The sequence below is a fragment of the Diabrotica virgifera genome, chromosome 7 (assembly GCF_917563875.1).
Source record: "Diabrotica virgifera virgifera chromosome 7, PGI_DIABVI_V3a".
NCBI classification, from domain to species: domain Eukaryota; kingdom Metazoa; phylum Arthropoda; class Insecta; order Coleoptera; family Chrysomelidae; genus Diabrotica; species Diabrotica virgifera.
The window spans coordinates 217,238,938-217,311,026 of record NC_065449.1 but is presented as its reverse complement, the minus strand read 5'-3'; the positions used below and the strand labels follow the sequence as shown (position 1 = coordinate 217,311,026).

The 72,089-nt window shown below is 34.6% G+C and overlaps 1 protein-coding gene across 1 annotated transcript; it reads right to left on the bottom strand.

Annotated features, from left to right (window-relative positions):
• Positions 1 to 25,520: 25,520 nt before the first annotated feature.
• On the bottom strand, positions 25,521 to 42,357 carry LOC114331423 (uncharacterized). Its single transcript, XM_050657093.1, has 2 exons — positions 40,768 to 42,357; positions 25,521 to 25,589 (listed from the first exon to the last, which is right to left on the bottom strand). Exons 1-2 carry the CDS (start codon positions 42,355 to 42,357, stop codon positions 25,521 to 25,523), a joined length of 1,659 nt encoding a protein of 552 aa, XP_050513050.1.
• Between the last annotated feature and the right edge of the window lie 29,732 nt (positions 42,358 to 72,089).

Here is a 72,089-nt window from a genome sequence, read left to right as displayed (position 1 = left end):
TTTGACCCGTAGAACACGAATTTTTTGGGTAACAGTCGATCCGGATGTCGATAAGATTGTTATAAACAAAGAACTTGAGGAATCACATACCAGCGATTTTTCGCAAAACAAAACATTGTTTTGTATTTTTTGGGTCATTCTAAGCAAAAAATGTTTTTACAAGTTTTTTCGTAGGATGCATAGTTTTCGACATAAACGCGGTTGAACTTTCAAAAAATCGAAAAATTGCAATTTTTGAACCCGAATAACTTTTGATTGAAAAATAAAATAGCAATTCTGCTTACCGCATTTGAAAGTTCAAGTCAAATTCTATCGGTTTTGATTACTTTCATTGCTAAAAATCAATTTTTTTATTGTTAAACAAAGCTATAAACACACAGTGATTGAATGATGTTTTCAATGCATTTCCCATTTTTGAAATCGAACGAGTAGGCGCGCATACACACAATTTCTAAGTATATTCTTCTTCTTAACGTGCCCTATCAAGTCCCCTTGACGTTGGCGATTAACATGGCGAAACTGTCTCTGTCTCGAGCTATTCTAAATAGGTGTTCTGCTTTCTTTATTCCTGTCCACTCCCGGATATTCTTCAACCAAGAGGCCTGCTTTCTACCAATTCCTCTGCGTCCTTCGATTTTACCCATCATAATAAGTTGAAGAATATTATACCGGTCTCCCCTTACTACGTGTCCAAAATAGGCCATCTTTCTATATTTGATGTTATCAAGCAGCTCACGGGTAGCATTTGCTCTCTTAAGGACTGCCACATTTGTCAGCATAGCCGTCCATGGTATTTTTAGAATACGTCTGTGCAGCCACATTTCAAAGGCCTCCAAACGGTTAATGGTGGATATTTTTAATGTCCATGCTTCGACACCATACAAGAGGACTGACCAAATGTAGCATTTAATCATGCGCTTTCGAAGTTGAAGTTGCAAGGTATCATTACAGAAGAATGACCTCATTTTTAAAAATGTCGTGCGGGCTATCTCGATTCTACATTTTATCTCTTTATCTGGATCTAATTGTTCAGTAATATGGCAACCAAGATATTTAAAACTGGGTACTCTTTGAATCATATGACCATCAACATATAACCGTGAATCTTGATGGGCCAAACGGCTAAATACCATGTACTTTGTTTTTGAACAGTTTATATTTAGGCCAAACTCTCTTCCCACTCTGTCAATGGCATTTAAAAGGTGTTGTAATCCATTCATATCATCACTTAAAATAACTGTATCGTCTGCATATCTGATTGTATTTATCAGAATTCCATTAACCTTCACACCCCATTCCAAATTATGCAGCGCTTCCTTAAATATTCTATCTGAATACAAATTGAACAACAGTGGGGACAGTATACAACCCTGTCTGACGCCTCTTTGTATTTTGCATATTTCTGTTGATTTTCCATTTATGCAAGCTGTCGCTGTTTGACGCCAGTATAATTTTTCTATGATTCGTACATCTTGACTATCAACTCCTTTATCCTTTAGTATTTTAATTAATTTGTGATGTTGTACTCGATCAAAGGCCTTCTCATAGTCAATAAATACAGCAAAGACGTCTTTCCTTTGATCTCGGCATTTCTGCAATAACACATTTAGTGCAAAGAGTGCGTCCCGGGTTCCCAGTCCATTTCTGAAGCCAAATTGTGTTTCATCCTGGTCTTCTTCACATTTATCTCTGATTCTACTGTGGATGATACGTAGAAAGATTTTCAAGGTGTGGCTCATAAGGCTTATCATTCTATAGTCGCTACAGTTTTTCGGACGTTGTTTTTTTGGTAGGGTTATGAATTCGGACTTTAACCAATCTTCAGGGATATCACCAGTCGAATAAACATCATTGAAAAGTTTGACTAGTATTCCAATGTTTTCCTCATTTATGAGCTTTAACATTTCTGTAGGTATGTTGTCGGGACCAACGGCTTTATTGTTTTTTGCCAATTTTATAGCATGTTGTATTTCTGATTTTAGTATTTCTGGTCCTTCACCTTCATCTAAAGTGTCCAGTTCTTCGGGTCTATCATCATTATACAGTTCATTTATATAATTATACCAGGTAGTTCGGATTTCGTGTTCGTCTATTATCATTTTTCCCGACGAATCGGTTATAGTATGTGGAGTTTTCTTATAATAAAGACCAGCTACTTCTCTAACTTTTTTAAACATATTAAACGTATCATGTTTTTCATTCAACTTTTCTAATTCCTTGCATTTATCCTCCATCCATTTTTCTTTAGCTACCTTTATTTTTTGTTTAATTAGTTTTTGTTTTTCTTTGTATTCTGTTTTGTTATCTTTCAGTTTTCTTCTCTGCTCCATCAATTCCAGGATTTCATCAGTCATCCATTGTTGTTTTTTGTGCCTCTGCATCGTTGTCGTATATTTTTCCATTACTTTCCAGGTAAGATCTTTAAATGTGTTCCATATTTCTGTATTGTTTTCATTTGTTGAATTCTTTAGCTGCTTATTCAGGTCATTTTTTATTAGCGTTTTGTTGGATGCTGATATATGTAATTTTGGTGTTTTGGGGTTTTCTTCGACTTTTTTGAGCTTCACTTGGATGTCAGCTATCAAAGGGTTATGGTCTGAACCGATATCTGCACTAGGATATGTAGTTGATCTCTTGACACCATTCTTAAATCTCTTGTTTACTAGAATATAATCTATCTGATTTCTAATTATATGAAGCGAGTTATCTCCTGGTCCCTTCCATGTATATAATCTTCTTTTGTGTAATTTGAACCATGTATTTGCGATTATCATGTCATGTTCTTGACAGAACTGGTATAATCTATCGCCTCTTTCATTGCTCTCCCCTAGTCCATATCCACCTATCAGGTCAGATCTTCGTCCTTGACCAATTTTCGCGTTAAAATCTCGTATGTAAGTATATCGCGTACGTATGTAAGTATATTACATACATTAAAACGCATGCATTGGGCACGGGAAACACTATGTGTTTATGGCTTTGTTTAACAAATAAAAACTTAATTTTTATAAATGCAAATAATCAAAACCGATAGAATTTGACTTGAACTTTCAAATGCAGTAAGCAGAATTGCTATTTTATTTTTTAATCAAAAGTTATTCGGGTTCAAAAATTGCACTTTTTCGATTTTTTGAAAGCTCAACCGCGTGTATCTCTAAAACTATGCATCCTACGAGAAAACTTGTAGGGCCATTTTTTGCTGAGAATCACCCAAAAAATACAAAAAATATTTTGTTTTGCGAAAAATCGCTGTTATGTAATTCCTCAAGTTCTTTGTTTATAACAAACTTATCGACATCCGGATCAACTGTTACCCAAAAAATTCGTGTTCTACGGGTCAAAATACATAAAAAAACTTGGGTAAGTCCATCTGAATTAAGGAGGCCGATGTACCCCCCTGGCAACAGGACTATATTTGATAAAACACTATTATAGTCGGTTCGCTAAACTCAGACACAACTGGCTAGTGATTTTAGTAAGTAATTTTGCCAATTTGGTAAAATTGACAAAAAATAATTACTAAATACTAATACTAATACTACTAACTAATAATTACTAAATAGTTAGTAATTTTGCCAATTTTGTAATTTTGCACAGTTGTGTCTGAGTTTAGCGAACCGACTATAACAAAGATATTTCGTGAGGGAATTCATTCAAATATTTTAAAAATCGTATTTCTAGGTCTGAGTGACACGAAACAATGTAGTTTCAGAACAAAGTTATCTACGATGCTACTAATTTATACAATTTCAATGTCTTACTCAAATAATAGTGACTTCAAATCGCTTTCAAGTAAAATGCATAAAATCTGCTTTTACTGCACAAAGCGGGGACCAAGTAATCAAGTAGGCGCTTACGTAGCAATCAAGAGTGTCCCATTTCATTAGTGCTAAGAGACGACGGTAACGAGTGAGCTGTTTTCTTTATTTTGCCCGTTTTTAGTCGTTGTTCTATTTTTTTAAAAAGTTTTTTCTCTTCAACCAATTTTTGGGAGCTTTGTTCCTTTAATTTTCCTTTTATAAATATACACTATACAATTATTATGACATGTACATATGAAATTATTAAATAATTTCGGAGTTATGTGGACTGTATGTTTTTGGTTGCTGGGTTTGGGTTAAGGGATCAGCGGCGGATCCAGCATTGTTAAAAGGGGGGCCGATCGGCTAAATTTCTAGATAATTTTCTACCTAAAATATACCGGCTTGTTTTAGCCTACCGGCCCACCGGAAAGTCCCGTACTATCTCTGTATCTGTAGGGTAGGGAGGGCGAGTCAAGTCCCACAGCACTTAGGCCAAAAATGAGCCATTGTACATCCTCCCAGGTGGTTGTCGTCCTTAGCTCATTGTCCATCCTTCCATTTCTAGGAAGGTGGACAAATCACCAGGCGCCATCTCCCCTATGTCCGCAGGTGTAGGCCAAGACTCGCCGAACGCATACTCTCGTATTGACGATAACTTCAGATATTCACATAGGACATGCTCGACAGTTTCGTCATCTCGTTCACACTTCCTGCACAGAGGTGTTGTATCTACTAGTCCCAGTGTGTGGAGGTGTTTGCTTAGTTGATAATGGCCAATTACAAAACCAACTGTCAAGCGTAGGTTTTTTATGGTCATTCTCAAGTACTTTTCTGATGCTATCTTCCCAAGGTTCCTTAGTATTACCTTGGCAAGTCTACATCCTGGCCCTTCTTCCCATCTTTTCACGGTTTGCGTGTGGGAGTGACATTTGGCAATTTCCGCGATTAGTACATAGTTTGAACTATGCTGTAATTTTTGCCCATACCCCATTTTATACTAAGGTTCAGTGACCTGGAGTATATCCCGCATCCTGAGCCTTCTTCCATTTTGGAGACATTGGTGTAGATGCAATATGCATTTGCCACGTTTGAATCCCTATGTTATTTTGTTTCCATTTTGTAGGGTTTGTCGAAGACAAACGTAGGTTTAATTGAGTCGCCTCCATGGCCTGCATGTAGCAGGGGTAGTGCCTCCAGCTCACCCCTCCAGAAACGACATCTCAATTGTCCCTTTCCTACATCTAGGTTTACACCCACTGAACGCAATCACATTATAGTCATCAGTGCCACCTCTTTGATATATATGTTTAAAGGGGTGCTGCCAGTGAGCAACTCCATTGCAGCAGTTCTTCTTATTTTCATGGCATCTGTTATATTAACGCAAGCCATCCGCTGAATATGGTTTAGTTTGTTAATCGCTGTTGCCTGTAGAACTTTTGGTACCCAAGCAAGAGCTCCTTAAGTTAGTATTCGCCAAATGACAGTAGTGTAGATCCAGATGATCACACTGGGCGAAAGACCCCAAGTGCGTCCGACGGCTCTCCGACATTTTTCTTAGACAATATATGCTCTTTTAGCTCTAAGAAAATTCCATGTTAACTTCCTGTCAAGGGCAATACCAAGGTATTTCACCTCTTCGAAAAAGTTTAGACTGCATTTTAGAATCCTTGGGGGTATTAAGCTCGTGATCCTTCTTTTTCTGGTGAAGAGGACTATCTCAACCGTTATTGCTTAGTTGGTTAGCCAGGGTATCCAAAACTATGTTCCAGAGGAGTGGTGATAACACCTCCCCGCTGTGGACATCCCGTCGTAAGCATGCCTCTATCTAACCGAAACGTTTTCTACATTTATGCTTATTGCTCTATTGGAGAGCATACCAGTGGCGTAGCTAGCATGGGTGACACCCGGGGCGGTAATCCATGGTGTCACCCCAAATCCTAAAAATATCTAAGGATGGTTAAAATCAACGGAAATACTATAAACGTATGTTTTGAATAATGAAAAAATTAAGAATTATAGTTAATAAACCGAGGTTATTTAGCCTTGTTTGCGCCAGTTTTGCTCGCAAGTATTTCTTGATTAATTTTAGCTTACTAAAACATCTCTCACATGAAGTAACCGATACACAAATGGTTATATTAATTTTAATGCGACCATTAAGTTTGGGAGATATTCCATGAAAACCCACTCCACAAGGAATCTTAAAAAGTCTACAACTAACGCTAACGATAATGGTCGCTTGTAAATGTCTTCTGATCCTTGATATTTCTAGCACAAGGTCTGCTTCTGATACCTCTTCATGGTGAAGTCAAAAAATGTTGAAACAGCTAACTTCAATTGTTAACTGTTCGTGAAAATCAAAGTGTGTGTGTCTGCACAACATCGAACAATGAAGCCACATTATGAATAGACTTTGATCAGGTTTCGAGTTCAAAATTGAATAGGTCAAAACAGTCCCACATATCCTGTTGAAGTTCGACTCGAAGTGTCAGTCCTGTATCGGTAGCTAGGTCACCATCCATTCGTTTTTGACGTCGAATTCGTTTTTCGGTGGGAATATCGTCGTCCTCATATTTTTTCGTGGCAACATCTATTGCTTCATCTATAATATGCTCACGTTTTTCTTCAATGTAAAATGCACCTATTTTGGTCGCAGATTGATCAATGGTTATGCCTTAACTTTGAAATTCAATCTGACAAAAATTGGTTCCTCTTAGAACATCATTCCAAAGGAAAAGATGACAAAGAAATGTGAGATTACACACGTCGGGCATCAATAGGGTATGTCTATATGCACTTCTGGTGTCTAAATTTTCTTTTTGATGACATAGTTCCTCAATTGCAGCAATAAAACTATCAAAATATTCTCCCAACCCTTTAACTGTAGCATAGTGAGTACTCAAACGCGTTGTGGAAAGTCGTTTAACAGATGCTTTGCTGTGTTAAATAAGCACATCCCATCCCAGCAGCTAGCGGAAGCAGAAAAAAAAATAAAAATTTTCCTCTACAGTTCTGATAAAAGTTACTCAGGATGTATTGTTCGCAAAAGAGTGCTGCCACAAAAATCATTGGTATCATGATCAATACATCCAACGAAAATGTTCTTTTTGTTTTTTGCTTTAAGGGTGTAGGCGCAAATTTTCGCGCCAATGTGTTTTAAATGAATTCATTTTTTTCGAATCCTTAGAAAACTAACAAGTATTTTTGAAAAATTTAAACGCATAATCAAAGATTACATTATTACATAGGTACCTAGGGCCGAAAATCTTTCGAAATAACCAAAAGGTTTCTTTTGAATAAGATATTTAAAATTAAAAATCACACTAAATTTTCTCTTTTTTTTCACCCCTGTAACTTATTAAAATAAACATTATAGAAGTTTTCAGGGACTTTCGGCCCCGGGAAATAATGCAATCTTTCATTCTGCCTGTAAATTTTCCAAAAATACTTATTCGTTTTCTCAGGACTCGAAACAAAATGTTTTTTAAAACATTTAAAACAAATTTGCGCGAAATTTCGCGCCTACGCCCTTAATAATAGCTTGTATTCCTCCATGTACGCCGCTCTCCACAGCTGCAATATTGTATCCCTGTGAACGGCACTTCATATATCAAGCTTCTTGAGAATATCGTTATTTAGATCAATAACTGTTTTTTTCCTTTTAACGGAAAAATCAAAGAAATGCCTCTTTGACCTCGATTTTTCTCGGTTTCGTGTGTATACAAAATAATATCGAATTGTATTTTGATTATAAAGTGGGTAGAGTTACAAATTAACGATTCATTCTTTTGTGAGCGGGTCTCTCGGGTGTCACCCCCAAAAGGGTGACACCCGGGGCGGACCGCCCCCTCCGCCCCACCCTAGCTACGCCACTGGAGCATACTAAATATCCATTCGCTCACGGCCAGGGGGCCATTCCTGATATGGAGATGTTGGGTTATGGTTGGGAATATTGTTTTATCAAACGCTCCCTCAATGTCTATGAATATACCTAAGGTGGATTCTTCATTATCCAGCGATCTTTCAATTCTTCCCACTACTTGATGCATTACAGAATCGGTAGATCTTCCCGAAGTATATGCATGTTGATTTGGGTGAAATGGGTTATGAACCAGAACTTCATACCTTATGTACCTCTCGCATAGCCTTTTCATCGTTTTCAAGAGAAAAAATGGTAGGCTAATTGGTCGGAAAGCCTTTGGTAGGGTGTAATACATCCTACCTGGTTTTGGTATGAAGACCACACGTACCTCTCCCCACTTTCTAGGAATATATCTTAGAGCCAAGGAGGTTCTGATAATTCCCACAAAGTGTGGCAAAAGAATATCCAGTCCCCACCGTAGTAGGCCCTGGTGACTTAAAAGGGATAAAGCACGATATGGCCCATCTTACCTTTTCCTTACTAATTAATGTTCTGGCAAAATTCCAGTCATTCGGTGTGGGTATAATTATTCCTTCCATTTAGCTCGGTGCTTTTGAGGCACTAGAACCGGGGATGTGTGTTTTCATCAGAATCTCAGCACTTTCGCAAAGGTTGTTTACTTCCATTTTCCTTCGTCAATATGCCGATGTGAATCTTTTGAGAGCGCTGTTTGTAGCCTGAAAGCCTGCGGAAAATCTTCGATTTCCGATTCCGAAGACAAGCAGGTGTCCATTTGGTTCAGTTTTTACCTCATGGTGGAAGACGCACCATCTCGCAACTGACATTTTTGGATTTTGCGCCGCTAGCCTCCCTAGCACTCTTTCTGGGTCATCGGTTATGGTAGTAACATCCTCCGAGATCTATAAAGAGGTTTTGGTGAGCTTCGGGTGCTTATCTTGACTAACAAGATCTAGTGAAGCTTCCTCCCACGGTTTAAGGCTATCTATAATGTTTTCCCACGCAAGCCCGGTCGTTATCACAAACTACTCAGATGATCTCACCAGAATAGGTCTACGATTTAAATGTGGGTGCTTTTGCTTGACTGTTGGAGGTAGACATGGTTGTCTGTCCAATTCCTCCATCAGGCTGTGTTTGATTAGGTTTTCCCGGTCATCAGTGACCTTGCCGTACATCTTCTTATTGTACCGTTTCCTTTCGAAGGTTGGCGATTCAAATGGCGACTGTAGCTTTGGAAAGTGCTGGACGAAAAATGTCTGCGGATGGGCGGGCGGTCCAACCGTCTTCTCAGATCCTTTAGTCACGAGTTCTGGTGTCTTCTGACTGATCTTTTGCCCTGTACTTTACCTTCTAATATGATTTGAAGTAGTTCATATTTTTCTCCTCTTAACACATGGCCCAAGTATTGTATTTTTCTTTCTTGGGTTATTCTTAGTAATTATTTTTGTTTGTTCATGCCGTACGGGTTTACCTTGTCTATGATAGCGACCCTAAGGTATGTCACGGAGGCTTCCACGAAGGTTTGGGAAGTGACAGTGGCATTTCCACCGCTGCGTACCTTCTTGTGCTTCTGCGGCGTGCCTTCCGTGGAAGTGCTTGTGTGAAGGCGCTTACACCGGGTACTGTCGGTTCCTCACTTCTTTTGTAGGTGGAGCTATTGACAGCATCTGATGCGGGCACCTTAACCTTTGTTTTGGGAGGGGTTGGAGAGAGATGGTTGGCTCCTGTAGGTGCCTTTTTTCCATCTTCCCTCTGGCCTTCCTCCTTCTTTTTACCTCGGCGCCACAGGGTATGTGGCCCTTTGGTCAATTTCACTGAGGTGATACTTGTACAGCCTCTGCTTGGGCCGAAGTTTGAAGTAAACATTGCAGCCCACCCTCCACTCCGATTTCAGACTGAGGTGAACGTTTTTAGTCCTGCGCTAATAAAATTTATTTATAATTCATATAATATATTATGTCTTAATTAATATTATTGTAATTATAAAAAATGTCTAACTAACCGTTTGAAAAAAAAAATCACTTGATTTGAGAGGGGGGCCGATCGCCCCCATCGCCCCCCCTTGGATCTGCCACTGTAAGGGATATTCTGGTTAATTATAGAGGAAATAGAACGATACAGATAATATTATACTTAAGTTTAGAAAAAAGTCACTGTTTTGTCACTGTTAACCCGCGTCTCGATCAAACATATATGCCGGTTTCACACGCTGTTACTTCTCGTACAAGGTTTAATTGTTATTAGCGGATTACTGGGATATCTATATCGGATTAGCAACTTATTCTATTGCGCACAAAGAAGAAGTGTTTGTTTAGCGATAACTGGACCGAGAGAAAGGTTCGTTATAATATATGGACCCAGAGAAAGGTTCACGTTAATAATTGAACCCAGAGAAAGGTTCGCGCACTGATATAGATGTGTTGCCAACAAAAGTTAACACAAGATAGTCTTTACCCTTAGGCAGGTAACACAAGAGAGAGAATTTGGAGCTCTGTTACTTTTGCTGGTTACAGTAGAGAGAGTGTTCGTTTGCAGTTCACAAAATGTCTTAGCAAATTGTCTATGTTGGGTAAGGATGAAACTTTATGCTTCATACATAGACAATAAAGTTTCAAATTTTTTGCCGATTCCGACTACTTTTCATGTTTGTACATCATATTATGTTTTATACATATTTTAATAAACATGACGATATACTTTAATCTTTGAAAAGTGTAAGACTAAAAAGTAAAAAATGAAAAAATATGAAAAAAATGTTTTTAAGAAATGCTTTTCTTTAGCTACGAGTGACTAAAATTAAACATATAAAAAAATCAAATAAAAAGCAAAAAAAAAAAAAATAAAAAAAATCTAACACATTCGTTAAAGAAAAGCGTGGTGCGAAAACCGTTTAATCGATGAAGACGCGCCACGCTGTTATTTGACGAATGTGTCAGATTTTTTCAATTTATTTTTTTGCTTTTTAGTTGATTTTTTTTATGTTTAATTTTAGTCACTCGTAACTAAAGAAAAGCGTATCTGAAAAATATTTTTTTCATATTTTTTTATTTTAAAGTGTTTTCCCGTCCACCAATTTTTGGGATCTTTTTTCCTTTAATTTTTTATATACATACTTTCAGCCGCGGATCTAGATATTCATAATAGGGGGCCAGGTTTACCGAAAATATTATTATCATTATCCAGATTTAGCCATACGGCTCACGTTCCCTCTAAAGCTCTGAGCACAGTGTGGTTCCAGTATAGCTTATAGTTGTCGTTTTCAAGCATTCTGTCAGCGAGGTATTGATAACAAGGAAGATGGTCGGTTTGGAGAAGTCCCAGTTTACTGGCTAATACCTGGTGCATAATATTTCCTACTGAGTCATGGCGTTCTTTATAATCGGTATCAACTAACAGCTCTGGGAGCCCGCTTTAAGATGTTGGATAGTTTCTTTTTGCTTGACATCCATATCGCCATTTGTCATTTTGGACTTGAGCGTCTTTGACTACATATTTCTGGTAATTTTTAGTTCGAATAACCTGATCTTGAATGCCCAGTAGGAAATCCTCTGTTTCGACAAATATCCTGAAGTCAACGAATAGTTCGACACTATATTGCCGACATATTTTTGGCTGATCTCATTGAGATGTCTCCCCTGCAGAGGTTTACTCATCTAGGTTAGCATTTTTTCTGGCTTAGAAAGGTGGTTTATGCTCATTGCTTGTTCCATCAGTTTAAGCAGCGCTGTTTCATCTACTGCGCAAATTGCGCTATTTAAAGTAGATGGTAGTGGCGCGGTAATGTTATTCTCTCTACTGCACTGAGGGGAAGGTGTTCTTGTTTTCTTCTGAAGATTTTCTATATCCGTTTTTGACCATTTTATAACTCCATTGTTTCAGATTTAGCCACACGGCTCTTACTTCTTCTAAGGGGAAAATTCACTCATCTCAGATACGTACGGTATCAAAAGGATTGAGCTCTAGTGACGCTCTTTCCGTGCTATCGAGCCCTAGGTGACTTGGAATGCTGGAGTATCTCCCAAAAATTTTCGTGTATTCTTCAAAAGTGGTACAGCTTTCAATGTAGCTTTCAATAGTACAGCTACTAATATCTATAGATATGTTCATTCAGATCCAACTATTTTATGGTTTCTAGAATGTTCTTCGGAATGATTCCAGTAGTAGAGAGAATAATAGGTATTGTCTGGTACTTCCAAATCTACGTAGTTGGCGATCTTTTCGTTATATTTGACACGCAGATTATTTTTGTTAGGTATCACTATATCAATTAGTGTTGTTTGTCTCATGAATTTATTGACTAATACGGAATATGTTGAATTATTTGACACCGTTTGGTCTGCAATCCCAGTTTTGTAATTGTCATTCTCAAGCATACTCTCGTATTGATAATATAGGAACGTATTGATAATATAGGAGATGGGGGAGTCCCATTTTGATAGCTATCTCTTAATGAATGATCTTTCCTACTGAGTCATGCCGTTCCATATATTCAGTAGCAGCAAACGCATAAACTAATAATTGCATAAATTAATAATTGAAATAAAGCATTCTGTATAAAATAGTTACACAAATTGATAATTTATAGTAGTAATGTTCCTTTGATGAAGTCGGGTTAATTGTAAAACTGTAAAAAAATAAGAGACTAAATGCAATAGGGGGTCCATGGACCCGTTGACCCCCTTCTGTATCCGCGCCTGCATACTTTTTATCTTTTTATACATGGTACTCTTTAGTCCCATCTGAAATATTTATCTCAATATTCAATTTAGATTTCTTTTACTTTTTTTCCTTTCTGAATTGTTCTTCTTGTTTCGGTGCCATGTGAGATCTCTCTAACGTTCGCAATTATATTTTAGAGTTGTACATGGTTTTCTGCTAATCGAAATACTTGTTAAATGTTGCGTATTCCTGTCCCATCGCAATTGTTCTTAAGCCGTCACATCAGATTTCTTTCAACTCCTCCGCCGCTTTTTCTTTTAAAAATTTTCTATTTTAATAGTTTTCAATAACTCCCGAACGGAATTTGCTACAAATGGCTGCTTCTTTTTTTGTTTTATTTTATGTTTCTACCTCTTCTTCTGCTTAACCTTCTATCGTGAATGTAGCATGTAGGATATATACTTCTCTCAACTTCTTCTATCGATCTCTCTCCTGAGCAACATACTTCCAGTTTGTTCCGGATATTCTTTTTATGCCATTTAACCATCTCATCGTGAATTAACAGAGGAAATGGAAAGATTTGAGCTGCAGTTGATAGGAGTAAGCGAGACGAAAAAAGTAGGGAATGGAATTGTCGATATCGGAGGGCAGCACATACTATACTATTCCGGAGTTCAGATAGGACAAAGGACAAAAGAAGGCGTAGGAATAGTGGTAACGAAAGAAATAAATAGAAGAATAACCAAATGCAAACCAGTATCATTAAGAACCATATACATAAAAATAGAGTTAGAAGAAGAAGAATGTCACATAATACAGGTATATGCACCGGTAGAAGGAACAGAGCATGAAAAACAGAACTATTCTATGATGAGATACAGAAACTTATTGATGAGATACAAGAGGAAAGCAAAAATATCATTTTACTAGGAGACTGGAATGCACGAATAGGAAATGATGAAAATATGGTATTAGGCTGCTTGGGAAGGTATGGAGAAGAGTCGATAAATAGGAATGGTAGAAGAATGATAAGTTTCTGCCAAATAAATGACTTGTTAATAGGTAATTCTTTCTGGTATCAACCGAGAAACGAAAAATATACATACGTAGCAGAAAAAAGAAATGCGAGAAGCATAATTGACTACACAGTATATCCTCGAGACGCAGAACTAACGATACAAAATATAAAAGCAGAGAACGAAGCCGAACTCGGTACCCAACACAGACTAGTGACAGCAGAGATAAACATGATACTAATCGAAATAGTAGAGAGTCCTCAATATACAAGAATAGCAATACATAAGATGAAAAATATGGAAATGAGGAAGTTCTACCAAAGAGAGACAGATAAAATACTGGAACAGCATGAAAACAATGAGGAAATATGTAATATGGAAGAGAGATGGAAAAAATTGAGAGACACGTTATGGAACACTGCAAAAAAAAGTACAGTCGAACTCGCTTATTGGAATAGCCTTCGTGCCAGCAAAAATATTCCTATAACCGAGATATTCTAATAACCGATCATCGATGACTACTAGAAACTGTTCGGCTCCTCAAATTTCTATTCCTTAAACGGGGATATTCATTTAAGTGGTATTCTAATAAGCGGGTTCGACTGTATGTGGAATAAGAAAGAATGGGAATAATAATAAAAGAACTGGATGGTGGAATAAGGAAATAAAGCAAGCTGTAAAAAAGAAGAAAGAAATGTGGAAGCGATACATAAACACAAATGAAGAGCAAGACAGAGACGAATAGAGAAGACAGAGAAATATAGTGAAAGAACTAGTAAAAGATGCGAAGAAGAAGAGCTGGAAGGAATTCGGTGAAGAATTGAACGAAGGTTTTGGGAATAACAATAAACAGTTTTGGAATAAAATAAGAAGCATGAAAGGAACAAAAAGGAAACAAATAAGAGGAATTAGAAATGAGCGAAATGAATTGAAAACAAACATACAAGACATACTGACCATATGGAATAAGCACTATAAAGAAAAATTCGAGGCAAGCAACCAACAAAATGAAGAGAGAGGACAGCAGGCAAGAGAAGAGGATAGAGACAATCGAGTAGACGAAATTCATATCAAAGATATTGAAGATGGATTGGCAAGAATAAAGATTGGAAAAGCGGGAGGTGCCGATGACATAGATCCGGAGGTGATGAAGTACGTGGGAGAACGAGGCAAGCTTTGGCTACTGGAAATAATGATGGAAGTATGGAGAACAGAAAAGATACCGGAAGGCTGGGAAGAAAATTTATTGATACCAATACACAAGAAAGGAGATGAAGCGGAATGTGATAACTATAGGGCTATATGCTTATCATCAGTGGCATATAAAGTCTACACTGGGATAATAGAAAGGAAGCTCAGGAAAAAACTGGAAGGAAACCTAGAAGAAGAACAAGCGGCTTTTAGAAAGGAAAGAGGAACAACAGATAATATATACATACTGAGAAATATAATTGAAAGGAAAAACGAAATAGGAGAAGACATATATTACGTTTATAGATATTAAAGCTGCTTGTGATTCTATAAATAGAGAAGAATGGAAGTCAGTAATGGAAGATCTGCAAATCCCGCTAAAGATAGTAAGCGTGGTAAAAAGTACATATAGAAACGTACTTGCTAAAGTACAAATAAACGGAAACAGATCGCCAATAATAAACCTAAGGAGAGGAATAAAACAAAGGGACAGTCTCAGCTCAGTTTTGTTTATATTAGTAATGGATAGAGTAATGAAGAGCGCTAAAAGAAGGTCAAGGCAATTACAGTCAATAATAGGGTACAGGAATTTAGTACCAGTGAGAATGGAGGGATTACTATATGCAGATGACTTAGTAATAATAGCAGACAATAAAGAGAAAATGCAAAAATTAATCGATATCTGGGTGGAGGAAATAGAAAATTTGAAAATGGAGGTAAATATAAAGAAAACGAAGACCATGATAGTAACCCAAAAGAAAAGGGAAGAAATAAACCAAACGATATTTAGGTGCAAAAACGAAATAATAGAAATAGTCTCGACGTTTAAATACCTTGGAGTAATAATATCAGAGGATGGAAAGATAGATCAGTAAATCTCATACAGAGCGAAAAAAGCAAATACGATCTACTATGCACTAAATAAAACAATATTTGGAAAGGAAGAAATAGATAAAGAAATAAAACTGAAGGTATACAACTCAATCTCTTTAATATGCAAGTGAGACATGGGTAAACAATGCAAAAATAGACAGTACAATAAACGCAGCGGAGATGAAGCAGCTAAGAAAAATAGCAGGAAAAACGAAATTGGACAGAATAAGAAATGAAGATATTAGACAAAGACTGAAACAGGAATCGATAATAACCAAGATACAAAAAAAAAATTAAAATGGTATGGACACATTAACAGAATGGACCAGGGAAGACTACCAAAGCAGGTGATGGAATCGAAAGGATATGGTAAAAGAAGAAAAGGGAGGCCAAGGCAGAGATGGACCGATCAGATTATAGAAATTGGACAGGAAAAAGGAAAAACACATCAACAAATGAAAGAGTTAGCAAAGGACCGCAAGGATTGGAAGAAATGGATAGAAGATGAATAAAACCTCCGACGCCCCTGAGGGGCATAAGGAGTTTCGAGAAAGAAGAAGAACCATCTCATCTATGGTCTACCTCTTGGTCGTTTACCTTCGTTATGTTTCTACTGTAAAGAATATTTGATTCTTTGACATAAGATTTGTTCCAACATAACGAGAAACCGTCCATGTAACGATCACCGTCCTGCGCAGTAAACAGAATAACTCATGGAACGCACGATATAGAGACACAGAACGCATAGAACGTAATATTTTATAGTAACGTTAATTGGGTGCGTTCAGCGGCGAGTGATCAACTTAAGCTACTGATACATCGAACGAACTGCTCTTTATATTCTGCTACATTTTCTGCTCCAATTTGTTTGTCAAATGTCAAATATTTTATTTAGCTGTCAAGAACTTAACCAAACTTTAATTACTTCTACTTGCCATTTTAAAGCTGTTTGATTTACAAAATTAACACGAATGAACGACGGGAACAACACTTCTTGAAAAATAATACATATAATAATAACATAACCTCAAAAACTTAAAATAGGAACCAAAATCCGTGCCAAAAGTACCTGTTTATTGCTTTTACGCATGCGTCATTTTATGCAACACTCAATATATTACACTCAAAATGTGCTCCAAAAGATGGCGACTGTTCCGCTACATTTTCGATGTAGCGCACAACGAAAAAGTCGTTTAGTGTGAATAGTCCAAGTAATGAAGCTTAAAATAGGACAAAACCTCGCAATTTTTACAGAATGGATCGATTTGCTTGAAAATTTGAGAATGAGTAGTGGATAGTCCAAGGATCAAAATCTATATGAGGCCGAAAGGCGCTTTTACCATGGGGGTGGTTGCCACCCCATCTCGGGGGTGGAAATTTTTTATTTTATTTTGACAGCAAAAGTTGGTAAACACATTCATTCTAAGCAAAAAACGTTCTATACATTTTTTTGATAAAAGTAATAGTTTTCGATTTATTCGCTATCGAAAGTGTTGGTTTAAATCGACAAAATTATTGTTTTTAATCAGTTTTCTGCTAATAACTCAAAAAGTTTTCGTTCTATCAAAACAAGTTTGCTTAACAAAAATGTACCTATTGAAAGAATAAACAAAACCGTTTTTTATAATTTGCTTTAGGACCAATAGTAAGTGACTTATAGTAAAAAGAATGTCAGTCCCTATTTTTTTTAGCGAAAAACTGATCGTAAACTTCCCCCTACTCTCCACCCTAATTAAAATTGGTCATTAGCCTTATTTGATCTTCTTAATTTATGTATTGTTAATAGGTTCTAGAGGTTTAACCGGCTTATAATGATTAGTTTAAAAAAAATGAGTTAAAAGCGAATAACGAATTTTTGTACAAGTTTGTAAAACAAGTTTGGTAAAAATGCCCATTTCTTCAGAATAGAAAGATTAGCACCAGAGATACGAAAAATATTTAAATACAAAATTGTAGCTTATTTAATTTCCAAGAACTTGGTTTGCAAAAATTTTTTCTACGGCAAAAATTGAGTGAGCTATTGACAATTAAAACTTGTAATAACATGCAAAAACCACCTTTACCAACCCTTTTAAAGTCACTTCTTTTTGCGAATGAGGATTTTAAAATAATATAATATTAATAGCCCTATACGTCCTGTAAAAACCTACAAAATTCTTCTTTAACAAACTTTCTAGGATAAAAAATAAAAAAGTTACGGTTAAAAAATCAATATATTTTTTTAAAAAGCAAAAAGGAGATATAAAATTGGAAGCATAATAATGTAAGTTAGCGGTGTTCTTAGCCATCTGCCTTATTCATGCTTATTTATTTATGTATTACAGTGGAACCCCGTTAACTCAGATTAATTGGGACCGCGGCCGATCCGGGTTATCGAAAATCCGGGTTAGCCGGAGAAAATGGTAAAAATTAATAAAATATGGTATGCTTACAGATAAACTCCGTTATAATTGTCACACAGACACTGGTAAACCACGTTCGCATTCCACACAAAACCACACATACAAAGCGTCGTCAAAAGTCTCATTCTTAGCTTTATTAGCTTTGCACCGATTAAACTGTCTTTTGTTATCATTTTGAAAAAAAAATTCTTCGATTTTAGTTCTATTTTTCTTCCAATCCGATACTGTAGATGTACCGACACCATAATATAATGCTACAAGATTCACCTTTATCAATTGTACTTAATGCTTCTAGTTTCTTTTCCATTGTCACTACAACATTTTTACGTTTTGTTGCCCTTATAGACAAAAGACACGCAAACACAAAATCTGAATAAATTTACGAACGATTACAAAACGGAAGCGAACAATAATACGATTTTACTACACATAATACCGTCTCTGATGTTATGCTATTTAATAAAAGTGATGACTACGACCATTGTTAAAAAAAGAATTTTAATAGTCTTTTCTAAACAATGCTAACACAGACAGTTTCAAAAAAATAAAGGATAATACAGGTGCATGTTGTTTTCGACAATGAATGTGGTGTACCATGAGTCATTTTTACTATGTTATATGTAGTTCAATCCGGTTCCATTATCTCTCAAATATTATATTACATAGAGTTGGTACAAAACCTCGTGAACCTTGAAAATGCGTATGTATAACCGAAATAAAATGAAGCCAAAAACATACGACTATTTTATTTGCTGCGAATTGCGCGACACGGTCCCATCTGCACCCTGATATTTTCAGTAATGTCGGATTCATCAATCGTTTCGTTCGTATATTGACGTCACCAAATGAATGAATTAGGTTCACGAGATTTTGTAACAGCAATACATTTTTATTGTTGAAATGTTTGTCTGATAAAAATCGGTCCGGGTTAGCCGGAGTTCCGGGTTATCGGGGGCCGACTTATCGGGGTTCCACTGTATTAATAAATTCTAGAAGTTTGACTGGCTTAAAATGATTAGTTTTAAAAAAATGTAGTTAAAAGCGAATAACGAATTTTTGTAGTTTGGTAAAAAATGCCTTTGCTTCAGAATAGAAAGAGTAGCATCAGAGATACGAAAAAATATTTAAATATAAAATTATAGCTTATTTAATTCCCAAGAAACTGGATTTCAAAACTTTTCTCTACGGCAAAAATTGAATGAATAGTAAATGAGTATAATACCGAAAAACATTGATTTTTTCGATATAAAACTAATAGGTCTGGATCCCGCGTATGAAAAAAAAGTTGATTAATAGCAAGCTGAAAATTTGTTAATAGCTTAAGGGTGTCTAGTCCGATAAAATTTGATATATGGGAACACTGGAACAGGGGCAGTTTTAATTGTGGAACAGGTTAAAAATTTGGAACGGTCACACCACGAAAACGGCACATTTATTTTATCCGACAGAACAGACTTAAACTCTCCGAACAGAGATTAAACTCTCATGCAAAAATCAGACTGCTATTTATCACCAAATGGGCATTTTAATGAGTGGAACATGTAGAATATGTCAAATGACAGGAATTATGACAGGTAATAAATAGCAGTCTGATTTTTGCATGAGAGTTTAATCTCTGTTCGGAGAGTTTAAGTCTGCTCTGTCGGACAAAATAAATGTGCCGTTTTCGTGGTGTGACCGTTCCAAATTTTTAACCTGTTCCACATTTAAAACTGCCCCTGTTCCAGTGTTACCATATATCAAAGTTTATCCGACTAGACACCCTTAAGCTATTAACAAATTTTCAGCTTGCTATTAATCAACTTTTTTTTCATACGCGGGATCCAGATCTATAGCACTTTCGATAGCGAATAAATCGAACACTATTAATTTTATCAAAAAAATGTATATAGCATTTTTTGCTTAAAATGAATTTTTTATCAACTTTTGCAGTCAAAATTATAATAAAAAATTTCCACCTCTGAGATGGGGTGGCAACCACCCCCATGGTAACAGCGCCTTTCGGCATTATATAGATTTTGATCCTTGGACTATCCACTACTTATGGTGGACTAGAAGGAACGACTTGTGATCCTACAGATCACTTTGTGCTCATTCACCGATGAACGCCACCATTGTTACATGACGGTTCTCGTTGCGTTGGAACAAACCTACAGATATCGTCTGTAAGATTTTTTTCATATATTTTCCGGTCGCTTTAACTCATAAATCAAATCGTAGCCTACTACGAGTTGAAAGATTTCTTTGTATAAGTTATATTTTTGTTTGGGTTTTTCGCATAGACTCTTGCTTTGACGCCAAAGCTTTGCATTAACTGCTACTTTTACTTTATTGCGTTATTTGTATATCCTGCTGTAAAAATCACTTTTAAGAAGGTCTTCACAAAATTCCTGTTATTAGAATACATAGCCTAATAACAGTATTCGTTTATTTTTGAAATTGGTTTTTGGTATCGATAAAAAAATCGAATTTAACCAGTTTTGTGGAATTTTACCTGTTACAGAGATGTTACATTTTACTCTATGTTCTTTAAAATAAAACTTTCGATAGGTATTTTTTTAATTGATGTATTCAACCGTTACTTGATGGAAGTTCATTTTATCTCACAATAAAACACTGAAAACTTTTGTTTTCTACACTTCCACAAAATTTATTATTTACAACTATGTAACTAACTAACTACAGCTGTTTCGGCAAAGTGCCTTTCTCAAGTGATATAATTTACAATGTGTTTGCCTTTTTAAGTCTCTAACTGAAGAGGTTGAGGAGTGGGGAGCTGTTTGTCTCGAGTTGGTCATTCAGAATTATATCTGTATTTTTCAGTTTATTAATTTCCATAGATTCTAAAAAAGATAGCTTAAGGCCTTTATTTTGGATATGCAGAATTTGAAACTCTTCATTGAAAGAATGATTATGATCTAAAGGTGAAGTGCGTATGTAGAAGTGTCTGTTTTTCTATTGTTGAAAGCCCTTTTGTGTTCTGCTATCCGTTTGTCAAAAGTTCTGCCAGTTTGACCGATGTACGTTCTCGGACAGTCACCACAAGTTAGTTTGTACACACCACCCTGTAGTTGCTTTCTCTTTCGGCTCTTATTGTTCTTAATATATCTGCTTAAGTTGTTGTTAGTTCTGAAAGCTGGTATTATTCCTTTCTTTTTTATGTATCTGGATATTTTGGTTGGTATCTTGCCAGTATATGTGAGAGAGCAGAAGGTACTGGGTTCTTTTTGTGGTGGTGGATACACTAATTTCAGGGCTTTCTTATGGAGTTTTTGATTTAAAATTTTGTTAATTGTTTGTTCGTTATAGCCGTTGTTTACTGCTATTTGTTTAATGATGTTTAGTTCTACCTCGAAATTATTTTTTGTCATGGGAATTTCTGTCAGTCTATGTATCATGCTATGGCAAGCTGCTAATTTGTGTTGTGTAGGATGGGATGATGAATTGTGTATAGTTGTGTCAGTATGGGTAGGTTTATGATATACGGAGAACTCATGTTTGTTGTACCCATACTGACACAGCTATACACAATTCATCATCCCATCCTACACAACACAAATTAGCAGCTTACCATAGCATGATACATAGACTGACAGAAATTCCCATGACAAAAAATAATTTCGAGATAGAACTAAACATCATTAAACAAATAGCAGTAAACAACGGCTATACCGAACAAACAATTAACAAAATTTTAAATCAAAAACTCCATAAGAAAGCCCTGAAATTAGTGTATCCACCACCACAAAAAGAACCCAGTACCTTCTGCTCTCTCACATATACTGGCAAGATACCAACCAAAATAGCCAGATACATAAAAAAGAAAGGAATAATACCAGCTTTCAGAACTAACAACAACTTAAGCAAATATATTAAGAACAATAAGAGCCGAAAGAGAAAGCAACTACAGAGTGGTGTGTACAAACTAACTTGTGGTGACTGTCCGAAAACGTACATCGGTCAAACTGGCAGAACTTTTGACAAACGGATAGCAGAACACAAAAGGGCTTTACACAATAGAAAAACAGACACTTCTACATACGCACTTCACCTTCTAGATCATAATCATTCTTTCAATGAAGAGTTTCAAATTTTGCATATCCAAAATAAAGGCCTTAAGCTATCTTTTTTAGAATCTATGGAAATTAATAAACTGAAAAATACAGATATAATTCTGAATGACCAACTCGAGACAAACAGCTCCCCACTCCTCAACCTCTTCAGTTAGAGACTTAAAAAGGCAAACACATTGTAAATTATATCACTTGAGAAAGGCACTCTGCCGAAACAGCTGTAGTCAGTTAGTTACATAGTTGTAAATAATAAATTTTTTGGAAGTATAGAAAACAAAAGATTTCAGTGTTTTATTGTGAGGTATTTGTTTTTATTAAAATTGAGCTATTTTGCAATAAAGCAAACTTGAATGATCTCAAATTGCAATATTCATTCTGTCATATAATCTGTTTAATAATATTCTGTTTAATCTTAGAATGAAAATACATACAAATACATAGGAAGCCAGTGCTTCAAACCAAGTATTCTATTCAAGATTATTAATTTTCAGTTTCTAATAATAAAAATAATTTCGGAATTTATACATCCACTAATGAAGGAATATTACTATCCTTTATTATATATTATTATTAAACTTTTTCAGATAAATCGTGTATTCCAAATACTCAATATTATACTTTTATATCTTATGAGATTTTTATTAGAGTTCAGAAATTTTTCCTTTGTTGTTTTTTGTTTTTATTAAAGTCTAGACTTATTCTCCAGTTGAAAGTATACACTGACGTAAAAACTTCAAGGCAAATTAAGTTAGCCATCGAAATATTACTTTGATATTTTGTTGCTTTTATGATGATTATGTGGGCAGGAGTTACGATGTTTAATGCCTAAAGGGTTTTAACTTTTGTAATAGATTATGCCAGGGTAAGTTCAAAACTTTGGACTTTGGATACTACGTGTATAAAGGTTGTTGTGCTCAGAAGATAGATTTTCTTAGTCACATGTAAGTAAACAAACTTTTTTACTTGTTATTTGTGATTAAAACGTTTAGATTAAAAAGAGACCAAAAATAAATAATAATTCTGTTGTAAAATGAAAACTAGCGACGTTGTGTATTTCAATTCATTCAGAGAGTGCCATAAACACCTTAATCGGTTTCAAGCTCCTATAGCACGATCAAAGAACAATCTGACCCAAAAAAAAATAAAGGAAGGATTATTGTCTATTATTATATATAAGAAAAAGTTTACAATTTTACATCCCCTCCATTTTACAAAAATGTAGGGGAATACCCCCCTCTCTAAGGTGTAAAATATACATTCAAAATAATTCCGGAATTGGACAGAATGACTAATTCTAAGCAACTTTTGTTCTATAGAGTTTTTCCCTAAGTCAATACTTTTCGAGTTATTTGCAAGTGAATATGTTCATTTTTAACAGAAAAACATGCTTTTGGACGGGTTTTCGGAGATAACTCAAAAAGTAAATATTTGAGCGAAAAAAATATTCTTAGCAAAAATATAGCTTATAAAAAACTGAAAAAATGGTGTATGCTTGAGTTCTGTAGACCTAGTAGAAGCAGAGTTGTAGCTAATAAAAAGAAGGTTCTTCTTTATCAAATTCCAAATCGAATATTTCAATGTGAAATAACCCAAAAACGAAGCACTTCATTTCAACTTTTTTAAAGTGTTTAAAAAAATTTATTTTTGTTTTTTTTTTTTTAAAACTTGTAACATTAAGAGTACGTGAGTTACGCTCAAAATATTGTTGGTCCCTTTAATTTTTTGGTAAAAAAATCGCGAAAATCACCCCCTAATTAGCACCCCCTAATCACCTCCTAATTGGTTAATTGATTTATTGCATAGTCGATGGCCTACTCTGATTTGGTTCAGATGATACCATTCTCGGCGTGAAACAGGGAAACTGTTGGGTTTGACTGTAGAATTTACTATTAGTTTTGTGGATTGTGAAATATTTGAAAGTTAAACTAGGTTGGCACTAGTTTAGCTGATTGATGTCGGTATGTATTAGCAGTGATGAATTCTTTTCACATTTCTGGTATTGAGCTTTAAGGGCAGCTAACCGTCATTGGCAGCTAACCGAAAGCCAGTTGGTGTATGCTTTATGGTCCCCGTAATACATCTCATAATAAAGAAAATAAAGTCCAGAAGACATTCTGACAAAAAACAATAAGGCTGATATAGGAAGAAGTTTCAACTGGAAGAAAACCACGTGGCGAGATAATATAGCAGGAGACCTTAAAGCTATGGGCGTGGAGAATTGGATTTAGACTGATCAACACAAAAAGGAATGAAGGCATGTTGTCGAATGGGATTAAACCCAGGAAGGGTTGTAATGCCAAGGAGTAAGTATGTAATACATCTCATAGTTTGATTTAATTTTCCATTCAGAATCTAGAACTTTAGTGTGGTAACTTTTTAGCACAATGTTCGGCTATTGAATAGACTATTGCAAGAGCGCTTGTCCTGATTCTGTATGTCAGTTGCTCCCCAAGAAGTAATTGCAAGATCTTGTTGCGAGTTTTTGCTTTAGCTGACGTTTTATTCTAGTGTTGATTTAAAATTAGCGCTATCTGGTATTAAATCGAGGTATTCTGGGTTTGGATTATCATCATTATTGTGGCATCTACACTCCTAGGGGAGTGATTGCCGCACTCTTTGGGCTCTTCCGATTCGTTTGTCGCGGTGAATCAATCCGCATTAACATTTTGGTTTTACAATTGGTTGTGTGACTTGGCATCTTCTACAATTTTCCTCCATTCGTTCCTGTTTTTGCTTCTGGTTACCCATTCTCTGACTCCCATCTTCTTAAGGTCCTCTACTATCTGGTTCTCCCATCTAGTTTTGGGTCTTCCTCGTGGTCTGCCTGATACAGGTCTCCATTTGGAAATTTTCTTGATAACGGCTTCTGGATTCCTCCTTTCTATATGTCCCATCCATCTGAGTCTCTGTGCCTTGATAAATCTAACGATGTCTTCTCCTTTCAGAAGTTCTCTTACTTCGTGGTTCATGAGTTATCTAAATCTAAGTTTAGTGGTCCTGCTATCCTCCGAATTATTTTCCTTTCTAGGATCCTCAATGTTTCTTCCTCTTTATGTGTCAGACACATTACTTCAGCACCATATGTGATTACTGCTCTAATTGCTGCTTTGTAAATTTTCAGTTTTGTATTCTGATAAAGCTTCTTATGTTTGAGGTAGTTACTGTATTTCCAGTAGGATCTCTTTCCTGCCTGGATTCTTTCATTAATTACTATACTTCTATCATTAGTCCCATTAACTGAGACTCCAAGATATTTAAAATGTTCTACCTTTTCAAATTCATATTCACCAATATTTAAGCTTATCATATTAACTGGGTTTTTTCTTGAGCATATTAGGTATTTTGTTTTGTTTTGATTTATTTCTAAACCCCTTTTGGATGCTTCTTTGCATAACTTCGTAAATTCCTCCTTTAAACTGTTTAGCTTTCTGCTAATTTGGATTATGTTTTAGAATTATTCCTTCACTTCCTATGTTTAGTTTGTGGTTTACTTCGCGGCTATTTAGATGGAAAATTATACCTCCTGTCTTTGTAGGATTTGGTTGAAGGCCCCATTTTTAAAATATGCGAATATGTCACAATATTTTATTTTTTTAGGACACAACATTTTTATTACTGTGAATTTAGTGAACATATTTATTTAACAATACTTGCAACATTTTGTTGTCGACATTGATGTCGACGGAACAAATCTGAAAAGAGTAATAAAAATAACCTAACTTGGAAGTAATCTTGATGAACCTTGGCACCACTCACTAGAGATAAGAACAGGTCTGGAAAAGGCATGTACAGTGTTTTACAAAATGCAAAAAGTTCTATGCAACCGTCAGCTGGGTATCTCATTTAGAACTAGAATACTTAAGAAGATGGGTACGAACTTTCGGCTTCAATGCTATTTAAATGGGATTCATTTTTTTTGAATCCTGAGAAAACTAATAAGTATTTTTGAAAAATTTAAACGCAGAATGAAAGATTACGTTATTACCGAGGGCCGAAAGTCCCTGAAAACTTCTATAATGTTTATTTTAATAAGTTACAGGGGTGAAAAACTAAGAGAGAATTTAGTGTGATTTTTAATTTCAAATATCTCATTCAAAATAAACTTTTTATTCATTCTAAGGAACTTTCGGCCCTCGGTAATAAAGTAATCTTTCATTCTTAGCTTAAATTTTAAAAAATACGTATTAGTTTTCTCAGGATTTAAAAATAAAAATGATTATGAAATCCGGGACCATTCAATGAAAATCGGGCCTTTTTTTTTTAATATAGTTAATACAATCATGTTATTGATTATTTAATATTTTAATGTTGACAATGATATTTTTGATGGGTTTGTACAACAATTGCTTGTATTGATAATTAAATTTGTGTTAGTTTTTGACGTTTCGACTTAAAATTCGGAAATCGTTCTCAGAAAAGGAAAAAATTAGAAAACCAACTGATGTTGAATTTCCATGTAAATATAACCGTACGTTAATACAGAAATGTAATTATCATTACAACAAATTGTGGCTTAATCCCATAAAAAATATAAATTGTTAAACATCCCAGAAGAAAACAGCTTCAGAATATTTTTATGTTGATTACTCCTTACTATAATATTTGTCGAACGATTGAATTTGCTTAAAAATGAGAAGAAAACGTTTAAAAATCAATCCATTCGTATTTTAAATTGACCTTAATGAACAAAATATATTCATTATTTACCTGGTTTGTTTCTTAAAATTCTATTTGTCTTGCGATGAAATTTGCTTTAACAATGACGGAGACTCTTTTAAGAACTTATGTTTTTTTAATATTCACATTTTTTAAGGTTTCAATGCCAAGTTACGATTGGGTCGATTTGTAGAAATTGTCGACTTTTTTGCTTCTCACCATTCAATTTGATGCGAATTCTTAGAAAAATAACGTATTGAAAGTTTCTCAAAATAGGAAAAGGCAGTTTTTGTTTTTATTTGATTCAAAGTTGGACCACTATCTCCAGATAGCTATTTCTGCATCTCATGCGTTCTCGGTAGAGCTGTGCAGTCACAACTCTAAACCAAATATCAACAGCCTATTTAAGGGAAATCACCGCGATGCAATAATTCCACATTTGAGACGCAAAACAGGTTTAAACAAGTTTACTACAATTAGTCAATTAAAATAACTGAAATAAAAATAATAGTACATTGTTTACCGGGTAGGAAAAGCTTAACATTCCTGGACGACTGTGAAGATTGTTAAGTCGAGGCGCAAGCCGAGACTTAGCAACACAGAGTCCAGGAATGTGGCTTTTCCTACGAGGTAAACATACTATTTTCCCGCAAATCGTTTAAAATTCGACAGATATTGATTGATTTAAAAAAAACGCGATAATTTTATTCCCAAATAAATGGTGCTTTGAAATTCCTAATAAAATTACTTGGGTTACTATGGAAACGTATTGAGGTTGAATTGTCAAACTTGACGCTTATAAATTTAACACTAACAACTGTACGGAAATATCATTTCCTTACAGTAAGGAAATGACATTTCCTTACAGTAAGGAAGTCCTGACTTTTTCTTCAAGAAATTTTGACAGGAATGTCAAAATTTCCTGGCGATTTGCGGAAAACAATATTATTTTAAATTCAACACTTTTTAACAAACTGCTTTCTGGCTTCATCCCGTATCTCTGGCTTTTACATTACATAAGCACAGAGAACGACGAGTATAAAAGAAAGCAAATAAAGGACACGGTCACGTATTTACCTTCTTTTCTTCTAGGAAAAGCACTGAAAGACAGCTGCAAGTACCCAAATCCGAGTAAAGATGAAAAATGACAAGGCATATCTCAAAATAGTTTTACCAAATCGTTGAAAATTCGGATGGCCCGGAAGCCTTGTCCGGGACGCCGGGACACGACATCGTAATTCGGGTTATGTCCCGGATTTTTCGGACTAGTTGGTCACACTAACAATGACAGAAGCAATACAAAAAAGGATCCAAGCATTCGAACTCTAGCGTTACCGTAAAATACTAAGAACAATACATATGGCTCATACATGAGTCATACGACAAATGCGAATGTCTTGCGGAGGATGAATAAGGAAAGAGAGCTTATGCTTATAATAAAAGAACGAAAAACACAATATGGTCATATCGTGAGAAATCAAAAGTATAAACTGCTCCAACTTATAATCGACGGCAAAATCAATAGCAAAAGAGGACCAGGAAGAAGACGCAACTCTAGGCTTAAAAACCTACGAAAATGGACGAATATGACCTCCATAGAACTAAGCAGGGCGGCTGCAAATAATATTAAATGGTTAAATGTAATGACCAACGTCCTTAAGGATAAGCCACGTAAGAAAAAGAAGACCTTTTTGATAGAAATATATCGACTAATTAAAAAATGAGATCCTATTTTGCAATTAACATATACGTAAAGCCACTCACCCATCTAATAAAATATCGAAAAAGGAAATTACATACAACATCCAAACGATTTATGAGTTTTTAATAATGGATTATGTTTGATGTTTCCATTTAGAATGATTCATTTTATGTCATATTGAGTTACAGTTGGTAAATATTCTAGTTAACTACTCATTATTTCATAACAGCTGCCGAGCAATGAAGACAAAACAAAGGATAATTGTGGAACAGTAAAATGAACATCACTTTGTGTTTGCTTGTTATCTTTTGACGTTCATATACTATATTAAAATGAATTTTCAAAGATTAGGTCAATCTGCGTTACTAAAAGATAACAATATGTTAGTAAAGTAGTAACAGTTTATACACCAGAGAAATAAACAAAATTTAACCGCGTTCAGGATTCCACCTATTTGGCGAGTTTTTTGTTTAATATACAGTGTGTCAATTTGAACACTGCCCTGCTAAGCGAAAAGGGGGTACAGTGGAACCTCGATAAGCCGGCCCCCGATAACCCAGAAGTCCGGCTAACCCGGACCGATTTTCATCGGCCAAACATTTCAACAATAAAAATGTATGTATTATTTTAAAACATTTTATCTGCAGCCGCTTCTGGAATGTCTTAAAAATATCGAATTTCATTGATAAAACTTCCCTTCAATCATAATATAATATTTGAGAGATAATGGGTATCTGTGTAATTTGAACTATATGATAGTAAAAATGACTCATGCACACGGCGGCGGCAGAGCGACGTTCATTATCGCAAACAACAGGCACCTGTTATTCCATTATTTATTTTCAACTGTCTTTTAAAAAATTGTTTTTTAAACAATGGTCTTTTAAACAATGAAAAAGTCACTGTTCTTAAATGACATAACATCGTTCCGATGGCAGACCAGACAAAATTGACAAAACCAAAATGACTGAGTTTTTTTTACCTAGAAATGAATAATACTCTATATGGTCTATACTAAACTCTATACAACTATAGGTAACTGTACATATATATTTCATATTATTTGGCTTATAAGGGACTTTATCTATAATTATACCGTATTTTATTAATTTTTACCATGCTCTCCGGCTAACCCGGATTTTCGATAACCCGAATCGGCCGCGGTCCCGATTAATCCGAGTTATCGAGGTTCCACTGTATCTACATTTTATAAAAAAATTAGGTACTACTGTTTAGTCATTATTCTCATTAAATACACCTTCATACATGCTCCAAACCCACATAGAAACTGTGAAACTATATACCTCATAATGAATTGGACCATAGAGTAATATAGTCCTGTCGCCAGGGGGGTTACAACGGCCTTTTTAATTCAGATGGACTTACCCAAGTTTTTTTTATGTATTTTGGCTCGTAGAACACAAATTTTTTGGGTAACAGTTGATCCGGATGTCGATAAGATTGTTATAAACAAAGAAGTTGAGGAATTACATAACAGCGATTTCTCGCAAAACAAAACATTTTTTTGTATTTTTTGGGTCATTCTAACCAAAAAATGTTAATACAAGTCTTTTCGTAGGATGCATAGTTTTCGAGATAAACGCGGTTGAACTTTCAAAAAATCGAAAAATTGCAATTTTTGAACCCGAATAACCTTTGAATAAAAAATAAAATAGCAATTCTGCTTACCGCCTTTAAAAGTTTGAGTCAAATTATATCTGTTTTGAATATTTGCATTGCTAAAAATTTATTTTTTGATTGTTAAAAAAAGCTATAAACACATAGTGTTTCCCGTGCCTGATACATGCGTTTTAATGCATGCTACGTAGAAATAGCCCCGCTTGCACTTAAACCTCTTCTACCTACTCGTTCGATTTTAAATGAGAAATCATTGAAAACATCACTCAAGCACTAGGTGTTTATAGCTTTTTTTAACAATAAAATAATAAATTTTTAGCAATACAAATAATTAAAACCGATATAATTTGACTTGAACTTTCAAATGCGGTAAGCAAAATTGCTATTTTATTTTTTAATCAAAAGTTATTCGGGTTCAAAAATTGCAATTTTTCGATTTTTTGAAAGTTCAACCCGTTTATCTCGAAAACTATGCATCCTACGAAAAAATTTGTAGGAACATTTTTTGGTTAGAATGGCCCAAAAAATACAAAAAAATGTTTTGTTTTGCGAGAAATCGCTGCTATGTGATTCCTCAATTTCTTGGTTTATAACAATCTTATCGACATGCGGATCAACTGTTACCCAAAAAATTCGTGTTCTACAAGTCAAAATACATAAAAAAAACTTGGGTAAGTCCATCTGAATACAGGAGGCCGTTGTACCCCCCCTGGCGACAGGACTAATAGAAAAATATATAGAATTTTTGAACTCATTCATATATGAGACGATATATAAATGATTATCCGAAAAATAAAAACTGTAGATACCCCCTTTTCGCTTAGTAGGGCAGAACAGGTATCACTAAATTTATTTGTAAGGGGGACATTTTGTAAACTAGTTTTTAATTAAATTACATCAACCCTCTAGCGGGGGCGGATACAACCTTCAAAATCTTTAATAGAAAAGGAGTTGGAGTGATAACTCGTTCTAAATGTCTTTCAACTACCTTTTCAAAAATACCACATATGTACATTATATTTCTTTTCAGTACTTTTGGAAAAATCAAGTAAAACCGTAAAGATATTTAAGTATAAAATGTTTTGAAATAAAACAAAGATTCAATGAAAAGTAACTTATTTTAATGTATGTTCGAAATATTGCCCATAATTTTGTAATCAGTGATAAAGCCTGCTCTCAAACACCTCTTTAACCTTTAGAAAAACTTCAGCAGATTGGTATCAGGAACAGGAGCTCATGAGCAGATATTGAACACCAGATAAATAATAGAAAAAGCAAAAAGACAGTATATAGCAGCAATGGTCACCAAAATAACGAACGAGGAAGTGGCTCAAGCGCTTCAAAAAATAAAGAAAGGAAAAGCGGTTGGACCAGATGATATTCCTGGGGAAGTATGGAGAGCATTGGGAGAGACAGGAACAAGGTGGCTAGCAGGTCTATTTAATAGAATTATGGAAGTCGGACAAATGCCAGACGAATGGAGAAGCAGTATACTGGTACCTGTCTACAAAAACAAGGGAGATATACAACAATGTACAAACCACAGGGCTATAAAACTGCTTAGCCACACCATGAAAATATGGGAAAGAGTAATTGATAGACGGATACGTGAAGAGACCGAAATATCCGAGAATCAATTTGGCTTTATGCAGGGTAGATCAACAACAGATGCAATTTTCATTATAAGGCAGTTGATGGAAAAATACAGGAGTAAAGAAACAAAAGCTCATATGGTATTCACTGATCTTGAGAAAGCATATGATAGAGTTCCTCGAGAGATTCTGTGGTGGGCACTCAATAAGAAAGGAGTCCCTGGTGAATATGTAAAGATTGTGAGGGATATGTATGAGGGAGTGACGACTAATGTTAGGACAGGTGTGGGAGAGACTGATAAATTTCATGTGAAAGTAGGATTGCACCAAGGCTCTGTGCTTAGTCCGTATTTATTCTCATTAGTTTTGGACCAGATAACAGCGAAACTACAGGGTAACATTCCATGGTGCTTAGTGTATGCTGATGATGTGTTAGTAAGAAATAGTGAAAGAGACTTGGAACAAAAACTGGAACAGTGGAGACAAGCTCTGGAGGAACAAGGTTTAAAACTTATTAGGACAAAAACAGAGTATTTGGAATGTTCATTTAAAGATGGAGCTACTACAAATAAAATGGTATCTTTGGATGGTGAAATGATTGTGAAAATCAATAGTTTTAAGTACCTAGGATCGGTATTACAGAGTAATGGAGAATATATGGAGATGCATGCAGTAGAATTAGGGCTGGATGAATGAAGTGGAAAGAAGCGAGTGGTGTGTTGTGTGACAGAAAAATTCCAATGAAGCTGAAGGGAAAATTCTATAAAATAGCCATAAGACCGGCTATGATGTACGGAACTAAATGTTGGGAAGTGAAAAAGAAAGAGGAAAAACGAATGCATGTGGCGGAAATGAGAATGCTTAGATGGATGAGTGGAGTGACAAAGAAGGATAAAATTAGAAATGAGTATATTAGGGGAAGTCTAGGTGTGGCACCAATTGATGCCAAAATGAGACAGCATAGGTTAAGATGGTTTGGTCATGTTTAACGTCGAGACGTTAATAATCCAATATGAAGAATAGCTGAAGTGCAGATTCGTGGAAGGAGTAGGAGAGGAAGACCAAAGAAGACCTGGGGGGAGGCGATAAGGCAGGACATGTTGGTAAAGGGGATTAACATTGATATTACCCAAGATAGCATTGTGTGGAGAAATGCAATTAGGGAAGCCGTCCCTGCATAGGGATAAGGCAAAGAGAATGACAATGACAAAAAGACAGTATATAGGTACCAATACTGCTTTGTTTCGTAGATTATACAAACGTTTGTAAAACTTACGTACTTACTCCGTGGCGTTACAACCCTTCGTGGGTTTTAGCCGACTCGACAACATGCTTCCACTGTTCTCTATCTTGAGCTACCTCCCTTCATGTATTAAACGCCTCTTCTATATCTAGAAAAGCGGCCATTGCTATATGTTTGTTCTCAATTGACTTTGAATTAAACCCATTTAGATCATCCAACTGTGAGTCCCTAGATTTACCGGGTTGGTATGCATATTGACGATTTATTAGAAGAATATCTTTTAGAATTTCGCCTCTTATGTCCCTAGCCATAAAAGCGTTTCCAGCATTTTGATGAAAGAGTTGATGTTCAGTTTTGTTTGAAGGTTATTTTACTATCAGCCTGTCATCCATTTTACATAGTTTAAGGGGGGGGGGGGGTATGGTTTGAAATATTTAATTTTTTTTATTATTTCAAATAAAAGTGCATACTTTCAAGAATACTCTCTGAAAATTTCAAAATAATCGGAGTAAAATTACCAGAGATACAGCGTGTTGAATATCCCTACCTTCGACTCACTTTGCCGCGACTTCGCGCCAGAACGTTTGAGCGTAGTGAGAAACGTTAAACGACTGTTCGCCTTCCCTTTTGTAGATTACTCCTCGATTCAGAAAACATACTCCAATGTGCATCACTTTACGATTTGGCAGACAAATAAGAAGATGAAGATGCAGTTGTCAAAACTTTAAACGCATTTTTCTCAAAACTGCTTTTTCAAATGCGGTGGACATGGTAACTGAAAAACTACTCTGCCGATCTACCTGATATTTGCACAGATTTTCTTTAGACATTTCATGAGGTAACAACGTCGAGATCTTTTTCTTTTTTTGCTTATTTTTTGTTCAACAATAATAAATCTGTTGATTTTCACAAAATTTTTACCAAAAATTTCATTTCTTTGATTTCTGAGTGATATCAAAAATTCAAAAATCATTAAACATAAAAAAAACTTGACGTTGTGACCTCGCAAAACTAATAAGCTAATTAAATCTTTGAATTTTTTGTTTCGTATGATCGAGTGACGAGTTCTGATGTCCACCGCAAAATCCATTTTTTTGTGAGCTGCCTGTCAAAATTTGTAACCAATTGCTTATTTTTCAATATTTTGGATTGATTTTTTTTCCAAATATTCTTTGAATTGTACTTAATATGCTTATTTAACTTAAAAATAAAACAATTGTACCATAGCTTCGAAAAAAATTCAAAAAATGTGCTTGATATGTTGATTTCAAACCATACTCCCCCTTAAGCATTTGCATCGAAAATACACTAGACGTAGTAATTCTCTTAATAAATATTTTTTATTTTATTTTATTTACCCCGCTGTCTCGTTGTTTACTACCTAACTTTTATAGCCCTATCCCAATTAAATAACCCCAAAGTATATGATGGCCCTTTAAAGCGTACTTCTTCGCCTTGAAGGTGTAGGAGTATTTTGGTGTGATCACCTTGGTATGCGAGGCCGTGTTCTCTAAGAACGTATTAGAGCCGTAAATCATATCGCCTTGTTTAATGATCTTCGCATGCGAGCGAACGTAGAATGTTTCGTAGTTTGTAGGTGTTATTAGGTATTTCAACCGCTCGTCCAGGGCAGGAATTCACTTATATGGGTCGAGTTTTGGTAAAGAATTGCAAATTGGGACCTTTCTCCAGACGCTCATAAAAATTTTTGTATGCTATTTTTAAAGTTATACTTTCTTAGGCGCGATTGAGAGTAAAATTTCATAATTCTGCGCGCATGCGCACACAAACAGTATGGCGATTAGTTGCTAAAATCTTTCTAGTTATGTATAAATATATCAGTGCAAGAAAAGGTGTGAAAAGAATATATTAGTGTTTTTAGTAAATTATAATTTTTGTGTCTTTGGATTTGTCTTCCTCAGGAGTAAGATGAGTATTATTAAAACATTTTATTGTATATTTATTCACCTTGTCTGTTTGTTACCGTGAATTGTCATTAGGTACGTCCGAACCGATACAGACACAGTCCTCGTAGCGTATTTGGTATAGCATTTAGTCGAGGCATTGAAGGATTGAAGTGTCGATTTTTCGAATGTTCTGTATAAATGTACCTATTTACAAATGTTTCTTCTAAAATTTAGGAATACATTAATTTTATAATACATTTAAGTATGTAGTCATTTTATTTACAATTTTTACTTACCTATTTATTTTTGTTTATACCTAATATCGCCCGTGTCTAGCAAGTGTCTGCGTAGGCTAGCGGTATGTGTATCTAGTAACGGACGTGTTAGTACTTGGTTCGATTCCCCATAAGGAAAATTTTTTGTTTATTATTAATGGTTATTGACATCTTAGACTATTATATATGGACTTAAAAATGATTAAAAATAATTAAAATAATTAATCGGGATGTTGCCCAACTATTTACCGAGTTCCAAATTTATAATAATTGCCTATTTCAAAATGCACTTTTGAAATGCATTTTTCTTATGCACAAATGCAATTTCAGATTTCTTATTCATTACATTAGCTCACAAAATTTCCTGACATTTTCACGAATCCAACGCACCAAACTGCATTAAAATCCGTCTTACTGCGCCAAAAATCGACAGTAAGGCTTTTTTTTTGTGCTTCAATGCCTCGACTAATTCGACCAGAGATCGAAAGGTCTTGAGTTCGAATCCAGTGCAATCCTATACTTTTTTTTTTAAATTTTTTTGAAAGCGGTAAGCACAAAATTAGTTTGGTGTTTAAAAAAAATTAAAACAAACTGTTTAAAGTATATTTATTTTTAAGAAATTATATAATAGAAGTATAACTTCTTACGTGCGTACAAAGTACATATTATTTTTTTATACACTATATGTAAAGGTATGTATAGATATGCGCGCCGCGCACTTCGCGCAGTGTTTGCGCCGTGCATTCGTGGCGCCGATAGAAGTTGGATTATGTTGCACTATGTGCGCACCGTTTGTGCGCCACTTGAAAACACGTACTAATCTAACGAACGCTCCCCGACCGCACAGCGCACACACGGCGAGCATATCTATACGCACCTTTATATGTAAGATTGAACCGAAACCCATATTACACTGCTTGTAGAAAATATATTAGCATATTAGTAATTCGCTTTTTAAGTCGCAAAATAAAACAGTATGTATGTTATAGTCAAAGCCCAAATTTCAGGCACTCCTAGGTTTGACTAGGCAATCCTCAGGTCTGGCTGACAGTCTTAGTCAAAGCCCGAAATAAATTACAGTTTCGGCCTTTGACTAGTCAAACCTAGGAGAGACCTAAGTTGGTCAGGCAAAGGTCGACATTTAATTTTATGAAATCGAAGTTTGACTAGTCAAACCCCGATCAGTTATTAAAATGTCGTAATTTGTTAGATTAGGTTTAATAAATCATTTTTTAATTTTAATGTTTATTTTTATATTATCGCAATTAAAATAAAAAATATTGTTTATTCTCACATGTTGAGGCATTATGGCATTTAGAGTTGCACAATACGTTAGACCTTTTACACATAATTTTGAAAAGCATTTCATGGCTCATGGCTCACTTGTTTCGGAGTTATGAATAAGAATAGATCCGGTTTGATCCATTTACCTGCGTATTACGACTCTACGATAGTATGAAATAACAACTGTAAACATAAAAATAACTAAATTGGGACTTTTTATTTTACTCTATGACCACGTTTTCAGCATTTGGAACCACTGTGCGTCGTCACTAGGAGAGGAAGAAAATTGTCAAACAATTTAGATTACTTCTTCAGATGTGGTTTGTTGTTTTTGCCAACAAGAGAGCTTTCACGCACATACGTGCATAATTTGTAATCAGGTGGTACATGTTGTGTGCGCTGACAGCACACTTGGTGCCTACTATGAAGGTTTTGAAAGAAAAGTTACATAGATGCGTTGTGCACAGACAGAAAAGATTAAAATAAATAATGGAAAAGCATATGAAGGTCTTCATGCCCAGACTAATGCCATGAAACTGTAGCTGAAGCTTGAAGAGTTCTGTGTATGCTGAATAGTTATTGAAACCCACTATAAATGCTAATGTATTTATTGCTATTTGATAGTGACAAAATGTTGTGTACTACCCTGAAGACGAATGAGTACTGGTCTTTCCCCTCAGTCGGGGTGATGATCGCACGCATCCACGATGCGCTCTGACTCAAATTAAAGTTGGGGGTGAGTGGCGCGTACATGCCCCCCGCCTTGAAATACATTTCAAATATGTCAACACAAATTATGCAAGTACATATACAACATATATAAAGTATACAAATGAATGAAGGAAATACATATAAATAAGATAAAATACATAAATGAGATAAAAAAAATGGTTATGAGAATAACGCAAAGTGTTCAATATAAGTGAAAACTTAAATGTTCGGTAGTGAAAATAACGAAAAGTCTTCAATATAAGTAAAGCTTAAATGTTCGGTAGTGAAAATAACGAAAAGTCTTCAATATAAGTAAAGCTTAAATGTTCGGTAGTGGTGAAATGTTCTTAACCGCGCGATTGTATTCGCCGCGAGCTGTTTTCACTGACACTACGCGAGTCACACCATCTTGTCCTGGATGAATGGCAGTCACACGGCCTAATGGCCAACACAGAGGTGGAAACCGCATGTCCTTGATTAAAACTAATTGTCCCATTTGTATGTTAAGTGAAGGGTCAGAAAACCATTTCTGACGTTGCTGCAACTCTCCCATGTATTCTTTGGACCAGCGATGCCATAGGTGCTGGTGCATCATCTGAAGATGTTGATAACGAGATAATCGGTTTGTAGATACGTCCGTCAGGTCTGGTTCAGGCAATGCAGTGAATGGTCTGCCGATGATAAAATGAGCTGGTGTAATGGGATTTAAATTATTGGGATTGGAGCTAAGAGGTGAGAGTGGTCGGGAATTTAATACTGACTCTACTTGAATTAAAAGTGTTTGAAATTCCTCAAAAGTGAGTATGTTGTTTTTCATTGTTCGGCGTAAATGCACTTTCATTGATTTTACGCCCGCCTCCCAAATTCCCCCGAAATGTGGAGAATTTGCCGGAATGAATTTCCAAACTATTTGATCGCTAGCGCAGAATGAAGCTAGCTCAGCCTCATTATTGAGTAAAAAAGTTGAAATTGCATCCAACTCACTCTTGGCTCCTGTGAAATTAGTGCCATTATCCGAAAATAATTGCAAGGGCCGGCCTCTTCTAGCTATAAAGCGCTTGAGGCAGGCAATGAATGCTTCGGAAGTAAGACTTGTGGCTATCTCCAGATGAATAGCCTTGGTTGTAAGGCATATAAAGAGGCAAACCCAAGCCTTAAACGTCTTGCACCCCCGACCCTTCCTATCCTTTAGCAGAAAGGGCCCAGCGTAATCTACGCCAGTTGAATGGAAGGGAAACGTTTGGGTAACCCGCTCCTTGGAAAGATCACCCATTATAGGGGTTTGAAAAGAGGGTTTTGCCCTGAAACATGTTATGCAACTATGCACTGTTTTGCGAGCAATGTTGCGGCCGGAAATGGGCCAAAACCTGTTCCTAACAGAAGAAAGTAAATGGTTGGGACCTGAATGAAGAAGCCTTTTATGTTCATCAATGAAAAGTAATTTTGTAAAATGCGAATCTTTGGGAAGTAGAATAGGATGGCGCTTTTCGAATGACCATGAGGCATGTTTGAGTCTACCTCCAACTCGCAAAATACCCATGTCGTCCAAAAACGGCGAAAGAAACTTAAGAGTACCCTTTTTTATTGGGCATGATTCTCTCAACAATTTTATTTCTGAACTGAAATATTCAGCTTGAATTATCTTTGAAAGAATGTTCAACGCATTTGACAGTTCTTCACTGCTCAATGGCCCATGGCACTTATCGTTACCTGGTTTGAGGTTATGAATAAAACGTAAACAAAATGCCATAGAGCGATGAAGTCTTGAGAAATTTGAAAATGGTTCAATATCTATTATTGCAGTACCTCTTATTGTAGTTTGTAGCACTTGAGGGGTTTTTATTTCAGGAAGTTCCGTTTCCTTGAAAACGGAAGCAATGGGCAAATTCACTGAGGGAAGAGAAAGCCAGTCTGGACCATGCCACCATAAAGAAGATGCAAATAATGAAGTTGGAGTGACACCTCGTGACAATAGATCTGCAGGGTTCGAAGATGAATTGACGTGGTACCAATTTTCACATGAAGTTTTGCTCTGAATTTCAGATATCCTGTTTGCAACAAATGTTTTTAGTGAAGAAGAGGATATGTTTATCCAGCCCAAGAATATTGTAGAATCCGTCCAATGAACTATGCCACTGAAAGATATGGTGAGCGCCCTCTGAATATGATGGGACAATTTGGCGGCTACAAGAGCACCGCACAATTCAAATCGAGGAATTGTAAGAGCCTTGATTGGACTCACCTTGGATTTGACACAAAGTAGATGAACATGAACATTGCCTTGAATGTCAATTGTGCGAATGTATGCGCAGGCACCATAAGCCTTCTCACTTGCATCGCAAAAAGTGTGGAGTTCAGTTACAACAGGGTTGTTACATCTTATATGTCTAGGAATCGTAAAGGTATTAATATAATTGAGCTCATCACGAAGATTTACCCACACTGTGTGGATATATGCTGGGACGGACTCATCCCAAGATAACCGTTCCGTCCATAGTTTTTGAAGAAGAATTTTTGCTATTATGACAAAAGGACTTAGTAAACCTAATGGATCAAAGATCTGTGAGACACTGGATAAAATTAGGCGTTTTGTAACGGTTTTGGAAGAGTTGCCTAATAAAACCTCTGAATTGTAGATTAGGACATCTGACGAAGATGACCAAAATATGCCCAATGTTTTTGTATTTTCCTTGGAACCTAAGTTCAATGTGTGTAATTGCACATTGGAATCTGAAATATGTTTAAGGGCTTGAGGTTCGTTAGATATCCACTTCCGTAATTCAAAACAACCTTGTTTGAGGATTGAAGATACATCTTTGCAAATATTGGACAGGCCTGTTAATGAATCAGAGCCTGTGAGTAGATCGTCTACATAGAAGTCGTTTTGGATGACCTTGGAAGGGACTGGATATGAATTCATATTTTCTAAAGCCAATTGAAAAATGGATCTTATGGCTAGATATGACGCTGAAGATGTGCCATACGTAACCGTATTTAATTGAAATTCCAAAAGAGGATCTGAAGGTTTTTCTCTCCACAGAATTTGTTGAAGATTTCTTTGTGGAGGATGAATTGAAACTTGCCGATACATTTTGCATATATCAGCTGAAACGACATATGTAAGTTGCCTGAAACGAAGTAAGATGTGAAAGAGATCATTTTGAATGGTTGGTCCTACCAATTGTATATCATTTAAGGATCAGCTTGAAGATGAAGAACAAGAACCATCGAATACAACCCGTAATTTGGTTGTAAGTGAATCTGCCTTTAATACGCCATGATGTGGCAAAAATAACTGTGTTGTATTATTCGACGGGTCTACCTTGGACATGTGCCCTAACTCTTTATACTCTCTAATGAATGAAGTGTATAACTCTCGAAGCTGTGCATTCCGCTGAAGTTTACGTTCTAGACCATGAAACCTTTTAAGTGCAATAGATCTTGAGTCACCTAGTCTAGAAATAGGTTCTTTCAAGGGTATTGAGACCACGAATCGACCTTCGTTGTCTCTGTAGTGTGTAGAAGTAAACATATCTTCACAAGATTTCTCTTCTGGAGACTGAATTAAGTCAGAACACTTCTCTATTTCCCAAAAGCGAGCAAGCTGACTTTGTATGTATAAGTTTTGTGAATAACTTGGAGAAGAACTGGATCGGTCTGAAAGAAGGGGCTTTGAAAGTGGACCACTAACTATCCAACCGAACTTAGTTTTATGAAGAAACGGACCTGAAGGTTTAAGACGAATCTGTCCTATGCATAATATTTCCCAAAACAACTCAGCACCTATGAGAAGATCAATTTGTTTGGGAATGTGAAAATCAGGATCTGCTAATTTATGACATGTAGGTATCGAAAGAGATACTGGATCAATAGGAGCTTCGGGTACAACATCGCATATTTCTGGAGCTACCAAACAGACTAAAGGAGCAGTAAATGGAGTGTTTTTAGACACAATTTGAATTTGACAAACAGCCTGAATTTTGGATTCCACCTTGAATGCCCCTGAAATCGTAATATTTGTAGGCTTTCTTGGTAGTACAAGTTTATGGCATAAATGTGAACTAATGAAATTAGGCTGGCTCCCTGGATCTAAAAGTGCTCTGCAATCATGACGATTTCCCTTTGAATCAACTACCTCTAACAAGACAGTGGATAGAAGTACCTGTTTTGAACTTAAATTAAATGTAAATAGAGACTGTTGCGTATTGGTGTTAGATGTAGAAGGTTCGGAAACGTGCAAAAGAGAATGATGCTTAACAGTACAATTTTTGCAATGACCAAAGTTACAATTGTTTACCTGATGCCCCCGATTTAGACAGTTAATGCACAAATTGGATTTTTTGACTAAATCGGTTCGTTCAGGCACAGACAACCTTAGAAACTTTGTACATGTATAAATTTTATGATTTTGAGCATCGCATGATGCACAAGTACGATTTGAGATGTGATGACTTCTCTGAACATGAGAATTAGATCTATTACTAGACTCAGCTGATGGTTGAGAAGTTTGTCCCTTTACGTTTGGGCTTGAATTTTCCTCTGTAGGTTTTTCCTCCATTATTTTGTGCATTTTTGACTTTTGTTTCAAAAATGTGAGAAAAGCTTCCAACTTAGGAGTATCATTCATGAAATCCTTTGATGCCCATTCTCTAATTGTCACTGGATCAAGTTTAGTGAATACCAAATATATAATTAAAGTATCCCATGATTCTGTAGGCTGTCCTAATGACTTTAAAGACCTTAAGTGCATCCTCACATGATCTACCAAGTGGCTTAAACTCTTTGAAGAATCCTTTTTTACAGGATGAATATCGAATAAGGCCTTGGTATGTACATGCAACAATGCCCTCTTGCCAGTACATTGGTCACACAATAAATCCCAAGCTATCGGAAAATTGTCATGTGTGACCTGGATATTGGCGATAACTTCAAATGCTTCACCCTTCAAAGCTCTCTTTAGATAGTGAAATTTCTGTACATTGCTAATGGAAAGGTTGCTATTTATCAAGCTATCAAAGCTATCGCCAAATTGGAGCCATTTACCTGCCTCTCCTGAATATATTGGCAGAGTTAGGGCCGGTAATCGTACCTCTGATGAGCTAGGGAATCTGCTATTTTCTGGATTGGAAACCGAAGCTGAACCTACATTATCTGTACTATTTTCCTTGACGAGACCTTGCGCTTTTGAAATAATTGAATAAAAGTCGTTTTCAAATGCCTTGCGCTTGTCATACTCGCCTTGTAAGTCTTCTTCTTTCACCGAGCATTCAATGCCTACCTGAAGATTCGAAAATTCCGCGAGTAGGCTTTCAATATCCGAAAGTCTGTTTTTTAAGACTCTATCGCCTATTGAATTGATTTGTGTCATGCATTTTTCAACGTATATCTGAAAATTTGATAGTCGCGCTTCTAAGCTACCTCGCTTGACACGTAATGTTTTTAAATGTTCCATTTTATTTATTAACAAAACAAAAACAACAAGATTTATTTAAAAGTGCAAATAGAATTTAACTGAAATAAAACCGAATACTAAATATGACTGTACTATATAAATATGCGATATAATGATATTGTGTAATTATTTTTATGATATAATAAATATTATATTTAATAATATATGTAATTTATGTAATTTAATAGATAAGTATAGCGTAAGATAAATAAAATGAAATATGTAATTGAATTAAAATTAAAACATGTTAAAATGTCTTTAAATTGCTTTCATTGAATAATTGAAAAATGGTATAGGAAAACGGTAAATAAGGATTATATTAGCTCTGAATATTTGTATACTAGGTACCTGACTTGAGAATCTTTGTCTGTTCTCGCCTCGATGTGGTTGTTGCGATCGGCCAGTTGAAGAATCGAAGAATCCTACAATGCAGCGCTCATCTCATGAATGATGAATCGTTGGATGACTGGGTCTAGAGCGCGCGCTTTTTCGGCTTGGCTTGGCGTCACTTCCACGAAACACAATGCTTTTAAAAGAACTAATCTTATTATTATTAATTGAACTGTAGATCTGGTTTATTACGAAGGACCAAAATTGTAGCTGACGCTTGAAGAGTTCTGTATATGCTGAATAATTATTGAAACCCACTATAAATGCTAATGTACTTATTGCTATTTGATAGTGACAAAATGTTGTGTACTACCCTGAAGACGAATGAGTACTAGTCGTTCCCCTCAGTCGGGGTGATGATCGCACGCATCCACGATGCGCTCTGACTCGAATTAAAATTGGGGGTGAGTGGCGCGTACAGAAACACTTAAGTGAAAGAAAATTTCCTCCTATTTCGATCGGAAAAACTGTAACAATACCTATCTCCAGCTTTTTATAAAGCCAAAGGAGATACTTGAAATATTTTGGGCATCAGACAAATAAAACAATTGACGGTTTATATAGAGTTGGTACGAAATACGGAACAATAAACAAACTTTTTTTCAAGAAATCAAAAAAGAGAACACAAAGAGAATATTTCGAAGATGTTCCAGACGTTAAACTGTCTCCAAGAGAAACTAGTACAAAATATTCTAAATTTGGAGGACAAGGGTCTATAAAATGCTATAACAATAAGAAATGCTCTTCAAAATTATATAAGTGTAAAAGGTCTAACGTATTGTGCAACTCTAAATGCCATAATGCCTCAACATGTGAGAATAATAACTAATTTTTTTATTTTAATTACGACAATATAAAATGACGAAAATGACGAAAATTAAAAAATGACGTTTTAATGAACTTAATTTAACAAATTACGACATTTTAATAGCTGATCAAGGTTTGACTAGTCAAACCCCGATTTCATAAAATTAAATTTCGACCTTTGCCTGACCGACTTAGTCTCTTCTAGGTTTGACTAGTCAAAGGCCGAAACTGTAATTTATTTCGGGCTTTGACTAAGACCGTTAGTCAGTCTTGAGGATTGCCTAGTCAAACCTAGTAGTGCCTTAAATTCGGGCTTTGACTATAACCTGTATATCGAAGGGTAAAGTTAATTATATCTTATGCATTAGATGAAGCAAAAATTATTTATTTAAATCCGACTCAAATGCCACCATAAGGAAAGTATTGAAATTAGTTGGTTAATTATTTAAAATCGCGAACCTTGGAATAAAATATATAACGATAATAAATACAAAAAACAATTTTACATCATTGATAAATTATTATCTATACAAAGGAACCTTTTGTACTATTGTACTTGACAGATAGAGAATAGCATCGAAGCTCATTGACAGATACAAGATCAGCTGTGGGAGCACGCCAAATAGAATTCTATTTTAGTGACGTCACGTTGCCTAGCAACCGTCGATTCTCCCAATATGAAATTATATTTTGTGACGTCAGCAAAATAGAATTCTATTTGGCGTGCTCTGGGCCCAGCATCGTCTCGCGTCGCTTTACATCACAACACTAAGCCAGGATTCTACCGCGCTTAACTAAAGATGTGCCCGCCGTGGTGCCCGCCATTGTGAAGCTCTGTCTATCTCATAATGACAAATCCGCTTCCGAGATCTCTTATGTGTGGCACGAGATATTTATCAGTATGGGCGTACAGTAATAAATTAAAGCTGTAGTATTCATGACTCTTTTGAAATGGAACGAGTTAGAAATCCTTTCAAAAAGGTTGATCCTTTAAACGGATTGTTTACTTTCTAAGTAATTAATGACAAGTGGTGCTATGAACTCAACAACAATAATTATGACGTGATCTTCGGATGCGAGCGAATAGAATTTTTCGTAGTATGCAGGTGTTATTGGGTATTCAACCGCTTGCCCAGGTCAGAAGTTAATTTGGGGCGAACGGTCGAATTTTAATAAAAAAAATTACAAATAGGGATTCGGAACTTTCACCAGACGCTCATAAAATTGTATGTATGCCATTTTTCATACACTATGTAATACCTATATAAGATTGAAACCCATATTACACTGATTGAAGACAACAGAATATTCGCATATCAGTCATTCGCTTTGTCGATTCACAAATAAAATACCGAAGGGTAAATTTCAATATCTCTTATGCATCTCTATGGAAGAGATAAAAAATCTTGAAAAATCAAAACAAATTTAGAAGTTAGCATGAAATACGAAAGGAGGTTTAGAGCAGTGTCGGATCTACGGGGAGGGAAAATGGGGAAACACCCCCAACAAGGTCCAAAATTAAATTTTTATGGGGAGAATTTAAAAAATTAATTTTATGTCATAGACCACGAGACCGTAAATTTTCATGACCCTGTATATGGTCAAATGTAAATAAAATAATTTAGCCGTAAGACGTGTTTCGCGGAAGAGAAAAATTTTAGTGGTAAAATTTCTACGAACAATTTATGGTACATTCCATGTCAAATCACTCAGGCAAAAAATTTTGGATCTCCGATTTGTCTGAAAATTGGTATATAGCTTCTGCGGGACGTAAAAATAAGATATTTAAGGTCAAAAATCTTCTTCTTCTTTTTTTCTCAAAATGTTATTTTATGCGATTTTACAGTGATTTGGTGTTTATTTAAACAAATTTGCATTTTCTGTCGTAAAGTATCGATGAAAAACATAATATTTTAATAGAAAGGACCCAAAAATGTTATTATATAGCATTATAACAAGTTATTTTGAATCAAAACAAGTTTTTGATCAAATTTTATAGTGTAAAAAACGTTAAAATACCGTTTTTTGCATTTTCCTCCATTCCCAAAATACATTATCATCGATTTGGCTGAAAATTTGCCCACAGATAGCCAAAAGATAGGACTTTAAGTGGTTAGAAGGATTTGAATTATATTACAATACCAAAAAAGTTACATACAGTAATATCAGACTCAAAAGTATATATTAGTCCAGTCGGGATAGCATCTGACCTTGAATGCCGAGCTGCCCAAAATTTTATTTTTCTGATCTTTAGGAGAGTCAATAGTAGCCTAAATTTAAAATCACGAATGAATTCCTCCGTTACGTTAGCAGCCATCTTGATTTTAAAGGAGAACCTGTTTTGCTCAATATCTCCGCCATTTTTAAATTTTCGACAAAAATGGTAGGAACTGAAATTGTTCCAAATAAATCGTATTTACAATTATTACAATTTCCTTTTAACAATTTTTGTCGTGAGGTCGATATTTTCGAGTTAATTTTACTTACAGTAGACGCCTATATTTTTGACTATAATATTGCATGTAACTTTTTTGGTATTGTAATATAATTCAAATCCTTCTCACCACTTAAAGTCCTATGTTTTGTCTATCTGTGAGCAAATTTTCAGCCAAATCGATTATGATGTATTTTGGGAATGGAGAAAAATGTAAAAAACGGTATTTTAACGTTTTGAATTTTAACGTTTAAATTTGATCAAAAGCTTGTTTTGAATCAAAGTAACTTGTTATAATGCCATATAATGACATTTTTGATTCCCTTCTATTAAAATATTATGTTTTCCATTGATACTTTACGATAGAAAATGCAAATTTGTATAAATAAACACCAAATCACTGTAAAATCGCATAAAATAACATTTTGAGAAAAAAAGAAGAAGAAAATTTTTTGACCTTAAATATCTTATTTTTACGTCCCGTAGAAGCTATATACCAATTTTCAGACAAATCCGAGGTCCAAAATTTTTTTTGCTCCAAAATTGAGTGATTTGAAATGGAATGGCCCTTATACATGTCAACAGAACGGACTACAAACGCTTATTTAGAAAATGAATGGGTACCGCGGTTGATTGAACAATAGACAGTGCTTCCTAAATGGTTTCCTAGAAAGAAACGATGGTAAACAATTTTGTTTAGTTTAGAATAGAGGGTTTTTCTAGATTGTAAGTAAAATTCATTTTTAATATCTTCTGAAAATTGACAAGAAAGAAATTCTGTATACTATACTATTTGTTCTTAAGAAAAAAAAGTAGGGATATGATGTGTGGAGAATGCTTGTGATTGGCTAGGATACCGATGGAAGGAGAATGGAGTGGTGAGTTTCAAACTGATGAGAGAAAGAGGAATTCAATATGTAATTAACATCGAAAGCAATCAGTGCAGTTTGAAAGTAGTATTTTTGTGTAAAGTGTGTTAAATTGGTGACCGTGGAAGCAGATTTGTGTGAGACGAAACCGTGATCAAGTCGAGAAGTACAAACTCCTTGTGTTCGAATAGATTCCAGTTTCTGTCTGGAAAGAGTAGCCGTATTATATAAACTTTGCACGAGATACCGAGCTGAGGAAAAAAATCTTGAAATTCTAAAAATTGATATTGCTTTTATCGAGTGAGAGATTTTAATTTGAGGTGAGAATTCGAACGAGTGCTGTTTTTTTAAACAGTTTGAAGGAGAAGGACAGTTCGCAGAATCCGAGGAGCACGTTGTAGGAGAACTGAGGACAACACAATCCATCAGAAGAAATAAAGACGTGAGCAAAGGTTAGTCAGAATATTTGTGAAAAGGGAGAAATGTTTTGTATTACATACCATATTTGTTTTTGTCAACTTAATAGTATTACAGCATAAATTATTCATTAATAAATTCATAGAAGATATAAAAATTTAAAAACGTGGAAATCAAATTTTGTTTTTTTAATAATAATAAGAACAGGCTACCGATTCAACTGAATGAATTTTGGTTCACAAAAGGAGATCATAGAATTAAAGATTTATTTTTGAAAGAAAAATTTAACAGAATAAAATTTAGCATAAATTTGAAATATCTATATTTATAGTATAGTATATAAATAAATAGTAGTTATAAAATTTATATAATTTTGAGTATATAGTCCTGTCGCCAGGGGGGGTACAACGGCCTCGTTAATTCAGATGGACTTACCCAAGTTTTTTTTATGTATTTTGACCCGTAGAACACGAATTTTTTGGGTAACAGTTGATCCGGATGTCGATAAGATTGTTATAGACCAAGAACTTGAGGAATCAAATAACAGCGATTTTTGGCAAAACAAAACAATATTTTGTATTTTTTGGGTCATTTTAAGCAAAAAATATTTCTACAAGTTTTTTAGTAGGATGCACAGTTTTCGAGATAAACGCGGTTGAACTTTCAAAAAATCGAAAAACTGCAATTTTTAAACCCGAATAACTTTTGATTAAAAAGTAAAACAGCAATTCTGCTTAGCGCCTTTGAAAGTTCAAGTCAAATTATGTCGGTTTTGATTATTTGCATTGCTAAAAATTTATTGTGTTATTGTTAAACAAAGCTACAAACAACTAGTGCGTGAGTGATGTTTCTATGATTTCTCATTTAAAATCGAACGAGTAGGTAGAATAGGTACTAGTGCAATCAAGACTATTTCTACGTTACATGCGTTAAAACGCATGTAAAAGCACGGGAAACCCTACGTGTTTATAGCTTTGTTAAACAATAAAAAAATAAATTTTTACCAATGCAAATAATCAAAACCGATATAATTTGACTTAAACTTTCAAATGCGGTAAGCAGACTTGCTATTTTATTTTTTAATCAAAAGTTATTCGGGTTCAAAAATTGCAATTTTTCGATTTTTTTAAAGTTCAACCGCGTTTATCTCGAAAACTGTGCATCCTACGAAAAAACTTGTAGAAATATTTTTTACTTAAAATGGCCCAAAAAATACAAAATATTGTTTTGTTTTGCCAAAAATCGCTGTTATTTGATTCCTCAAGTTCTTGGTCTATAACAATCTTATCGACATCCGGATCAACTGTTACCCAAAAAATTCGTGTTCTACGGGTCAAAATACATAAAAAAAACTTGAGTAAGTCCATCTGAATTAACGAGGCCGTTGTACCCCCCCTGGCGACAGGACTAATATTTATTCTCCCTGTTTTGTCCTGGATAAAGCAAGCAACGAGAAATACTAGAAGCCACAAAATAAAGGTAATACATCCAATCAATTAGCCCTGAGAATAATTTTTATTTAAAAATTTTATTAAATTTTGGTTTCGTTTCATGAGTAGCAATTAAACTAATTAATTAATTAATCTAATTAATAAGATGCTTGTCAATCTCATAACAAGAAGAAAATGCAGAGCATAATAGTAGTTTGTATAAAATTTAGGCATTTATGTTCTGTTCCATCATTAAACTTTCCTATATTTTACGAAGTAGTCACACTTTTGGCGTTTTTTCTAGGGGATCTATATTGTAAATTTGTTTAGTTCGTCTACTTTATTCATTCTGTTTCCACATGTTGTTTCCATTTTATTCTGTATTTTTTATTGATACGAAGCTTCTATACTGGCGTTTTATTAATCTGTCTCTATAGTAAAATGCTGGGGTGATCGTCTCAAAAATAGTTGGAAGAGTCCATTTACGCGAAGAGGGGAGTCCATTATGCAAAATGTAAATTTTTTAATTTTATCAGAATCTATAACCAAGATATTAACTAACAGCGATTTTATATATTTTAGAATGTATAAAACATTGTCGAAATAACTAAAATTTTTGTTTTCAACGAGACTTAAACATGGTCCATCTTTAGGAAAAGTTTTATACATTTTTATCAATCACAGTTTTACATATAGAAGTAATCGGAGCACGTTTTGCGTAGAATATTCTTCTCATTAGGGTTTAAAGACTCCCTCAGATGCCAGTTCTATCTGCACAAAGGTCGATATCTAATCCTACTGTACCACAAAACAAAAAAATTGATAATTGGTAATACCACCGAGATATATGCTAATGCAATGGAAGTTTATTTTTAAATCAGTACATTATCCAACCAATAGGGCCTTTTTTTTTAATCTGGAGAAGAAGATGTTCTAGAGTTCTAGAGAATCATAGCATATTTGTTTAACACTCTTTCTAGGTTGTCATAAGTTTGCTTTAAATAGTCTACTAAATGACCAATTTTTCAGTGCGTCATAGTTTGTAGAATTCGCTCTCACGCGCATTAAGCTCGAAGTGACAGAAAAAACGTACGTCCATGATTATGTATTATATACATAGAACTTCGAAAATGATGTATTCGTTGAAGGGTACTTCCATGTTAAAGCGATTATACTTGTAGATGTATAATTGGTTGACAATTAGAATTCTTAAATAGATAACCAATCCAAGAGGCGAATAAAGATAATTTGAAACAAAAGTAATCTATAGTGACAATTATTTCACAGTGTTAACGGATAAAATGACAACTGTAATTCTAGGTTAGAAATTTGTCAATCTCATTGGTATATTCGGACATTGTATAGTGAAATTGTATTGTAAATTTATCTATTTAATTTTTCCTTAAAATATTTTAAATCTTAATATTCTGGCAAATATTGATATTTATGTAAACATAAATATAAATATTCTGACAACTGTCAGATTTAACTAAAATGTCATGAAACGATTCGCTACATGCTTAAAATCTTATATTATGACGTCAAAATTAATGACGCGCTGAAATAGTATATTAAGTATGGAGAACGGTAAGGGTTTTATACCGATCGAAGACAATTGTTTGGAGGAGGAGCGGAGCGACGACTCCAATTATTGTCTGAGATCGGTTATCCTTAACGTTCGACATGCTTATAACGTTTTTTGCACGATTGATACCACTATAAATGATAAAATTAAACATTTTCGTCATATTGACTATAGTCCTGTCGCCAGGGGGGGTACAACGGCCTCCTGTATTCAGATGGACTTACCCAAGTTTTTTTTATGTATTTTGACCCGTAGAACACGAATTTTTTGGGTAACAGTTGATCCGGATGTCGATAAGATTGTTATAAACAAAGAAGTTGAGGAATTACATAACAGCGATTTCTCGCAAAACAAAACATGTTTTTGTATTTTTTGGGCCATTCTAACCAAAAAGTGTTCCTACAAATTTTTTCGTAGGATGCATAGTTTTCGAGATAAACGCGGTGGAACTTTCAAAAAATCGAAAAATTGCAATTTTTGTACCCGAATAACTTTTGATTAAAAAATAAAATAACAATTCTGCTTACCGCATTTGAAAGTTCAAGCCAAAGTGTATCGGTTTTAGTTATTTGTATTGCTAAAAATTTATTATTTTATTGTTAAACAAAAGTATAAACACCTAGTGCTGGAGTGATGTTTTCAATGATTTCTCATTTAAAATCGAACGAGTAGGTAGAGTAGGTACAAAGTGCAAGCGAGGCTATTTCTACGTAGCATGCATGTAAACTCATGTATTAGGCACGGGAAACACTATGTGTTTATAGCTTTTTTTAGCAATAAACGCATAAATTTTTAGCAATGTATATATTCGAAGGCGATAGAATTTGACTTGAACTTTCAAATGCGGTAAGAAGAATTGCTATTTTATTTTTTAATCAAAAGTTATTCGGGTTCAAAAATTGCAATTTTTCGATTTTTTGAAAGTTCAACCGCGTTTATCTCGAAAACTATGCATCCTACGAAAAAACTTGTAGGAACATTTTTTGGTTAGAATGGCCCAAAAAATACAAAAACATGTTTTGTTTTGCGAGAAATCGCTGTTATGTAATTCCTCAACTTCTTTGTTTATAACAATCTTCTCGACATCCGGATCAACTGTTACCCAAAAAATTCGTGTTCTACGGGCCAAAATACATAATAAAAACTTAGGTAAGTCCATCTGAATACAGGAGGCCGTTGTACCCCCCCTGGCGACAGGACTACTAGTTTCATTCATTTTATCAAGATAGATACTTTGGTTGTTAGGTAGTAATTAGGGTGCATAACAACAATGGAGAATTGAGTTTTTATTTAGTTGTCAATAATTTTAAGTACAATTTTGATTATTATAAATTAAAATATGAGCGAAAGTGAATTTAAAGAAATTGAACGGGCTTGGGAAGAAGGGTGTTCCGCAATTATTCCCGAAAAATCCAGAATCCGTTATCAAAATACCTACCAAAGTTTTAAAAAATGGTGCGAAGGCAAGAATTTAAGAATCGAAGAAAAGACTCTATTGGCATATTTCGTTTAAATACATATGCAGTTGAAAGCTCCTGGAAGCCTCTGGGCAGAATATTCAATGATTAAATCCACCGTTTTTCTTTATGATGGCGTTGATATTTCCAAGTTTTCAACTTTGATCGCGTATTTGAAGAGAAAAAATATTGGATACTACTAATGTATGCGATTCTGCAGGAGTTTCTGTTAGAAGTGAAACCACAGCCCAAACAAGTGGGGTTTCATTAAATAATTTAACAAATTGTACCATAAGTTTCAATATTAATAAATAATTCGTTAGTTTTCTTTATTCCTTCAAAAAATAAATTAAAATTAAGAGATTTTTTAACTCGACGGTAAGTGCATTACTTACCGTCGAGTTGGATTACTTACCGTCGAGTTGCTAGTAAATGTCACCTACTGACGTAAAATCTGTCACGGTAAACAGTCAAAAATGATCAATCGTGCAAAAAAAGGGTTTGGGATCAACTGAAGGTATAGATTCTTACATATTACCGTTGTGTAGTAAAACGTCCTTTGTATTCAATATACTTAACTCATTAATCAGAGCAGTAATGTCTGAACAGTACGCTAAATGGCCCGTTTCTTTAAAAAACTTGGAAAATTTCTGTTCTCCCTTGCTATGAATATAAATGTTGGTTCCAACCGACAACAATTTCTTTTCTTTTACTCTAGAGTCTAGAGCAAAGCAATTTACTTCAAAATGATCAAATTAAAACTTTTTTATTAACTGTTTTAGCTTGACAATATATCACCATGTTTTAATTTTGATTTTAAATTGTACCTATGTTAACATTAAGATTAATTTAAGTATTATCTTTATATGGAATTAAGCCACAATTATTTATGTAATGAAAATTACATTTTTAATTCACTAATGTTTGACGTTTCGATTTCCACTATGAAAATCGTTCTCAAAAAAAGATTATTTTAAAAACAAAACATCTGTGAATATTCTATGACCTAGTTTTATTAGGTTATGTACAAGGGCCGGACTGGCTCATGAAAAAGGCGCCAACCCAAATTCTAAAAAAGGCGCCAACCTAATCTCTAAACAATGGCGCCAGACCCCCTCTTAAGATTTTACATCAAGTACTTGTTAATTTTGTTTAAAGTTTAATTTTAATTTAAATCCATGAAACAATTTACTAGTTTTATTGGGAATAGTAAATTATATTAAGCTGTCACAAAAATATAGCTTCAGTTTCATTTAAAAAATATTGCCCTTTTACTCCGTTGAGCTCTTTGGTAGGTACTCACTGGAAACTCATAACAAATTTTTGAAAAGTGTGAGTAATTTTTCAACTGGTTTTACGGAAGAATCTACTGGTCCAAAAACATTTAACAAAAATCATGATGCTTGGTGTTCAACAGAATCTTTTTGAATTTTTTCAAATTTTTAGAGCGCTCTAAAACTCCATTTAATATAAGAGTAAACTTCGATAAAAAAATCCTCAACCACACGATGTCAGCCGATCCGTGTCTAAGTGGTGAATGGCCTAGCATCAGACGGTCGCAAACGAAGCTCTCGGAGAATTGACGAAACCCTTTGTAATTGAAGCCTTAGTGTGGGCAAGGGGGCACTGCCTTGTCGGACAGTATAAGTCGCCCCTACTTGTGGGAGCTATATGTATTTAATCACGCAGGACAAAATAAAACAAAACGAAGAGACATTGGAGCGAGTCACTAGTGGTGGTGCAGCTGGAACAAATTATGAATGAGATGATGTTATGGAACATCATCAACTACATCTACAGCAGCAGTCAAGGGAACAAAGGGAAAGTACTCAGCGAATAGGAAAAGAGGAAGGAGGAGATTCTAATCTTAGGAGGAAGTGGGTCTTCGGTTAGAAGATTTCCGGTCAGGGGTAGGGACCTGACCAAGATGCTTCTTCCAGGGGAGGCAACCTTGCAAAGGAGCTCCTCACTTGGGGAAAAAGGTCTAGAGAGAAGGAGGAGAGCTTCGACATAAGGCTATGGTAAGAGCAATGGAGAAACTGACCAGAGGTACAAATAATTTAGTGAGACTAATGTCCGACCATACAAACATGAAGGTAGAGATCAAGGATGAGGTAAAAACCTTAAGAGAGTCACCGAAGAGAGGCACTTTCAGACAAGTCCTCGGCAGCATTGAGAAACGAGATCGTGGAGAAAACCGGTGAGGAAGGAACGACTAAGGAGACGGCAAGCGTGCCCACACATGGACTTTGAAAGTTCTTCCACGAAAAACTTAGTGAAAGAGAGATAGAAATGATCGCAACAATCCCGAACTCAGGTGAAAGAGGCTTTGAAAAAATTAACGACATTATAAAGTCGAATGGGAAGAAAATAGCTATGTGCGGTCACCAAACCCGGAAATGGGAATAAATCTGCAGGGGATATAGTAGTGGTCATGGAACCTGGACTTTCCGGTGAGAAGAAAAGGTACCACGACCTGATGATTTTTCATTTTAAATATCTCATTCAAAAGAAAGTTTTTGTTTATTTTAAGGGAATTTCGGCCCTCGGTAATAATCTAGTCTTTCATTCTGCTTCTAAAATTTTCAAAAATATTTATTGGTTTATTCAGGATTCGAAGAAAAATTAATGCGTTTAAAAAGCATTCGCTGAAATTTTGCATCTACGCTCTTAAGGACCTTAATAATAATATATATACACGGTGATATGTATATTAAAATATTTGGATTTATGTAGAAATTAAAAAAAAACTACAGGTGACCATTAATATTTCCATCAACTCACAATAACTATTAATAATTACGATTTTATCTTCAACTAAATATTTTTAGTTTATTAAAAATGAAAATAATGTTTACATTATTTCATAAAATATATCCTTGGCATATTGCAGAAAAGCTAATATTACTCCTACTGCAAATATATAAAACACTAATTGACAAAATCAACAGAGCCAAAGGGTTTGATCCCTGTTTTTGGGTCCGGCCCTATCGTTTCGCTCGTGCCCTTCACCTTCATCTTACCTATGTTACGCCAAAACGTGACCCTACTCTAGATATATCTTTCTTGAGGGCAGTTCGTTAATGCGTGAGAATAAAAAAAAACGGCAAGTTCCTGTTTTATTTTATATTTATAGCACGTTGTAAAGTGATCACTGGACACTTGATGTTTATCCCCTGTTTCGTACTTTTTTTACGAAAACGGTAATTCGCAATCAAATTTTTGCTAACAATGTTATATATATATATATATATATATATATATTTTTAAATATATTTTATGTTTTTGTTGAACTACCAAACTTACTAGTTTTAATTGCTAATAGCGTATAATAGTAGGTATACTAAATTTAAAATCAAGATGCAGTAGAAATAAACAAACCAAGACACGTTAAATGCTACTAGAAGCACTCCCGAGTCATAACTTACTATGTTACCCCAGGCTGTGGGTGAAAAAACGTGATATAATTCAGGAATTTTTGAAACCTATCAGGTGTTGTAAAGGACGATGCCAGGAATAACTTCTACTAAAATGTAACCAAAAATATTGTGCGCTTTTTTTTTATTGCGATTTTCATTTGTTAAATTTGCAATTTTTAATGATTTTTAATTTTGCAGCATAGGATATTGATTTTAGAGAATAACTTCTTAATAGAAAGTTGTAGTAAATTAAAAAACCTACAATTTGAGGTATGGTAAGTTTAATTTCGTTAATTGATTATTGCAAAACAGCCTGCGAAAAGTCCAAAATGGCCGTTTTATACAATTACATTATTTATTGTACAAATAATTTTTTTTTATTTTTTAAAGCTTTAAAATGAAGACCTTTCAATTCCAAAGATAAAAAAAATTGTACAGCCAGATTAACGAATTTGTCGCTTAGATATTATAAATTGTTTATCCCAAGAGGTCAAAAATGTCGAAGGCTATAACTTTTTGAAAAAAAATCGTACATAGTTGACGAAACATCCAATCTCCTTCTAAAGAGTTGTGTTTTTATATTCTGATGTAAATAAATGCGTAAAACATTTTTATACCTCTAATTTTTGGGTTTGAAAATAAGGGGGCAAATTTTGTTATAAACATTTAGAGCTGAAGCGGCCCTGTACATCCTATGAGTTTCTAACTTACAGTTATTGTTATTGAAGATGAAACGAAGATTTATAAAAAAATAAAAAATTTCTACGACCAACTGAAGCCAAGATAATTTTTGGGTTTGAAAATAAGGGGGCAAATTTCGTTAAAACATTTAGAGCTGAAGCGGCCCTGTACATCTTATAAGTTTCTATCTTACAGATTATTGAAGCTGAATACGAAACGAAGACTTATAAAAAAATAAAAATTTTCTACAACCAACTGAAGCCGAGATAATTGTTTTTATTTCTTAAATCGTAGTGCCTTTATTTATAACAATTAAGAAATTATTTTACAGCCATTGACTAAAGAAAGACTTATATTATCTTAAAATAAAAATTATTATAAAACCTAATTATATTTAATTATTAAAACTTATTTTTAAAATCGGTGCTTTTGCAAGCGGCCGAATTTTGCAAATCGCCCGGCTCGCTTCAAATCCGCGCGCTCGGAAAATTTTTACGTAACTTGTATTAAATTTTGACAGAAAACAATTTAATAATATTACCATTATAATATACAGTCTATTTACCACTGTATTTGTTTTTCTTGATAAACTTTTATATGTGAAATCCAAAACGAATAGTCACTACAAAAAGAAAAAGTTTTATATTGTATATTATAGTAAGAAGTAACATTATTATTATTATAGTTATATAACAATAATATATTTATTAATAATATATTTCATTTATATGTATCATTTTTGTAATATTATTTCTTCAGAAATGAAATTTCACATATAAAAGTTTATCAAAAGAAGGATGTTTCACCAACTTTCCACGATTTTTTTCAAAAAGTTATAGCCTTCGACATTTGATCTCTTGGGATAAACAATTTATAATATCTAAGCAACAAATTCATTAATCTGGCTTCACAATTTTTTTTATGTTTGGAATTGAAAGATCTTCATTTTAAAGCTTTAAAAAATAAAAAAAAATATTTGTACAATAAATAATGCAATTGCAAAAAACGGCCATTTTGGATTTTTCGCAGGATGTTTTGCAATAACCAGTTAACGAAATTAAACTTACCATATTTCAAATTGTAGGTTTTTTAATTTACTATAACTTTCTATTAAAAAGTTTTTCTCTAAATTCAATATCCTAAGCTGCAAAATTAAAAATAATTAAAAATTGCAAATTTAACAAATGAAAATCGCAATAAAAAAAAAGCGCACAATATTTTTGGTTACATTTTAGTAGAAGTTATTCCTGGTATCGTCCTTTACAACACCTGATAGGTTTCAAAAATTCCTGAATTATATCCTGAAATAGACCTACTTTTCACCCACAGCCTGGGGTATGTATATACATTGTAAATCCCAAATCATGATTCCCAAAGTTTATACATTATAAATTATGATTCAGCAGTGCTCCTACTAGAATTTAACGTGTCTTGGTTTGTTTATTTTTACTGAGTCTTGATTGTAAATTTAGTATAGGTATATTATGCAACAAGCATTTAATGATGGTCATTATGATGCAGCATGACGAATACGAGCATCGTAATGGTAATTAAATGTGAGAATCATACATGATTTTTTCTATGATCATTCACAACAACAAAAATATATTCCAACTTCTTTTTCATTTATTCAAAACATTTATTTTCTAACACAAATAAATTAATAAGTAGTTACACGGTTAAATTAATTTATTATTTTGTTGATATAATTATATTTTAAATACTACAATTTTTAAAATGAATGTGAGTTTAAATTTTCAATATCCCTATTTATACGAGCAGCGCGCACCCACAAAATGACCCGGTACTGACTACGGTGTGGTGAATGGCTAATTTTGATTTATGTTTTTGATGGTCCTGAAAACGAAAATGACGTTTGTTTTAAATTTTATGTGGGGAAACATTGTCAAAATCGCAATTTTTCCCTAAAAATAAAAAACGTTTTTTCACGTTTTTTTGCGTTTAACTCACTACAACTCTGTTCCATTTTAATATTTTTTTTCTGAAATTTTAACAGTATATAATCCTCACCTTTATGAAGACAATGGTTGAAGCTTTCAGTTTTATTCTAATAAAATTTATGAATTCTTTAAAGTAAAATTGCAGATTCCTGAATTGCAAAGTTTAATCGCAAAAGTTGAGTTAAGAAATTTATAATTTAGCTTTTTAATTACTGGGAAGATTTAGATCAAAATATTTATAGAAAAATAATGGTGCAAGTTTTAATACCGACGTTATACATTCCCAAAATAATTTTTATAGATACTGACCATGGGTGGTGAATGGCTAATTTTAAGTATGGAAACATGGTCAAAATCGCAATTGTACCCTTAAAATAAAAAAAAAATAAAAATGAAATCACGTTTTTCTTAAAATTAAAAGTTGCACCATTTTTTTTTATAAAACATTTTGATTTAAAACTTCCCACAAAACTTCTTGGTGCTCTATATTTTAATATAAATATGATTAAAACGTCAAATTTCAAATTTTGTCACTAAACTTTTGCGATTAAAGTTGGTAATTCACGTATAAGCACCTTTTACTTTAAAAAGTTCCTAACTTTTATTGTCATAAGACTAGAGGCCTGCAACAGGCCACATAGTCTTCAGAAAAGTGAAAAATATATGCTGTAAAAATTTCAGAAAAATATTAGAACGGAACACAATTGTAACGAATTAAACGCAGAAAAATGTTATTTGTTTATCATTTTCGTTTTCAGCACTATCAAAAACATAAAGTGAGCCAAATTAGCAATTCACCACCCATGGTCAGTATCTCGAAAAGAAAAGTGTTATTTTGAGGATTTATAACGTCGATATTAAAAGTTGTACCAATTTTTTTCTACAGTGTGTCCACGGATGGGGTGTCCAAGGGGAAAAACTTTTTTATTTTCAAATTTATCGAAAAATGTCATTAAATGTCAATAAAATTCAAGTTTTTCAAAACCTGCTTAATTCTGTAGCCACTTTTATGTAAATCCATATAAATTTTTGCACTAAGTTCGAAATCGTAACAATAATCTAGTGTTGCTACGTTGTAGCTTAGGACATGTTAACTCCGACAAATAATTTGCGAATTGTCATTCTTTTTCGACAAGACAATGTTAAGCATCCAATAATAAATTCTTTGTTGAATGCTTAACATTGTTGAAAAAAAAAATGACAATTCGCGAATTATTTATTGGAGTTGACAGTTACTAAACTACATTGTCGATTAGCAACACTAGATTATTGTTACGATTTCGATCTTAGTGCAAAAATTTATAGGAAATTACATAAAATAGGCTACAAAATTAAGCAGGTTTTAAAAAACTTAAATTTGATTTCGTTTTATGGGGTCTTAGAACAAGCAAAACTTTTTATCAAGAACGACATTTTTCGCTAAAATTGAAAATAAAAAAGTTTTTCCCCTTGGGCACCCCATCCATGAACACAAGGTATAAAACATTTTGATCCAAAAAATTTCCAAAAAACTTCTTTGTACTATATGTTTTAGCATCTCGTCACTCAACTTTTACGATTAAACTTTGCAATTCAGGAATCTGCACCTTTTACTTTAAAAAATTCATAACTTTTGAAAGCATGATACAGACACCATTGTGTTCAGAACGGTGAGAAGTATAAACTGTAAACATTTTAGAAAAAATATTAGAATGAAACTGAGTTGTAGCGAGTTAAACGCAAACAATGTGATTTAATTTTTTTTTATTTTTAGTGTAAAATTGCAATTTTGACCATGTTCCCTTAATCCTTTTGATACCTTAGGTACTTGGGAAGAGAGTGAATTTTCCCTTTGGAAACCATGCCACGTGCTTAAACCCCGATAAAAATTGTATTAAATTATATACAGTGTGATCCAAAGAAAACAGTCCACCTCGATATTTGGCAGTATTTATTAGATTTTAAGGAAATGACGAAACATGTCGATTTTTGATCTAAAGGGGACACATGTTTATGGTACATACATCTGTAAGTTGTCGAGCCCCTCCATTCCACTTCCACCACCCCATATTTTAAAATAGGGAATAGGGGTCGTGTGCTAGCTCATTTGAAAGGATATTCAATTCTCCATTCAGTAATATAAACATCAACATAATTATGTCTGCAGAGTGACCAAGAAAAAATATTTTAATTAAATTAACACGTTGACGGACAGTGCGTTAAATGTATAAGCAAGTGTTGTGACACTATATGTATTTTGCAAACTAGAATAGGGAAATTCTTTTAGCGCTAATAGTTTATGGAAACAATGAACTTTTTAAAATTTTTTGTAAACATGTGGACGACGGCCATGGACATCGTGTCACATTAAATATGCTTCGTAGATGTAATGTGAAATTTTTTGACACCGATTCTTGTCACCACTCGGTATTTTAAAAATGTCGTCTATAGACGTTTTGTCACATTACATCAATGGAAATTAGATGTCTATAGACGTTAGGTCCGTCAACGTGTTAATTGACACAAAAAGAAGAATGTTTGTAATTTATTTACTTCAAAATACATTACACTGCTGTCAAAAAACAAAAAAAAAAATGTTTTTTTTTATAAATAAACGTTGCTTTTCGCTTAATTTAAATGTTCAAGCTGCCACTCATCTGCCTCTTGGTAGGTTGAATATTGGATTTAAGCAACAAACAATGTCTATTTATCAAATAAACATTTTCTTCTGTTTTCTGCCAGTAGTAGAATGTATTTTAAGTTAAATAAATTGCATACATTTTTCTTTTTGTATTAATTAATTTAATTCAAAATAATTTTTCTTGGACACCCTGTATAAATAATTATGTCAATGTTAATATTACTGAATAGAGAATATATTAACCTTTCAAATGAGGTAGCACACGACCCGTATTCCCTATTTAAAAATAAGGGGTGTGGGAAATGGTAGGGACGGGGTTGACAAATGACAGATATATGTATCGTAAAAATGTGTCCCCTTATATCAAAAATCGACTTGTTTCTTCATTTCCTTAAAATATCGTGGTGGACTGTTTTCTTTGGCCCACTCTGTATATTCTTCCTCTAATTTCCGTCAGTAGTGATGCGGTTTAAAAGTAGTAAAAATTAAGTATCATGTCTACTCCTATATCAAGACATTTTATAAGGTATAAATTTAAACCATCAAATGATACGAAGATTATTATGGGATTATACACTGTCTCTTAACACCACCCATTGTTTTATGCTAGTAATATACCAGTATATTACCGTCTCTAGCTTAAACTAGTTGCATTTGAATTTTCTTCTTAATTATAAAGTTTATGTTACCTTCTCGTATAGATCCCCTTGGCAATTAATGCCCATTGAAGCTTGAAGCTTTGAATAGTTGCTTTATATAGCTAAAGTACAAAGGTTATTTAATGTAAAATTACAGGCTATTATGTGATGTTCTTAAAGTAATTAAGAGTATTCATGCACATGAATAGATGCAAAACTTTTAAAGTGTGTAGATGAAAGCTTCTTTTGCAGTAACTGAAATTGTTTATATAAGTAATTTTATATAGTGGTTATAAATAGATTATAATCTCAAAATTAATTAAAATAACTTAGTCACATAATATATTATATACCAACGATTTCGACAGTTTTCACTGTATTCCTTCACTCAACCGTTCTCTCCAGCTCTTTCTGTCTTGCCAGTCCCCTTACTGTAGATTTTTTCTCTCCATTGCTTCGTCCTCTTCAACTCTGAAGGATCTTCGGGGTCTGGTGCTCTTCCTTTCTCCTATCGGGCTCCACTCTGTTGTTCGGTTTATCCAACGATTTTGGTCTTCTCTTCTGATATGTCCGTACAAGGTTAATCTCTTCTGTTAGATGTAGTATATTATGTCTGAGTTAACTCGCATTCTTCTTTTTATCTCTATGTTATTTATTCTATCCCTCCTTGTTACTCTGCAGCTTTTCCTTAGGAATTCCATCTCTGTTGCTCTTATTTTATTTTGGGTTCTCTTATTTATTGTCCTATTTTCACACCCATAAGTGAGTGTACTTCTTATCATGGTATTGTATTCTTCTTTTGGTTTTTATGCTGATGTTATTATCCCACAGTATCGGGTTCAATTTTCGTATGCAGTCTCTTGTTTGTCCTAGTCTACTTTTTATATCTCTCTCAGTTGCTCCTTTGTTTGGCCACATAATATCATTACTTTTTTTTGGTTACCATTTTTATCATTGATTCTTCTTCTGCACGTGCCTTCTTCGCCTCGGACGTTAGGAATAAATAGGACGACAGTGGACAAATTTGGCTCTGTGATGATGATGATGATGATGATGATGATGATGAATTAGCCATTGTTGGGTATCAGGGAGCTCAGCGATACAAATATGTCTAGATTATATTCGGTAAATTATTATTTGCTCTGTCTGCGACTATTACTTTTGTTTTTCCGGTGTTAATCGCAAGTTCGAACTGTTTGCTTATCCACCTAGTCGTTCGGTGATGGGAATCATTTCGACTTCATTCGCTGTTATTATAAGTGTGTCATCTGCGTATCGCAGGTTGCTGATATTTCTACCTACTACAATAATTTTTTATCACATCCGTCTAGTATTTTCCATATTTTCTAGTACATATTTTCAGAATATGTTGTATAATAATCGTGATAGTCGCTATATGCTTGATAGGAGCTTGACCCTGTCAAGTTCCTTCCTTTATTTTGAGCGCATTTGAATATACACTGCGCGTCAGAGAAAACGGGCACCCCAAAAATTGGCCATTTTTGATGTCTCGTATCTCCTAAACCTGTTGTCAGATTTAAGTAATTTTTTTAATATTATAGCCTTGTTCTTTAACAATATCGCTGTAATAACACTGTTGCTAAACAGGTAAATTTTCATTGTATACCGGGTGTACGAATCAAACTGTGTTTTTTCTCAAGGTTCGCAACACCCTGTGGAATATTCTAGCATCTATAAAATACTTAAATTAAAACCCAACTATAGCCTCAGGTTTTCTTAATATTCTGTTTTTTGATTCATTCGCTTATGTTGGGTAATACAAAAGTTAGACACTTTAACAACTAGCCATGTTCTTCATCAATACAGGGTGTTTCTATATAAGTGCAACAAACTTTAAGAGGTAATTCTGTATTAAAAAATAATGACAGTTTGCTTCATAATCGTATGTCTGCAAATGCTCCCTAGATACGGGATATTGAAGTTTCTCTTACAAACTGACGATTTATTTATTGCCCTAAAACCGGTTGAGATATGCAAATGCAATTTGGTAGGTTCTAAGAAATAGTTATTGGGCATTTCTTGACATGCAATTAAGAATTTAATATTCACCATTCACGGGTAATATAACCGATCATATTACCCGTATGCACGCCAATGGCGAATTTGAAATTCTTAAATGTATTTTAAAAAATGTGCAATAACTACGTCTTAAAACCCACCAAATTTCATTTGCATATCTCAACCGGTTTTAAATCAAAAAATAAATCGTCAGTTTGTAAGAAAATATTCAACATCCCGTATCTCGGAAACGAAGCATTTGCGGACATACGATTATGAAGCAAACTGTCATTATTTTTTAATGCAGAATTACCCCTTAAAGTTTGTCGCACTTATTTGGTAACACCCTGTACTGATGAAGAACATGGCTAGTTGTTAAAGTACCTAACTTTTGTATTATCCAACATAAGCGAATGAATAAAAAAACATAATGTTAAGAAGACCTGAGGCTATAGTTGGGTTTTAATTTCAGTATTTTATAAATGTTAGAATATTCCACAGGGTGTTGCAAACTTTGAGAAAAAAATACAGTTTGATTCGTACACCCGGTAATGCCATAAAAATTTACCTCTTTAGCAACAATATTATTACAGCGATATTGCTAAAGAACAAGGCTATAACACATTAAAAAAATACTTAAATCGGACAACAGGTTTAGGAGATACAAGACATCAAAAATGACCCATTTTTGGGGTGCCCGTTTTCTCTGACGCGCAGTGTATTTGGTGCACTTTAACTTTGGTTCAGTTATTACCATACATATTATTTCTTATTAGGTTAACTAGGTGATTAGGTATTCCCTTTTTTCCCTTATACTCCAGAGGGGATCCTAGTTTGCTGAATCGAAATACCAACCCTTTGATAAAGGCAATAAGTAGACGAGGCACGCCTGCGGTAATATGCAGATGAATAAGGGCATTCCTGAAAAATAGGATAATAATATCCACTTTGGGTAAAGCAACTATCAAAGCAAGAGCAGGTAAAGGAAGCCATCGATGCAACAACTATGAGATATAACTTTGACAATAAATTCAAAATTAACATACCAGACAAGGAAGACAGAAAGGAAGGTGTATCCATACAAGCGGAAGCTACCTGGTACACCGCGGGCTCAAAAATATCTTAGGACGTACGAACCGGTATAGTAGAGACAAAGAAAGGGATACATTTTCTGGTAAGTCTATCTAAGGAAGTCACAGTTTGTCAGGCGGAAATAACGGCAATTCCACACTGCGTGGAAGAAGTAGAAAGACAGGAAAGAACGTTTCGTTTACTTGCCATCTTCACAAATTATAGGCCAGGCAGCGCTTAAGACACCACTTAATTTTGTAGAGGTCAATCCTAATCTAGTATTTGATTGTATGGGTACCCTAAATAAGCTAGGAGACCGTATATAGTAGCAAGAATATAAATAATTCTGAACTAAAATAAAAATGTATACCATTATTATTCAAAAATGAATAACCATTTTCAATTTCGTTGCAAAACGAAAATACAGCCGAACCATATTCCAGTCCAATCAGAGAGTGCTGCAAGCACCTCTACCGGTTTCGAAACTTATTAGTCTCTCATCAGGAGGCACATATGCTGCTCTCCCTGATCCAACCAAAACAAACCCCAGCGTGCAGTCCCGAATTGCAACGAACGAAATGGCATAGATGCCCTAGCGGCAACTGCTAGGGCATCTATGCCATTTCGTTCGTTGCAATTCGGGACTGCACGCTGGGGTTTGTTTTGGTTGGATCAGGGAGAGCAGCATATGTGCCTCCTGATGAGAGACTAATAAGTTTCGAAACCGGTAGAGGTGCTTGCAGCACTCTCTGATTGGACTGGAATATGGTTCGGCTGTATTTTCGTTTTGCAACGAAATTGAAAATGGTTATTCATTTTTGATTTACATTTACTCTGTGTGGAGTATGAAGGGAACCAGTCTCGTTGGAACTTTACCGCGCTGAGCAGATGTGACGTGAATTGTAAATTGTAGAATTCCCTCATCTTCCTTAGTCTCAGCATCCGTATGGCTTGCAAATTGTAGAAGCCTCGGAGGTGTAACCAGAGAAGGTTCCCATTGTTTTCATTCTGGTGGGATATGTTATATGCCATTAGGGTGAAAACTTAGTCCATTATTATTCAGTTGCAATGCGAAGGCAAAACAATCTTATTTTTCACTTAGAATTCGGAGCGCAGTCCAGCACTTTGAATCGACGATTTTCGACTCTTGTTGGAGTCTCATCGGAGAGAACGTAGACCTGCTACTCCATACTCTAAGTGACCATCACCGAGAGTTCATCCCCCGCACCGCAACTGACGTGAATGGACTAGATGACTAGCGTCATCTGGCAATTGAAAGGTAAATTTTTCAATCCTAACAGCAACATTAATAATATTGAAAAATATTAAAAATATTACCAGAAAATTTTTAAATTGAAAACTTATTGGTCCATTTCCCTGGTAACACCTCCAAGACTTCTAAAATTTGCAAGCCAGATGGATGCTGCAGTGAAGACAAAGGGAGGGAATTCTAAAAAGTTGCAATTCACAACCCCCTTCTGCAGCTTGGTAAGTTCCAACGGAAAATGGACCTAGTTACTCTATAGGAGTAATACTAATATAAAATAAAATAAAAATGTACCTATACCATTTTTATTCAGTTGCAATACGAATGCAAAACAATCTTATTTTTCACTTAGAACAGGGAGCGCAGTCCAGCACTCTGAATCGACGATTTTCGACTCTTATTGGAGTCATCCTCGGAGAGGCGTAGGCCTGCTGCTCTCTTCTCGAAGTAACCAAACCGTGAAAGTTTATGCCCACATTGCGACTGACGTGTATGGATTAGGTGACTAACGTCACCTGGCAATTGAAATGTACAGTTTTCAATCCTAATAGCAACATTAATGATATTGAAAAATATTAAAAATATTACTAAAAGATTTTTAAATTAAAAACTTATTGGTCCATTTTCCTGGTAACACCTCCAAAACTTGGTATGAACCAAGCTGCAGACGGGGGTTGTGAATGGCCGCCATTGTGAAGTAATGCCGTTTAGTTCAGAATTAGTTCAGAATGGCGGCCGGTCAGTATGGCCGCCATTCTGAACTAATTAGGGTTAGGGTGTGTATATAGATAGGCATGGATTCCGCGTACAAATAAAAAGTTGATTAATAGCAAGCTGAAAATTTGTTAATAGCTTAACGGTGTCTAGTCGGACAAACTTTGATGTACGGGAACACTGCAACAGGGGAAGTTTTAATTGTGGAACAGTTTAAAAATTTGGAACGTCAGATTACGAAAACGCCCCATGTATTTTGTGGGACAGAACTTCCAATTGATTTGTTACCGTTTCATTAAACTCTCATGCAAAAATCAGACTAATATTTATCATCAATATAATTTGTGTCATTTAATATGTTCTTCGTGTTCCACTCATTAAAATGGCCAGTTGGTGATCAACACCAGTCTGGATTTTTGCATGAGAATTTAATGAAAGAGTGACAAATCAATTGGATGTTCTGTCCGACAAAATACATGGGACGTTTTCGTAATCTGACGTTCCAAATTTTTAAACTGTTCCACAATTAAAACTTCCCCTGTCCCAGTGTTCCCGTACATCAATGTTTGTCCAACTGGACACCGTTAAGCTATTGACAAATTTTCAGCTTGCCATTAATCAACTTTTTTTGGTACGCGGGATCCATGTCTAAGAATAGCTGTAATAGTAATCGCATTGTAATCTACTAATTGATTAAAAATTAAAAAATTTCTGCGAAAATTCCACACCTGTAATTTTGAACCAATCAAAATACGTTATTTTGACAGATCACCATGGCAACGGAGGTATTTTATCGGAAATTTTTTGCTCGTGGGGTACCCAACAGCGAATTATAGTGGAAATTTTTTGACGTTTACAATAACAGAACATTTTTGACAGACTGGTTTTTATTTGTTTACATAATTTAGTTTTGATTCATTTTCTATCACTTGTAGTTACTCAAAACTTATGTAAAATTGAAGAATATACTATTTTCTATCTTGAAATGGTATTCCCATGCAACTACAATGAGTAGAAATTACGAATTTGACAGCCTAAATAATTGCTGACAAAGCTATGGCGCGCTATTAATCTGTTCATGCAGCTTTGGATTTTCAAATGCAAATTTGGTGTGGAATTTTCTTACCGAATACCACGCGAAGTCAAATTAATATCCGGAAATTTTTTTTTATCATGAATATTTTTAGAAAATTTCCCTCGTCTGCGACTCGGGAAATTTTCAAAATATTCATGATCTCAAAAAAATTTCCGGAAATAATTTGACCTCTAGTGGTATTACTAGTGACTAATTTGTATTTATTTTGAGCACAAATATGTTTGCGAAGATTATTATAACATCATAGTTAATATCAGAAGCTTGAAAAGAAACTAGTAGAAATAAAAATAACTGATAACCAATTTTCCACGTTGTCAGAATGTTTAACTAATGGATGTCATTTTAAAATTTGACACCATTACATAATGATGTAAAAATCCCCGGAAATTTATTTCCGGACTCTCCTTACTGCTTTAATGCTTCAATTAAACTTGCAACATACTCCAACAATCTCTCAGGTTTTATTCATGAAATGCAAGCGTCAACCCATCCTTTAAGCAAAACGTAAAACGTGCCGTCATTTGTGATGCGGCATATTTTCAAAAGTTCCTCGGAAAATTTCAGATCGATGAAAAAGAGTCCCTTAAAATCTAGTAGGAAACACGCGGTGCCAAGAACAGGTGATTTAAATTACCGAGGCTGAGCCACCAAACCAGAGCTTTTAAAGTTCGGAAACGACGCAAAATATTTACTGGGAAAAGAAGGTTTTTGTTATATAGCCGTCAATAAAAGAGCAGTCTTTACTTTTATAGCATATTCTGAAAGCCTAAAAATAGGTATTTGTTTTAAAATATATTTAAATTTGAGATTAAATAAGTTGAGACAAACTTCCGCAGTAAATTTTTCTGCTCTATCGAAATTTTCATTGACCATTCTTAAATGGTTTATATTATACTTATACATACTCTTTTATAATATTCTAACGCTAGCTCCTTGAATAATCTTTCTGATGCTCCCAATCTATTTCTTTGAACTCTCACTGAAGAAAATCCACTCTCTCACCCAAAAACGATATTCTTAATGTCAACTCTTGTCAGTTATTGTTTTTTTTTAAAGTCGCAAAAGTTTGTACAAATTCACGCACAATGGCGTTTGATGCCATTTTTGGATTGACACGTTGATTACATTTTAATTGAAATATGTGAACAGTAATTAATTCAAGTAGCTTTCAACTGTTTTTGATCAACTAAAATTGGTCAACTAAACTTGACACGTGAAAACTCACCTTTAGGCTAATGTATGCATTTTTTAATTCCATAGGGACATTTCCAATTTTTTAGGTCATTCTAAACAAAAAAGGTCTTTTGTAATTTTTCTCTAAAGTTAGCCGTTTTCTAGTTATAAACAATTTAAAATTGAAAAAAGAACGAAGGATGACGAATGATTGAAAATTGTAGTTTTTCGTTATTTTTTTCAGTTTTAAATTGTTTATAACTCGAAAACGATTAACTTTAGAGAAAAATAACACAAGACTTTTTTGTTTAGAATGATCCAAAAAATCTGAAATAATATCTGCCCGGGTCGAAAACTTTTTTTTAAATTCATAAAAAAATGTAATTTTTTAATTAATAATTAATTATAGTTAGAACAAGATTATATCGGGCAACACTTGCTTTTGTAATTGTTAACATGCTAAATTTCAAATCCAATAATTTTTATCCATTACACAGATCGGTGCAAAACGACCGTATATCGGATCCTCTACTATAAGTACTTGAAAAGTGATTTACAGGTAAATCAAGAAAAAGATCTATAACGCCGTAGTGAAAAGCATCATAACATACAACTGCGAAGTATGGCCTATGAGGGAAAAAGCAAAACGAACGTTAGAGGTTACCGAAATGGATTTCTGGAGAAGAGCTGCAGGAAGATCAAGAAGAGAACATGTCACCAATGAACGAATACGAGAAATAATGAAGGTCACACATACAAGAAATGATGAAATCAATGAAATACAATTGCGATGGTTTGGTCACGTACAAAGAATGCACGAAGACAGAATCCCAAAACAAATACAAAACTGGAAACCGCAAGGTAGAAGAAGAAGAGGTAGACCGAGGAAAAGTTGGCAGGCAGGAATAAACAAAGCCATGGATGAAAGAGGTCTGCAAGTAGATCAGTGTGCGGACAGAGAGGAATGGCGAACGGGTATCGGAAGACGGAGAACGTTGTAAACCAATAATGTATATAATTTACAGGTAAAGCCATATCAAGCTTTATGTCATATTATGTTTCTATATTCTTTGCAGTTGTTTTTCCCATCATGGTATTCCTATGCAATTTGATATGACTTTTTTCCAATGAAGTTGTGATCTGCTGTGGAAAGTATAACAGAAAAACTTACTAAGTCATTCATATTATCAATGGAACATGGAAATATCGAGTATTTTAATTGTAATCAACTATTCTAAATGGGAAAAAGCCACAATAAACTAAAAATATGATTTTATTAACGTTTCGACGTCCACATCGGATGTCGCTGTCAAAATACAAAATATTTTGCCAACGACATCCGATGTGGACGTCGAAACGTTAATATCAACATTTTTTTAGTTTATTGATTATTATTATTTCCCATTTAGAATAGTTGAAGCAACAAGTTTGCCCGCTTGGCATCCTTCAGCCAGGACCCCATTCATGTTAACAATGTTTTTACTTATGATTTGAAGTCAGAAATAAATTGTAAAGTGTTAAGTGCGGGGCAAAATAAGTGGAGTATATCAGAAAACAAACTCAAAGAAATTAAACCATTAGTGAGACCGTGGCTACAATCAATAGCGAATAGACCCGACCAAGTAAGAATAACACGATTGCGGCTGGGACACAGTAACTTAAATCATAAATACCTCTTTACGCGAACTGTGCCACCAATATGCGAAAATTGCCAAACAACCCTCTCCATGAAGCATATATTAACTCAGTGCAAAATATATGAAGCTACAAGAAAGAAACACAACATTTGACGCAAGAGAGCTCTTTAAAAACTACTCAAACAAATTCTTAACTCAACTTTAACAACTTTACTACGCGTATCAATTACGTTACAGTTACCATAAATTTCCAAGCCTTGTTTGGTGAGGTTATCACTTAAGGTTATAATAGTAAATTTATTAAAGTGAATAAGTTCGCGTTCGCATCCTTGTTATACAAACACGGCTAATTCTGCAACCGAAAATAATTAATACTCACAAACTACACGAAACAATAATACTGGAGAAAAGTGGAAATGAAAATGCAAATTTCGGTGTAGTATTTAATATTACGGTATTAACGAAGCGTTTGTTAAATTTTGATTGTAGTTTGATGCCGAACTAGAGTTTACGCCAAAGAGGTAATTTATACCAAAATATTCTACAAGTAATAAGACCAAAAAGTTGAATTTGGTATTAGACCGCCGGAATTTAGAAAGTCCAATACAAGTAAACATAAGTTAACAAAATATAGTCTTAGCAATATAAAACATGCCATTTAATTCCTATAGAATACAATACAGGCCATCCATAATCCCCCAATCCCCCATAATCTCTGATTATTTCTAGTTACGTTTTTAAAATATTTCACTTTTTATCGGTATTATTTTTGAAATTGCATAAACATAAAGTTGCAAAGGCAAAGAAAGTTATATGGCGTGTGTCCTGATTCACCCGTAAAACCACCCGTTCTCTCAGACGCCCGTGACTCGTTAAAATTGCCCGGTCAAAACAGACCCATCAAAAAAGCCCGTAAACAAAATAGGCCCGACAAAACAGGTCGCACACAAAATAACCCCGGTCAAGACAGCCCCGGCTAAAACAGCCTTGGTCAAGACAGCCCCGGCAAAAATACCACCAATAATAGCTATTTGTGTAACAAGGGAGGAAAGTGCTACTTTTCCTCCTGAGAATGAAGTTTACTGTCCGACGCGTAGCGGAGGGCAGTAATCATTCAAGGGAGGAAAAGGCACTTTACTCCTATGTTATACATGTGATTTTTCACCTTCCTCAAATAACAAGTCATTTTTTCCTTTTTAAATATGTAATTTATTTATGGAACTAACTGACAAAATTTATTAAAAAACTAAAACTAACAAGTAGGTACATTATATCTGTCAACTGTCAAGTGTAAGTCAAATTATTAATGTAAACATTGTTAAATCAAAATAACAATTTACTGTTTTTTACCATTCTATAAAATACAAGGTGTTCTATAAATAAACGTTAAAGTATATAGGTACTTACGTAATAGGATAATGTACAGGGCGTCAATAAGTTATTTCATCAATGACATTCCATGACGTCACTACTTTTACTTTTTCTCCCTAGGGAGGAAAAGTACGACTTTGCTCCCTACAATCAGGTATTATTTCTTGGTTATTTCATTTCTGAAGGGAGCTTTTTTGTCGGGACTATTTTGTCGGGGCTATTTTGTGAGCCAACTATTGTTCAGCGGCTATTTTGTCTGCAGGTTATTTTGTCGGAGCTGTTTTGTGTGGGAGCCGTCCAAAACATATATTGACTCTATTTTATCGACAATAAGTCTACGAGAAGTGCAGGGTAAATTAAAGATGGAATTACAAAAAAATATATGTATATGTCTTTGTACTTACTTTATAATGCTCAAAAAATTACGGGATCTGGATTTCAATGCATATTTTTTTTTATAATTTTCGTATCAAAGTTGCACGTGAAGTTAGGCATTATCGATTTTGGGGGCGACCCGTTTTGTGTGCGGGATATTATGTCAAAGCGATTCTGTCGGAGCTTTTTCGACGAAGGGGTACCCTGCCACACTATATCCGTCGTCTGTCCGCACGGGCCCATAACGCACCTTTGATCTTTACCGATTTCGACGGATCACCACAGACGTGTCTGTGCTATC

Bases quoted from the DNA above. Each gene is read 5' to 3' on its own strand.
- LOC114331423 (XM_050657093.1), bottom strand. From the start codon at position 42,357: ATGGAACATTTAAAAACATTACGTGTCAAGCGAGGTAGCTTAGAAGCG. The intron at 25,590-40,767 runs GTATCTCTTTCG...TACTCTTTTCAG, and splicing joins CCGAAGCTCCTATTGATCCA to ATTTGTTCCGTCGACATCAA.